This window comes from Emys orbicularis, chromosome 19, assembly GCF_028017835.1.
Source record: "Emys orbicularis isolate rEmyOrb1 chromosome 19, rEmyOrb1.hap1, whole genome shotgun sequence".
NCBI classification, from domain to species: domain Eukaryota; kingdom Metazoa; phylum Chordata; order Testudines; family Emydidae; genus Emys; species Emys orbicularis.
The window spans coordinates 8897225-8968863 of NC_088701.1; the positions used below are offsets into that span (position 1 = coordinate 8897225).

Sequence of the window (71639 nt, forward strand, 5' to 3'; positions counted from 1 at the left end):
TCTTAGGTGAAAGAGATCATTTGGGGCTCTTTGTCCCTCTCTTTTATAGTCCAGGGAACCTTTGCAATGGATCCTTCTGAAGGTTACACCTCAACATTTAGTCAAGCTGTGAGGAAGGTGACACTGAGCCTGGTGGCGAAGGAAGGGCCACGGATCATTGGTGTGCGGCTGCTTCTGCTTCCACAGCCCATCAGTGTGCTTCTTCTTGCTGCTGCTTTTCTGCCTCCCTCTCCTGGGCTCCTGCTTCCCAATTTTGGTGTTCACACTCTTTGGCTTCCTGCTCAGCCAAACAGTTCTGGCGTTCATGCTTCTGTCTTAATTTGTCACTCTCCAATTTGGTGCTCCTGTTTTTGCTTTACTTTTGTTCTGTTTCCTTTACCCAAAATAAACAAACAGAAAATAATAAAATTGTAACCTTTCCTTTGGCTGTTCTCAGTCCCTACACTTGAGAATCACGTAAGTGGTTCTCAACCAGGGGTACGTGTACACTGGAGGTACGCCGTGGTCTTCCACGTTTTACATCAGGCTACATAAAAAGCACTAGTGAAGTCAGTACAAACTAAAATTTCATACAATGACTTGTTTATACAGCTCTATATATCGTACACTGACATGTAAGTACAGTATTTCTATTCCAATTGATTTATTTTATAATTATACGGCAAAAATTAGACAGTCAGCAATTTTTCAGTAATAGTGTGGCTGTGACACTTTTGTATTTTTATGTCTGATTTTGTAAGCAAGTAGTTTTTAAGTGAGGTGAAACTTGGGGTACACAAGACAAATCAGACTCCTGAAAGGGGTCCAGTAGTCTGGAAAGGTTGAGAGCCACTGACTTAAACTGTTACCCCAGTGCTCGAGCTGTAAATCTCAGTTAAAATAGCAAGCAGTATGTAAATCCTGCATGACTACACCACTGTCCCACAAAAATTCTTCGTCTGCCCTCTCTGTAGCACTTTTCCATGTAACTTGAATGTAGCATTCATATTTAAAATAATGTTTCAACTATTGATTAGTTCAATAGAAATCATCAAAATTATTTGCATAAACAGTAGCATGTATTAAAGCAAAGGTGTCATTATAGCTTCAAAGCTGTCGGGATAACATACGAGAGTGAGAACCATTTGGTATATTTCCACAAACATGGTCAAACTGAGCGCTGGCATTTCTATGATGGAGTTTGGGGAATGTAAAAGGAAAGGAGGTGTAGGTATTCTAGCCATATGATAGAGTTTTCCAAACTCTATTAACGCATACCAAGCCACATTGCTGCTGTACGAGTCTCCCTAAACCACTCAGGATGCTAGCTGGTTTAACTTGGTGTAGTATATAGGACTAGGATAGTATTTCTTTAAGTAGTTTGTGAGCACTCTACTGCTTCGAGACAGACTCGAATTTGAAGAAGGACTCAGAGATCTGGCCCCATAGTGATAGGATTAGGGCTAGAAGACAAAGAGTTTGTCAGCACTGTAGCGCTATTCACTGTTGTCTATATTTTAGAAGCCATCAGAAATCACTGAGAACCGCAGGATAGGTTAAGCTAGACCTTGGATGTTGGCACATAGTTAATAAACATGGTTATTTGGGAGCCAGCTATGCCCGAGCAGTGTCTTCATATGAATTTTGCTGCATAACACGCAAAACACACAACTTTAATAATGTGTTTTATTATTTTTATTAACACAATGAAACAAATTTAGGTAAATGTTGACATTTTCCTGTTCTTAATTCACCAAACAACAAACTCCTTCATTTGTAACTAGTGTATAATGTCCCCAGACGGGGTGTACCAGACCTGCTGAGGCCCTGTGCTGGAGGCCTTGTGGCCTTGCCACTCCCTGCCCCAGAAAAGGGCAGCAGAGAGGGTCCTTCAAGCTGCCTAGAATGGCAGTGTGGAACACAGCCAATCAGAAAGGGGATGAAAGGAGCAGCCAATCAGGGCCCAGCAGCATAGTATAAGCATAGGCGTGCGCAGCACATTTCGTCAGGGTGTGCACCCAGGGAGTCCCGCGCCCGTTCTGCCCCCATCCACTCCCTCCTACTTCCCGCCCCCTGACTGCCCCCCCCAGAACCTCCAACCCCCCCTGCTCCTTGTCCCCTGACTACCTCCTCCTGCCAGCCCTGGGCCTGCAGGCTCCATCTGTCCCAGTCCGGAAGCAGGCGGCTGGGCTCGCTCCGGGGGCGGGGAGTTGCGGTGCCGCAGACTCTTCTCCTCATCCTGGAAGAAGACACCGTGTGATGGCACAGACCCAGCCCTCGGGGAGAATGGGGCCCGGCCAGCCACCAAGCGGCAGGAGGGGGCAGCAGTGCTACTGTCATGATGGGCCCTTGCCCCCAGGCCAGAGAGCTCAGGGCCAGGAAGGACCAGCAGGATGAGTGTGAACTCAGACTAGAGTCCAGTCAGTGGCTGAGTGGAGAACACACACCCCGTCCCTCCATCCAGTCCAGAGTGAGACCCCCGCGCCCCAGGAGAGCTGCCCCCTGGGCAATCGCCCTGCCTCTTCCCAGGCCGAGGCAGGGACGATTCAGGCCTGTTTAGTGAGAGCTGGGTAAGGATGAGCCACGTGGCCAGGAGCCCCCCTCCTCCCGAGCACACCAGGGTCATCTAGGGCATTGGTTCTCAAACTGGTGGTTGCAACCCCTCAGGGGGTCACAACCCGGTTATGTGGGGGGTTGCAAGCTCCAACCCCGACCCCTGCGCCGGGCTGCCAGCCCAAACTCCTCCAGCCCAGCTCCACCCCCAACTCCACTCCACTCCACCTACAGCGCTGCTCCACCTCCAAAGAAAGGGTGCCAAATAGAAGTTTGCCCAGGGCGCCATTTTTCCTATGGCTGGCCCTGGTACTGAGACAACATTAGAGGGCTTGATTCGCAGCTGAACAAGTACTTTATTCATTAACAGTCAGAGACATAAGTGCAAACTTTTTCCTGAAAATAATGGCCACTTGTACTGCTAAAACCGCTAAAAAACGAAAGGATCTCGAGTCTTACATTAAACTTGGCTTTACCTGTATCATCACCTCTGGTACTGAAAAACCGCAATGTGTCATTTGCTGTGAAGCTGTGTCTGGTGAATCAATGCAACCATGCAAACTGCAGTGACATCTTGAAACTAAACATCCTGAGCATAAAAATTGAAACATGGATTTTTTCAAACACAGAGAAGAAGCAACAAAGGTCAATTCATTTTAAGCAATAGGGTTTAAAATTTAGTATTTAACATAGTGTTAAATATCAAAAATGTGCTTTTAATTTCTAAGGGGGGTCGCACTCAGAGGCTTGGTGTTCGAAAGGGGTCACCAATACAAAAAGTTTGAGAACCACTGATCTAGGGCAACATCTGGGTCCAGACAAGCCCCATGTTGTGGTGGGTGGTGCTGGTCCCCATACTCAAGAGGGGAAGGTCCATTTCCCACCCTCTCCCACACGACTCTTAGCCCCACCCCCAGGATCTGGCCTCTCTGGGCTCCGGAGTTGGGCAATGCCAGCCTGTGACGAACTGGGACTGTTCTTAATGTGGTCTTTGAATGCTGAGTGGGGAGTGTTGGCTGGGAAGGCAGGGGAGTGTGGCTAGGATGGTCTGCATGGGGGGATGAGAGACTGGCCGAGGGAAGATACCTGAGCATGTAACATGAGAACCTAGGAAGGGGTTAGAGGCCAGGTGACACCTTTGCCCGGGAAACTGAACAAAGGGTGGGGGGAGAGTTTCAGAGCTAGCTGGTGGAATGGCTGGGAGGCAGACGGGGCTCTGACCTCCTAAGGGGGCTGGGGTGCCCTGGGACCCCAAGATGGACCTAACTGAGGGGGTCCTGTTGTCTGTGCCTGCAAGACCTGTCTTGGACTGTGTCCCTGTTGTCTAAATAAACCTTCTGCTTTACTGGCTGGCTGAGAGTCATGGTGAATCGCAGGAAGTCGGGGGTGCCGGGCCTTGTGTCCCCCCACACTCCGTGACAGCCTGAGAGCAAGGAGCCCAGGAGCTGGCATGGAGAGTGTGAACGGGAACCCCCCCCCCCCGAGGAGTGCGGGAGTGTGGAGAGCACCTCGTGGGGAGCCTGCAGTGTTTGTGCAGGGAAGGGGGGCATGGTCCCAGGGGCTGGGGAATCCAGGCCCACCCTTGCTCCCTGGAGCATGGGCAGCAGCATCGGGGACCAGCGCTCCCTACAGCTGCCAGAACAGTGACACAGACGGAGCCCCACCTCGGCCAGCTCCCCCATCTGGAGAGGGCCCCAGGAGAAGCAGCTGGGCCCAGCACACCCCCTCCCCACGGAGCAGAGACCAGAGCTTACAGTCTCAAATACCTCAGTGTGGGTCCACTCAGCCGGAGCTAACAGCTCCTCCTCTCCCCGCGCAGGGTCCAGCCCTTCCTCCTCGTACTCCGTCAGGTAGTCAGATTCCTCACCTGGGATGGGAGCACACATGGGGCTGGCAGTTGCTCCTGGCCTGGCCCTGGTGCTCCTCAATCCCGACCCGCAGTCCCCCCTTCTATCCCAGCCCTAGCCCCCCTCCCCCAGCCTTGCTGGGGCCCCAGAATCCTACTGGAGTGACATGGGCAGAGAGCCCTGCATCGCGCCCCCTGCCCCCACTCACCATCAGCGTAGCCATCGGACAGGTAGCTCTTGGCTGGCTCGATGCGAGACACAATCTCGGCCAGATCAGTGAACCCCGCGCTGGGGCAAGTCAGCACCTGGGGGGTGAGAGCCAGGCTAGAGATGCCCCTGCCAGGTAGCCCTGGGGGGCTGGGATACAGGGAGGAAGTGCTATGTGGGCTGAGCTAGAGAGCGGGTGGTTCAGGAGGGCTCCAGTGGGTGAGGACAAGGAGTGGGGGGCATTGTGGCAAAGGGTGTGGGTCAGGCTCTCACCCCATGGCTCTGCGTCCAGCCCCGAGGGGATCCCCCACTTCGCCAAGGGGCTCGGCCTAAGGACAAAGGGACCAGAGCCACACGGCGGCCCCTGCTGAAACTGGGGTCTGCACTGATGAGGGAGGGCACTTCCTTGCCAAGCCCCCCCACTCCCCTTGGAGCCCCCAGCCCTACTACTTGGGGCGCCAGGGCTGAGCTGGTTGTTCCCCTGCCCCAGGCACTGGTCCTGTGTCATGGGGCTGCTACAGCCAGAACCCTGTAGGAACGTCAGTTTGGCACAAAAGGGAGCTAAGTGGCTGGAGTCTGACGAGGCACACACTGTAGCTACCCATCCCCTGCTGGCCCATGCCCCACTACTGCCCCCTCACTCACATCCATGCGCTTGCTCTCGTAGAAGTCGGCCGAGCGCCGGTCCTTCACCATCTTCTCAATGATGTCGCCGCAGCTCCAGCCGCTGAACACCACCTTGCCGTGCTGGTAGCCCACGTCCTGCATGAGATGGATGGGCAGGATGAGGGGCCCACTCCTACCAGCCAGCTGCGGGGGGACTGGCCAGGCCAGGCAGCTCCCGCTGCAGAGCAAGACATGGATTTGCCCTGGGTGCTCCAACGCAGCTGGGGGGCTGCTCCCCACAAGGGTGGCCATCAGATTTCCAACCCATCCCCCCCGAGCAGGGCCTCTCCCTCCCCAACCTGGGCACAGCCAGTGGCCCAGATCGGGGCCTCCCACCCTCCCCACCCCCGGCCAAGCGCAGCCCCCAGTCTCCCACACCCTGCTGAGCACTGACCCCCCCCCCTCCCAAGATCAGGGCCTCCCACCCACCCCACCCCCGTCTGAGCACAGACTCCTCTCCCCCTCCAGATCACGGCCTCTCATCCCCAGCCCAGTGCAGCCCAGGGCCCAGATCAGGGCCTCCCACCTCCCCGTCCCCAGCCGAGCACAGACACTCCCCCAACCCCCTAATCAGGGCCTCCCACATTCCCCACCCCCATGGCCCAGGGGCTAGAGATGCCCCTGCCAGGTAGCCCTGGGGGGCTGGGATACAGAGAGGAAGTGCTATGTGGGCTGAGCTAGAGAGCGGGTGGTTCAGGAGGGCTCCAGTGGGTGAGGACAAGGAGTGGGGGGCATTGTGGCAAAGGGTGTAGGTCATGTTCTCACCCCATGCAGGTGGCTCTGAGTCCAGCCCTGAGGGGATCCCTCACTTTGCCAAGGGGCTGAGGGTTCCTGCTCGGCCTAAGGACAAAGGGACCAGAGCCACACGGCGGCCCCTGCTGGAACTGGGGTCTGCACTGATGAGGGAGGGCACTTCCTTGCCAAGCCACCCCACTCCCCTTGGAGCCCCCAGCCCTACCACTTGGAGCGCCAGGGCTGAGGTGGTTGTTCCCCCTGCCTCAGGCACTGGCGCTGCGCCATGGGGCTGCCACAGCCAGAACCCTGTAGGAACGTCAGGGAGGGAGGGCCTCTCCCTCCCCAACCTGGGCACAGCCAGTGGCCCAGATCAGGGCCTCCCACCCTCCTCACCCCTGGCCAAGCACAGACCCCCCCGCCACCCAGATCGGGGCCTCTCGCCCTCCCCACCCCCGGCCGAGCACAGACACTCCCCCCACTCCCTGATCAGAGCCTCCCACACTCCCCACCCCCGCGGCCCAGACCATCTGGACTCACGTAGATCTCATCAAACTTGCCAAAGTCCATGGTTTTGAAGCGGTCGATGGGCGGGCAAATGTATTCGCAGTAGGAGCTCGACTTTACTACCTCCAGCTGGCGCACACACGACACATAGGCCAGGCGCGACTGGATCTCCGCCACGTCGGGCACCTGTATGTGTGTGGGGAAAAACAGGAGTGTCCTGCAAGGGGGTGGATCAGCCCCATCTGGGACAGCATCCCGGGTAAGGGGGCTGCAAGGAACAGTCCCTCCTACTTTCTGCAGGTCTGACCCCCTCCCCCCCCAGCTGGCTTAGTCCAGCTGAGTGGCTGGAGCTGGATCCCAGCAACTGCCACTGGGGCATCAGGAGTGACTGTGCCCAGCCAGCCTGAGGGAAGCCACTGGCTGCCAAGGCAGGCCCGCATGCTCAGGCAGGAGCAGCCCTGGGAGGCAGGGGCTGTGGCGGAAGGGACCCTGCCAGCACCTAGGGCTGTCGCTGCCCTTGGGGTAGGGGGCAGAGGAAGGGCAGGGGAGAGGGATGGTGAAGAGCCCCAGCCCTGGGTGGGTGGGGCCCGCCTGCCTCCCCTCACATGGCCCCCTGGCCTGCAGCATGGGACGGGTGTGGCCCAGGTGGCCGGGGTGACGTGCCCGGAGGCAGCAGGAGAGATGGGGCAGGTTCCCCTTGGAGGGGGCTCTCGGGCACGGAAGCCCCCAGGGCAGGACTCACCTTAACCTTCTGGGCCCAGGGATTGAGGCGTTTCCACAGCAGCCACCAGCCTGAGAGGCTGTCCCCATAGTCGCAGAGGTCAGTCTCGTCCTGGCTGCCCACGTCGATGGCGACCACTGTCTTGGCGCCCATGTTCCGGGCAATGTCCGCTAGTGTCAGAGAGAGCGCGTTGGGGCGGCAGCCCGGCAGACAGTCGCACTGCCAGCTCCCCATGCTCCTGCCTGCTGCCATTAGGGCAGCTCCCCGCCCCAGGCCCCAACCCTCAAACACAGCTGGGGAGCAGGGCAGACCCCCAGCCACAAGCAGGAGGTGGGGAGCAAAGCCAGGTTTGCAGCAACCACTTTTCTCCCCTCCTCCCCATTTGCGTGGGAGGCATGAGCAGCATGAGAGCGGGCGGGGTAGGTGGGGGTGGCTCCGCTGCACCAGGGAGTCCAGGGACCCCTTCCCACTAGCACTGCCCAGCTGGCCAGGCGGGGAGCTTCCCCGTGCAGGGTCCAGCATGGCCAGATCTTCCCCATCCCCCCTCTGACTTTCTCTGTGTGAAGTGCAGGTCCAGCTCACCCAGCCTGCCCCTGCTGGCTCTGTTCTGCCTGGGAGCTCCCCCTCCATGGCACATTCAGAGGGCAGTAGGATCCAGCAAGTCGTCCCATGCAAGGACCCCTGGCCAGACAGGCTGCAGCAGGACTATCCCATGCTGAACTCTGGACTCGGAGCTTCGACAGGGACAGCCCGTCGCAGTGCTGGGGAGGGCCCAGTGCAGCTCCAGGGGCAGAGCACAGCTGCTGAGGCAGTGTGTAAATGGCTGTCTGTCAAAGACCTGCTGAAGGCTTTAACCAAGTCTGTGACTGCCAATGGGTGCAGTCTCTTCTGTTAGACTGCATGGAAGGAGCAATGAAGCCCCTTTATGTAGTGTGGTAACTAAACAGAAGCCATTGCCCAAGGCCCTGGGTGGGCCACATGGCAAGGCCAACCATACGCTGAACTGCGTGGGCTGAAGGCTTCCCTGTAAGTTTTTATAATATTTTTTGGAAAGTGTGTGACTCAGTTTCCCTGTTGTGTAATGCCACCCCCTGGGTATGAAGGGGTTAATCACTCCTCAGGGACGGGGAGATGAGAGATGGGGTGTGGGTGTTACGCAGGCAGGTCTGGGGTGGTTTGAATGAATTATCAAGAACTGTCCCCACATGGACAAAGTTGCCTCGGAGACACAATGACCGGACAGTGACTGTTACAGACTGGGAGCTGAGGGGAGCACAGCAGGACAGCAGCTGAGACAAAGAGAGCAGGTGTATGTGAGTGGAGGGTGTTAAGATGGCTGCTGCCAGGGCCGGCTCTAGGCACCAGCCCTCCAAGCATGTGCTTGGGGCGGCACTTTCTAAGAGGCGGCACTCCAGCCCCCCTTTTTTTATTTTTATTTTTTTGCTTGGGGCGGCATTGCCGGAAGCCGGCCTTGGCCCAGCCACTCGCCGTGTCAGCGCGAGCCGGGATCCGCGCCCCCTGCCCAGCACGGCGGCGCCCTGCACAGCCCACTCGGGAAACGCCGCGCCGCCCTGGGGAGACTCGGAGCGGCAGCGGCAGCAGGACCCCATCTCCCACCCTGCATCCCGCCCCCCCAGCTCCTCACACACTCCGGGAGCCTCTCTCGCCGCCGCTGCAGCCCGGGCTCGGGGCTGCAGCGGCGGCAAGAAGGGCTCCCAGAGTGTGTGAGGAGCGGGAAGGGAGGGAAGCGGAGTCCCCTGGAGCCGAGCCCGGGCTGCGGCGGCGGCGAGAGGGGCACCCAGAGTCAGGGCTGCCTGGAGTGGGGGGAAGTGGGGCAATTTGCCCTGGACCCCGCAGGGGCCCCACGAGTATGTCCGAGGCTCCCCCCGCCTCCGTCTTCCCCCATCCCTCGGCATCTGAGCCGGTAAGGGGGCAGGGCTGCGAGCTGCGGCCAAGCGGCGGGAACTCAGGCCTCGCTGGAGACACCATGCGGCTGCTGCACTGTCTGGGAGAGGGGGTAAGCGGCATGGTAAGGGGACGGGGATGGGCACCCCCCCGACCCCATCGCCCACAGCCCTGACCCCCAGCTCCGAGCCCAGCCCCTCTGAGCCAGGTACCCCCCCAACCCCATCCCCCACAGCCCTGACCCCCAGCTCCGAGCCCAGCCCCTCTGCGCTGGGCACCCCCCCGACCCCATCCCTCTCACAGCCCTGAGTCCCAGCTCCGAGCCCAGCCCCTCTGAGCTGGGCACCCCCCCCGACACCATCCCCCTCACAGCCCTGACCCCCAGCTCCGAGCCCAGCCCCTCTGAGCCAGGTACCCCCCCAACCCCATCCCCCACAGCCCTGACCCCCAGCTCCGAGCCCAGCCCCTCTGAGCCAGGTACCCCCCCGACCCCATCTCCCCACAGCCCTGAGCCCAGCCCCTGTGAGCCGGGCACCCCCCAACCCAGAGCCCAGCTCCCCACCCAGCCCCGGGCAACAGCAGCACCACCCCCAGGCAGCGACAGCCCATTGGCACCAACCATCACCCAGCAACAGCCCATTATGTAATTGCAAATGTAGACATACCATTAAAGCATTTAATGTTTTTAAATAATGTATTTAGTGTATTTTCAAATTATTACAAATTAATTTTTGAATGTATTTCACTAGTTATTTTTTACATTTCCAAATACATGTTACTATAGTATTGCAACTTTTTTTTATGGAAGGGGCCCCCAAAATTGCTTTGCCCCAGGCCCCCTGAATCTTCTGGGCAGCCCTGCCCAGAGTGTGTGAGGAGCCGGGGAGGGAGGGAAGCGGGGTCCCCTGGAGCCGAGCCCGGGCTGCGGCAGCGGCGAGAGGGGCTTCCGGAGTGTGTGAAGAGGTGAGCGGCCGGCTGGGTTCGTCGGTGCTGAGCAGGTAGCCCCGCAGCCGGAGATCCTCGCCTTCCCGCCCGCCGGGGCTGGGCCAGGGTGCGGTGAGGCTGAAGAGCAGCAGGTCCGGGAGGCTCTCCAGGTCCTCAGCTGCCAGCATGTTGGGGGTGAGGGCTGTGAGCACGAACTGATCCACCTTGGCCACCAGCAGCGCCGCGAAGCCCAGGGAGGGGGCCGTGTTCTCTGCGCCGCCCCGCAGCCGCACCGCCACCTGGAAGTACTCCCGCTCCGCGCCGCCCAGCAGCTCCACCCGCATGGGGACAGAGTCACGGCTGGGCCAGGGCTCAGCCGCCGTGTGCTGGTAGCGGATCCCACGTTTGGGGGGGAGCCCAGTGCTGAGGCGGCAGGGGGTGTGTGTGGGGGGGGAAGAGAGAGCCCAGTGCTGGGGCGGCAGGGGGTTTGTGTGTGGGGGGAGAGAGAGCCCAGTGCTGGGGTGGCAGGGGGTGTGGGTGGGTGGGGCACTGGTGGGCGGGGCAGGGAGCTCAGGGCTGGGTGGGGGGGCAGCCAAAAATGTTTTTGCTCGGGGCGGCAAAAAACCTAGAGCCGGCCCTGGCTGCTGCCCAGCCGGAAGATTGAGAATGCCGGCGATTTGGAGCAGAGGCTCTGAGTTCAGACAAACTTGACCTCCTCGGTCCTGGAGTCCAGGTGACTAATGAGGGCGTGGTCTGAACAGGCTGTGTGCTGTCACTGCCAATCCCTGCTGGCTGCATCGCTGCCAAAGGGGTCGAGTCTCTCACAGGGGTCTACACTCAGCTGGACTCACTGGGGAGCCCCGGCGAGAAGCGGGGGGGCTAGAGCCTGAAGTCTCAGAGTCGTGGGGCGATAACCTGCTCCCGTCCTTAGAGACATCAGCTCAGCGCCTGAGGGGCAGCACTGCTCAGCTAGGGTTCCCAACCCTCCAGGTTTGGCCTGGAGTCTCCTGGAACCGGCATCGATCTCCCGGTGACTATTGAAACAATCCAGGAGATTTTGATAGGCTATTTTAAGGAAATGACATTACGTCATGTTGGGAAAAAAATCTCCCGAAATAGCTTCAGTCAGAGTAGGCATCCCTATGCTGAGCCCAGGCCTGGCATGGCCACGTGGCCCCATCCAGCACACACACAGCAGGGCTCTTTGGAGAGAGCCAGCAGGGGCTGAGACAGGCCAGTGGGGCCCGTTACTCTCAGCAACCAAGCAGGCTCCACCCCACATGCTGCGCTACTGGCTCAGGGTGGGGGGCAGGGAGAGGCCTCTGGCCCTGGGCCCTCACAGGAGCAGGATGCTGAGGATTTGGGCCCCAACAGCCAGGGCGCCATGCACCTGGTGCAGCCTGGGACACGCCACGGGTGTGGGGTGCAGGCGCTTACCGTCCTTGTGGACCCGCATGGCCGAGGCTGTGATGTCCGTCGTCACGTTGAAGTAGGGGAGCCACAGATCCTGCAGGGGCACAAAAGGGTAATCAGAGACATGTTACAGCCCAGGATGCTGCTGTGGGGGCTGTGCAAGGCATCACGCTCCTTGGACAAGGCTGGACTCAAGGAACACAGCTGCCAGCAGGGGGCGTTGCTCAGGGCTGCCCAGCAAGAGGCTACTTTGAGTGTTCTGCACTAGGACCCCCGCCCAGCTTCCTGGACCCACCTACCTCAATCTGCTTGTCCTGGAAGACCTTGTTGATGCTGGTGTTGAAGGCCGAGCCGGAGAACATGGAGGTGATGGGGTAGATGAGGTCCAGGACCGTCTCAAACACGGAGTTCATGCTCTGCAGGAGGAGGGCGAGGGGTCACTACGCGGGTGGCACGGCCCAGCACAGGCAGCGTTCTGAGTCCAGGCTCATGGGGACAAGCGGGGAGGAATGTCGGGGAGACGGCAGCGAGCCTGAAGCTCACAGGACACTCACCCACTGCACGTGGCTCCGAAGCGGGATGGTGCCCTGGCGCAGCCCCTCCACTTGGCATGCCAGCCCCGGAATCGCTGGTGGGGGTGTGGCATGTCCTCCAGCCAAAGCACCGTATGCCAATTAGCATGACGGGTCGTTGCTGGGGATGTTGCGATTCCCACCGGAACCCCCCTGCTGCATGCGGAACAGAGGCTGCCGTGCCTAGCAGCACAATGCTGAGGCACACCATGGGGCTCTCTGCTCCAAGCCAAGCAGCCGTCCCAGGGCCAAAGGGAGGACAAACCCCCACAGCCTGCAGGGGATTTGCCTCTGAACCCACAGGGCAGAGCTGCATAGCATGGGCAGGGGGCAGAGATGCCTGCAGCAGAGAGAGCCTGGAGGTTCTACGGGCCCCCTCAGGCAGACTGCTCAGGCCCCAGTGCATGCTGGGACCTCTGTATTGCACTTGCTGGCCGTGAGGGCCAGCTCCCAGTGCAGCCCTGGGCCTGGCTGCCAGCGGCTGTGGGGAAGGCTGGGTCACGGGGTGGCAGCTCTGGGAGGGGCTGGTTCGGGGAGTTCTCCTGCTCCCACCCTCCCAAGTCTGGCCCTGCCTAGGGTTACCATATTTCAACAATCAAAAAAGAGGACACGGGGTGCCGCCCTAGCCCCGCTCCAGTCCCGCCCCCTCCCACTTCCCACCCCCCTCAGAATCCCCCTACCCCCTACCTGTCCCCCCCACCCTAACTGCCCCCAGAACCCCACCCCCTATCTAAGTCTCCCTGCTCCCTGTCCCTTGCCTGCCCCAACCACTCTCTACACCCCCTTCTCCTGACAGCCCCCCCAGAACCCCCGACCAATCTAACCCCCCCGTTCCCTGTCCCTTACCTGCCCCAACCGCTCTCTACACCCCCTTCTCCTGACAGCCCCCCAAGAACCCCCGACCAATCTAACCCCCCCGTTCCCTGTCCCTTGCCTGCCCCAACCGCTCTCTACACCCCCTTCTCCTGACAGCCCCCCCAGAACCCCCGACCAATCTAACCCCCCCGTTCCCTGTCCCTTGCCTGCCCCAACCGCTCTCTACACCCCCTTCTCCTGACAGCCCCCCCAGAACCCCCGACCAATCTAACCCCCCCGTTCCCTGTCCCTTGCCTGCCCCAACCGCTCTCTACACCCCCTTCTCCTGACAGCCCCCCCCAGAACCCCCGACCAATTTAACCCCCCTCGTTCCCTGTCCCCTGCCTGCCCCAACTGCTCTCTACACCCCCTTCTCCTGACAGCCCCCCCAGAACCCCCAATCAATTTAACCCCCCTCGTTCCCTGTCCCCTGCCTGCCCCAACTGCTCTCTACACCCCCTTCTCCTGACAGCCCCCCCAGAACCCCCGACCAATCTAACCCCCCCGTTCCCTGTCCCTTGCCTGCCCCAACCGCTCTCTACACCCCCTTCTCCTGACAGCCCCCCCAGAACCCCCGATCAATTTAACCCCCCTCGTTCCCTGTCCCCTGCCTGCCCCAACTGCTCTCTACACCCCCTTCTCCTGACAGCCCCCCCAGAACTCCCGACCAATCTAACCCCCCCGTTCCCTGTCCCTTGCCTGCCCCAACCGCTCTCTACACCCCCTTCTCCTGACAGCCCCCCCAGAACCCCCGACCAATCTAACCCCCCGTTCCCAGTCCCTTGCCTGCCCCCCCCACCAGGCCGAGGGAGAGCTGCGGGCTCCACGTGCAGCCAAACAAATAAGGCGCTGCTCTGCGGGGGAGGGGGAGGGACTCTGGCTCTAGAGGCCCCAGTGGCTGCGAGCGGCTTTCAATCAGGCCCAGCCGTCCAATCAGCCGCGCCGCACTCTGCATGAGGGGAAGGGGGAAATCCCGGACATTTCTACCTTATTAGAAATCCCCCCCGGACGGCCATTTAAAGCTAAAAAAGCCGGACATATCCGGGGAAACCCGGATGGATGGTAACCCTACGCCAATGGGAGCGGAAGGTGGTGGTCAATGGGGAGACGTTCCTGGGGTGGCGAGACCCTGGGACAGAGAGAACTGTTGTCAGGCCCCGGGTGGTGCAGCCGCAGATGCTGAGGGCCCGTGTGACCTGGGTGAAGGTCCCCGGGATGAAGGCCCTCGCCCTGCCTATGGCCCGGATCCCTGTGCAGACAGAAGAGGGGTCGGGCTGGCTGGTAGTTGGGGGTTCTCCAGGATATCGGCTGTGAGGTCCTGTTGGGGGATGACTGTGTCTTTGTGGGACAGGATCCAGGCCCTGCTCCTGTAACAGCCGAGGATTTGAACTGGAATCCAGGGAACCAATTGGCTAAGATGGAAATGGTCAGTGAAAATGCAAATGACCTGGCTGGCAGGGGGAAGGAGCTCCTAGGATCAGGATACCTGCCTACCTGTAACCAGATCCCTGGAGCTGAGTGAGACAGAGAGATGCTAACCCCAACCCAACCCTAACCTAACCTGAGCCCCCTGCACACCAGAGAGGAGGCTCAGGCTGGCTCTGATGCTGTGACCAAAACAGCGAGCTCGCTGCCTACCCCCACTGGGACAACAAGGGCAGCGCTGAGCATGGTGGGAGCTGAGACCCCAGCTGAGTGGGGGGACACCCAGGCAGAGCAGGTCGGCTGCCAACCAGGTTTGCCTGCTCCAGACGTGCTGCTGGGAAGTAATCTCCATGGCAGGGAGGGGGCTACCAGGGACAGGGCTCAGCGGGGCTGTGACCCCAGGCCCAGCCAGCGAGAGGCAGGGGCGGCTCTATGTTTTTTGCCGTCCCAAGCACGGCAGGCAGGTGGCTTTCGGCCTGCGGGAGGTCTGCTGGTAACACGGATTCGGCAGCATGCCTGCGGAAGGTTCACCGGTCCCGCGGCTAGCCGCCACCGAATTGCCGCCGAAGCCGTGGGACTGGCAGACCTCCCGCAGGCATTCCGCCGAACTGCTGCCCTCACGGCGACTGGCAGGCCGCCCCCCGTGGCTTGCTGCCCCAGGCACGTGCTTGGTGCGCTGGTGCCTGGAGCCGCCCCTGGCGAGAGGGAACAGGTCCCACTCCCTCCCCCAGCAGCTGAATTCCAGACCGAGCTGCGGAAGGATCCCTTCTTGGAGAAACTAAGGGAACTTGCTGGCCACAGCGCTGCAAAACCCCTTGGGGAAGGCTGCAGGGACAGATTCCTGTGGGAGAAGGGATTCCTGTACTGGGAATGGGCTCCCCAAGGGGAAGTAGAACTGTGGGGAATCAACTGGTGGTGCTCCAGAAGTATCGCCGCAGGCTATTGTACCTGGCCCACGATGCCCCTCTCTCAGGACACCAGGGGATCCAGTGCCCCAGACAGCAGCTGCTGCAGAACTTTTACTGGCCCAGACTGTGACGCAGTCCAGCAGTACTGCAAGCCCTGCAACCCCTGCCAGAGGGTGGGGAGGGCCCGGGATAAGAGTGAAACTCCCCTGAGACCCCTGCCCTTCATAGAGGAACCTTTCCAGAAGGTGGCTATTGACATAGTGGAGCCCCTCAGCAAGGCGACCGGGTCAGGGAAGGAATACATCCTGGTGGTAATGGATTTCGCCACCCGCTGCCCAGAGGCGGTGGCTCTGTCCTCCACTGAGGTAGACACCATGCCAGATGTGCTGCTGACCATCTTCAGCAGGGGGCGGGTCCCCAGCGAGGTCCTTACAGATTTCATGTCAGCCCTGCTCAGGGGCTTTTGGGAGAAATGTGGGGTCTGGCCCACCTGGGCCTCTGCATATCACCCTCAGTCCAACAGGCTGGTGGAGAGATTCTATGGGACCCCAGGAAAGTGGAAGCCGTGTGAGCTTCTTGCCCTGAAGACAGTCTGCTCACATGCGTCTGACGAAGTGGGTATTCACCCACAAAAGCTTATGCTCCAATACGTCTGTTAGTCTATAAGGTGCCACAGGACTCTTTGTTGCTTTTTACAGATCCAGACTAACACGGCTACCCCTCTGATACTGCTCACAGAGAGGAGACTTCACCAGAGTCCTGACTGGCTTTGTAGGGAGCAGTTCCAGAGCATCGCCGGGGGACTCCGCGACACATAGGCCATTCTGGTGAGCTAAGCATCCAGCCAAGCTTGACTGAACCCCATTTTCAGGCTGTGTCTGTCTGTCTCTTAGTCTGACCCCAAGTAACTACTTAGTCAGTTCCCAACTAAGAGAGCCCCAGCGCTTCTTCTAGAGCTCACACTTACCCCCCACCTCATGCCTTCCAGTCTTTTGCTCTCAGCTTCCCTGATGAGAGGAAAGGAAATTCCTGAGTCATTGGAGTTGGTATTGTCTCTCTGGCCCCCTTGTTGATGTGAGTCAGTTTCAACCAGTTCCTTAGTGATTCTTCATTCCATCCACTGAGGAAGGCGACACACACACCTATAGCTCTTTGTCGATCCTGGGGGCAAATGTAGCCCTTCCCCACCCCACCAGGTATCCATGAAAAATATAAGGGAAACTGAGGTACTGTCACGGAGTTACCAGGCAATGCTTTGGAACTACTCCCTACCAAGCCAGTCAGGACTCTGGGGGAGCCTCCTCTCTCTGTGAGCAGACTGTCTCCAGGGCAAAAAGCTTACACAGCTTCGACCTTCCTGGGTCTGACCTTGGAGCATTCAGCATCCCCTTCCACACCGTACGCTTTCCACAGCGAGTCCGCACAGGTGGGGCTCCTGGGGAAGCCAGAGGGCCCTGCACCCCAACTCCGCAGTCAGATGTGACTCTCAGCCAGCCACTAAAACAGAAGGTTTATTAGACAACAGGAACACAGTCCAAAACAGAGCTTGTAGGTACAGGAAACAGGACCCCTAAGTCAGGTCCATCTTGGGGCAGGGAGGCCAGAGGCCCGTCTGGGCCCCCCTCCATTTCCCCAGTCAGCTCCGAACTGAAACTCTCCAGCCTCTCCTCTGGCCTTTGTCTCTTTCCTGGGCCAGGAGGTCACCTGATCTCTTTGTTCTCCAACACCTTCAGTTGGCACCTTTGCAGATGAGGGGCCCAGGCCATCAGTTGCCAGGAGACAGACTGTCGGCCATTCTCTGTGCAGATGGCATCACACTGGCCCTCTAAGGCTCTGCAACAATCAGACACCCTTATCCCACCACCTAGATACTTAAGAAAGGCATAGGGGAAACTGAGGCACCCACACAGTATTCAGAGAAAACATTAAGAACATTCCCACTTCGTCACAGGTACCAATAGGAGTCATAAAAATATTACAGAAAATTCCCAGTTTGTTACCAACCAGAGCCCTTGCTGGAGATGGGGGAAAGGGATCTCTGGTAAGCTTATTAGCATGTATGTAAGTGTTTTCTCCGTAATGCTTTCACCTTAAGAATCAATGTCCTTGCTTAGAAAGAGCTGTGTGGTACCTGGGGAACTCACAGTGTAGGCAGGGAGCTGTGCAGCCTAGAAAACCCCAGTCAGGAGACAGAGAGACTGTGACTGGGAGTATGTGTTTGTGTGTGTGCACTGTGGGGGGATGTGATGAAGTGGGGAATTTTCTTAATGGTTTGCATGAATACTGTGTGTGTCTGTTTTCCCTGAGTGCTGCGTGTTTAAGCAGGTGGTGGAAGAGGGGGGGTTGTTGTTTCAGAGGACCAGGTGTGAATGCCTGGAGACTGAGTAACCTAGCAACTGGTGACTGGGAGGCCCACCCCATCTTGCCACTGGTTCTGGCCAGTGGGAAGATAAAGGGCTAAGGAGAGAGGACCCTGGCAACCTGACCAACCAGTTTCAGTCAGTGGGGGAACAAAGATCTGGATTTCTTGGGACCCAAGACAAAGGATGGAGGAGGGGCTATTGGGGAAGGTGCTATAGGGTGGTCGGCTGGAAGGAGGGGGCTTCTGGACTGGGGACAAAGAGCAGCCTGAGCCACCTGGATGCAGCATAGACCCAGATGGATGGTGCTGAGAGTTTCTAGGCCTGAGGGCCCCGAGAGCTTCCTGTGCTGTGTTCAGACGTTCAATAAACCTTCTGTTTTACACTGGCTGAGAGTGACTGCAGTCTAGAGATCGGGTGCTAGTTCCCTCTGGGCGTGGAGGCCCTGGGGGTCCAGAGTGAGTGGACTCCCTGAGAGGGCCCACGGCGAGAGACAGGCGTGCAGAAAGCTCAGAGATGAGGTCCCAGGAGGCGGCAGGGCCAAAGGGCCTAACCCCAAAGAGAGAGTGAAACCTTCATGAAGGGCTTTCATGCTGAAGGGAGTTACTCCCAGGGACCATACAGAGCCGAGAGGGCATGGGCCTGTGAGTCTGTGACAGGGGGTAAGTCTGTCCACATGTGTGGGCACTGTGAGTGTGTGGGGTACATGTGTGTACACTGTGCATGTGCACTGTGGGGGGGATGTGTATGTGCACTGTGTGTGCACATGTGGGGTGTGTGTGTGTGTGCATTGTGTATGTATGGGTACATGTGTGTACACTGTGTGTGTGCACATGTGGGGGGAAGTGTGTATGCACTGTGGTGGGGGTATGTGTGTGTGCACTGCACGGGGATACATATGTGTGTGCACTGAGAGTAGAATTTACTGAGGGGAAGCTGTCTCTCTTTGAGAAAGGAACCTTCGTGGGTGCGGAGAAAAGCTGGACAAGCCTCCGAGACCCCCACGGGAAGAACCAGCTCCTCAAGAGCCGTTCATTTTAAAATCATCTGGTGATCTTGGGGGTCTGGCTCCTGAGGGAGGAGGCTGGTGCTGCGGCGGGGACAGGTGGCAGTGAGCTCCGAGTGCTGAGCGCCCCAGGGCCTCATCTCTCTTGCGGCGCCGGATTCCCTAGTCCAGCCTCTGGCACTGCCCCCACTCCCCACGCCGTGGTCGGCAGCAAGGCCACCCCACACAGAGCAGAGCTCTGAATATCAACTCAGAGGCTTTGAACTGGGCCCTCTGTCCCCTGGGGCTTGAGGAAGGGATGGTGCCTGGCACCTGCTGCTGCTCAGATGGGCTGCTGCATGCCAGAGTGCTTGGCTGTGACTGATACCATGCTGGGGCAGATGCCCTCAGCAGCAGGATGGTCCAGTGGGGGGCGTTCTCCCAGTGCTTCCCTCTTCCCACCAGCAGTGCCCTGGGCTAGCCGAGCTTCCCCTTAGCCAGCATCTCTGCAGGTACTGATGTCATAAGAACATAAGAAAGGCCGTACCGGGTCAGACCAAAGGTCCATCAAGCCCAGTATCCTGTCTACCGACAGTGGCCAATGCCAGGTGCCCCAGAGGTAGTGAACCTAACAGGCAATGATCAAGTGATCTCTCTCCTGCCATCCATCTCCACCCTCTGACAGACAGAGGCTAGGGACACCATTCCTTACCCGTCCTGGCTAATAGCCATTAATGGACTTAACCACCATGAATTTATCCAGTTCTCTTTTAAACTCTGTTATAGTCCTAGCCTTCACAACCTCCTCAGGTAAGGAGTTCCACAAGTTGACTGCGCTGCGTGAAGAAGAACTTCCTTTTATTTGTTTTAAACCTGCTGCCTATTAATTTCATTTGATGACCCCTAGTTCTTGTATTATGGGAATAAGTAAATAACTTTTCCTTATCCACTTTCTCCACATCACTCATGACTTTATATACCTCTATCATATCCCCCCTTAGTGTCCTCTTTTCCAAGCTGAAGAGTCCTAGCCTCTTTAATCTCTCCTCATATGGGACCCGTTCCAAACCCTTAATCATTTTAGTTGCCCTTTTCTGAACCTTTTCTAGTGCCAGTATATCTTTTTTGAGATGAGGAGACCACATCTGTAGGCAGTATTCGAGATGAGGGCATACCATCGATTTAAATAAGGGCAATAATATATTCTCAGTCTTATTCTCTATCCCCTTTTTAATGTTTCCTAACATCCTGTTTGCTTTTTTGACACTGAATGGACATTTTCAGAGAACTATCCACGATGACTCCAAGATCTTTTTCCTGACTTGTTGTAGCTAAATTAGCCCCCATCATATTGTATGTATAGTTGGGGTTATTTTTTCCAATGTGCATTACTTTACATTTATCCACATTAAATTTCATTTGCCATTTTGTTGCCCAGGCACTGGGAGAAAGATGGGTGAGTGATGTCTCCCCATGGCTCAGATACAGGACTGAGTGATGTCTTCCTATGGCTCTGTGCAGGGGCTCAATGCTGTTGGGAGGGGGTGACCCCTTGGGGGCACCCTGCATGAGGGCTGGGGCAAGGCTTCTGAGCCATTTCGGGGGGGCTTCATTGCTCCAGCAGCGGCTGGGGCTTGCTAACACCACATGACCCCTTGTCTACAGGGAGGAGGGCCCTGCCAGGGCTGGCTCCAGCCAGGCTCAGCCCAGCTGAGCGGATCCAGGGTAAACCCAGATGGCAAGGGGAGGAGAAGGCTGCCCTTTGCCAGCTGACTTAGAATCCCTCGGCCTTGGAGCATGTGACCTCCTGGCGAGGGGAGGCCAGGGCACATGGGGTCACACAGCCACTTGCTTGTGAGCTCACATTCTGAACCACTCACACCCGCATGCACTGCCACACCTGTGAAGGGCCCTGTTCGTTGGCCTGGGTACAGTGGTGGCATTTTCTGTATCAATCCTTTGGTTGAAGAGTTTCTCTCTCGGGGTCTGCCTGGTCCACACAGCTCTGCTTGGGTTCAGACAGCAATGCTGGGCTGTCCTGGGGCCGGGCACCCAGGAGGGCAGACTAGATGGCCTTGGAGTCTATGTAACACAGGCAGGAAAGAGGAGGTGACTCAACAGAGGCACCTGGCAGCTGACGCTGAAGCAGTTAGAGGACAAGGCCCGCACTAGCTGTGCAGCTGTTGTTGGCTCAGGCTCCTGGCAGTTTATCAAACTGGTTTGACAAGGAAGGGCCCAATCCTGCCAGGGAAGGACACTGTGTGATTAAGACGGGCTTGGGGGCACCTGATGCAGATTCGGAGCCTGCTGGGGGCCTGGAGAAGAGAGGCCCAGCTAGACGGCCAATGGGGGGGTGCATCTGCATTAGGAAAGAGGTGTGGCCTTCACTTGCCTTAGCCAACCCCCAGTGACACACTCCAGGTCGCATCCTAGAGCAGCCCAGGCAGCTGCAGCTTCCACAGCGCCTCAGGGTGAGGTGACGACTCTGGGGGGGCCTGGGCTCAGCTCAGCTTGCGACCTGGTGTGGAAACTGCAGCTGGCTGCGCCGCAGTAGGATTTACCCCTCAGGATCTGAACACCCCTATTCCCCAAGGGACGACGGACATCAGTACAGGCCCTGGGTGGGTTAAAACCCTCTATTCTCTGATACTCGGCCGCAGAAGCGGGTGCTGGCTGAAGGGGCTCTTGGTCATGGGGGAGATACCAGCATGCAGCGGGACCTGTATAGTAATAAGGGGTGCTGTGGCAGCGGCTCTGCTTGCTCAGAGAGCGGCAGAATGGCAGGATTCCACCTGAGACAGGTGAAGACAAAATGTCTGAGATGGGGCAGTGCTGCAGCTCGCCCTTTGAACCAGCAACCCCCCAGTACACTGACACGTACACACACCTGCAAGTGTGTGCACGCCTATACATGCCTGCATGTGTGCACACACCTACACACTCCTTCATGTGTGCACACACCTGCATGTGAGCACACACCTACACACCCCTGCATGTGACCATACACCTTCACACTCCTTCATGTGAGCACACACCTGCATGTGAGCACACACCTACACACACCTGCATGTGCATGCATGCCTATACACACCTGCATGTGGGCACACACCTACACACTCCTGCTTGGGAGCACACAACTGCATGTGGGCACACACTCATACACGCCTGCATGTGCGTGCATGCCTACACACACCTGAATGTGTGCACATGTAAGGCCAATGGACCCCGGTTGTTGGCGGGCGGGATCGAACCTGGGACCACTGGAGCTTAAATCATGAGCCTCTACTGCATGAGCTAAAAGCCACCTGGCTGTTAGTTAAAGCTGTAGAGCAGACTCATTAAGCTCTCTTTAAGTGGTCTCGGTGCCACTCGATGGGACAGACCACCACACCCAGGAGGTGTGTGGGTTACACACACACCTACACACCCCTGCATGTGAACACACACCCGCATACATTCATGCTTATACACACATGCTCGTACACACAGATGCCTGTGGTTGCCCACATATGGACACACACACAGGTGCATGCACTGCTTTCACTTTAACTTGCTCTGCTGGAACAAACCAGCCAAGCAAAGCCGACTCTCTCCAGAGCCCCGTGTGTGTCTGACGCTCCCTGCCTGGCCCTGGGCCTTTCACAGCCACAGGGAGAAGTGCCAGCCCCACGCCCAGGGCTGAGGTGATCGTCATTCCATAGGAGCAGGGCCAAGAGGTTCCTACTACAGAGAGCAGCTTGAGTGCCCAGGGGAATTCCTGGGGCAGAGAGTGGGGCTAGTGGGTGCAGGGGAGCTCCCTGGACAGGTCAGGGAAGGCAGCAGTTCAGGAATCCCTGGGGAAGTCCCGACTGGGGCAGGGAGCTGGATGAGATGATATTAGCTGTGCAGTGAACGGGAGACGTGCCGCTGCAGTGAAGTCATCGCAGATTTCTCATGCAGTCCCGGCTAATCACAGGATATATAAGAGCCACCGGAGCCTCCTACTGCCTGGGGCCTCCAGAGCAATCAGATTAACGGAGCGTGTCCGGCTGCGGGGAAAAGGGACCCTCTCCCCCATGTCTACCTCAGCTCCCCCATCTGGGCAATGCAGACCAACAAGGAGGATCCTCTCCCTGGGCCATGCAGATTCCTTGGCTAATCCTCATGCGGTGCCGTGACCATGCCAGGAGCTCTGTGTATGCTAAGAATCGTCACTGCCCAGGAGACCTGAGCTCCATTCCTGGCTCTGCCACCAACTCCTTGGGTAGCCTGGACTGAGTCATTTCCCCTCTCTGGGCTCAGCTGCCCCCCGCCCCGACCTGTTACTGGTAGGTGCCGGTACTGACCCAGGCCGCCGAGCACCATGGAGCAAAGAGACCAATTTTATCAGTAAATCAGAACCCCTGGCCGCCCGCTGCCTGGGTCACCTCTTCCCTCAGGTGACACAAGTCATTGCTGAGCCCGGGGGGCAGCCACACAAGCCATGTGGATGGGCAGCTCCCAGGAATCTTGCCTGGTTTTTTTTCCCCTAGTGCCTGCTTTACCCTCAGGGTCCATCCGCGCAGAAGTTTCCGCCCAAGCTAGTGCACTAACAGCAGCAGTGTGGCTGTGGCAACACACACACACACACACCTACCTACCTACCTGTTTGGCAAGTCATTGGTTTCTCTTCCCCAGGCAGGGAGGACGAACCCGTCTGACCAGGCTGGGTTGATCCGGGGCTAAGGGTGCTGGGTGACAGAGGTGGGCGGTGGCTGTGGGGTGGGACTGTCACTTCCCCCTCTGCCCATCCAACAGGATCACAGCAAACAAAACCAGCTCAGCCCGCAGGGGAAGAGTTCAGTCCAGGGCCTGGTGCATTCTGGGAGCAGGGACAGTAGAGAGAAAGGGCAGATACAGAGCAGCTCTGAACACTCTGCACACAACTGCCTGCCCTGACCTGAAACCCCTGCTATCCCAGCCCTGAGCAGTCTGCCGGTGCCCCTCAATCCCACCCACAGCCCCTGCTATCCCAGCCTGGCCCCCAGCTCTTCTAGTGCCCCTCACACCCAACCTGCAGCCCCTGCTATCCCAGCCCTGAGCATCCCAGTCACCCCTCTGCCGGTGCCCCTCAATCCCACCCACTGCCCCTGCTATCCCAGCCTGACCCCCAGCTCTTCTAGTGCCCCTCACACCCGACCTGCAGCCCCTGCTATCCCAGCCCTGAGCATCCCAGTCACCCCTCTGCCGGTGCCCCTCAATCCCACCCACTGCCCCTGCTATCCCAGCCTGGCCCCCAGCTCTTCTAGTGCCCCTCACACCCGACTTGCAGCCCCTGCTATCCCAGCCCTGAGCACCCCAGTCAAATCTCTGCTGGTGCCCCTCACTCCCGACCCGCAGCCCCCAGCTCTCTCATCCCTGTCCTGTTTTCCTCCCTCCCACCTCTGCCCCTGCTGGGCTAAGGCTCCAGCGGCACAGTCTGGCCCTGCTCATTTCCCTTCAGGAGCACACAGATCCTGGCGCATGGTGAATGGGAAAGCGCCCACCTAGCCCACAGAAAACTCAGCATGTCCTTCCAGCACAGCAAAGAGTCGCCGGGGCAAAGGTGGAGGGGAACAGACCAGGGCAGGGTTCCTCCTGGGTGGGGTCTGCTGCCCCCGCCCGCCGAGGCCCCCATGGCAAATGTTGCCCCTTGCCCATCCCCTCACACCACTGGGGGCCAAGTGCTCAGAGCAGGAAATCAGGGTGAGCCCAGGACAAGGACGATGTGATCGTCCCAGGCCAGGAGGCTCAGCTGGAGTTCAAGGTACAAGCTGGACAGGCTGACAATGTTCAGTCAGGGCCCCAAAGACCCTCAGCTCTGCCCCACCCCCACCCTCCGCATGCTGCCATGAGCTGGGAATGTGAGAGAACTGCAGGTGTCCTTAGAAGCCAGTCCAGTCTGGGGGCCCCTGGAAAGCCCAGTCCTAGCGGCGTGGCAGGGGCAGACCAGTGCACCATGGCAGGGAGCAGAGCCCTGCTGAATGGCCACTAATTCAGCAGCACTGTTCAGGGGAGCCTGGCAGGGGTAGCTCCGCAGGCAGCCTGAGGGCTGGGCCAGGGCAGGGCTGTTTGCGGGCCCGACTGCAGTTCTACACCGGAGGGTGTGGGTGCGGGGTGTCTTGATCAGTCTGTACGCACCGACCTGGGGAGCCGTGATTTATCCCTGGTAGGGTTACCATATTTTGAGTGTCCAAAAAGAGGACACTCCACGGGGCCCCGGCCCCGCCCCTCACCTTGGCCCATTCACGGGCACGCTGCTCGGTGCACACAGCACTGCGCTCTTCAGCATAGAGAGCCCCGATGAAGGAGCCAATGGATGTGCCCCCGATCAGGTCAATGGGGATCCCGGCTTCCTCCATGGCGTTGATCACCCCAATATGGGAGCAGACCCTGGGGGGGAGGGTGGGTCAGAGGTCAATGGGAGGGAGGGAGCCTGCCCCAGGGGCCATCACATGGCCCCGAACTCTGCAACCTGCCACGCAGCTGCCATGCCTCCAACGGGGCAGGCGGCCAGGATGTCTGCGATGGTGCTCCCAGCATGCACTGCTCCGGGCAGGGTGGTGGGCGGCAGGGTCACTGTCCCAGCCCCACTCCCATGGCTCTTAATGGGAGGCAGTGTTCGTGTACCAGTAGGGACATGGGGCTGGGAGCCAGGACTCCTGGGTTCTATCCCTGGGTTTGTCCCCCCTGCCCACTGTAAAGCTGGGGTTGTGGATGCCTATGGCCCCCCATTGGGGCTGGTTTGTGCCTGGGTGCAAAGGAGTGCCATGGGAATTCAGTGCCCCAGCCAGGCCCTGTCTGAGCCCCTACCTGGCCCCTCCTCCTCCCAGCACCAGGGCAATGCTGTTACCAGTCAGGACCCGTGCCAGTCACTGTGCCAGTCGGCGTCCTTCTCAAAGACCTTTGCGTACATCTCCCTCTGCAGGGCCAGGAGCGAGAGTCAGACAGGCTGCCACCCCCCCAAAGCACCCCCCATACAGCACGCATGCACCCCCAGAGCCCACTCCCCGCCCCACAGCAACTCCTTCCCACACACACAGCACCCTCCCACCCCCTTATAACAGGGAACCCCCTGGCTCTGCACCCCGCACTCCAGAGAGGTCTGATGCCATCACAGACCTAGGCCAGGCTGGCATCAGGCTCTGCCCAGGTTAATGCCATGGAAGGCAGCAGAGGCACCACAGGGACCAGACTGGCCTGGGGGTCTTTTCTGAGACAACAGCTCTGTGCCCACCCCCATGGGGTCTTGTCTTCCTTAGCACAGACAGCTTCACCGTGTGGCACCATGCTGCACCAGCCCAGAGGGTCCTGGGGACGAGAGGGACAGTACCAGCTTGTTGGGGCTCCGGCGGGAGAAGACACGGCGTGGGCACTTGATGTGAAGGTGTCCTGAGCACCAGCTGCGCATGTTGAGCCACTCAACGGTGCGGGAGGGGCTGGGGCCGTCCTCCCGGTGCAGCAGAATCAGCTGCTTCAGGGCACGCACGGCTGTGTTCTCCAGCATCTGCTCCAGCTGCAAGGGCAGAACAGGGGCCCCTAGAATGAGCCAACTCCCCGGTGGAATGATCCCTGTCCCAGCACAGCACAGCACACACAGCCCCATCCCAATGCACAGATGCCCTCCCCGCCACCCACGAGCCTCCATCCCTGCACGACATACACAGCCCCCTGCCTCTGCACAGCCCCCTCAGCGGGCAATTCCCCCCCACCCCTCCCAGCATGAGCCGCTGCAGCCCAGCCCAGCCCAGCACCCCCCTCAGGATGAGCTCCTACCCCTGCATGGCACGCACAGCCCTCCCCAGCAGGAGTCTGGAGGGAAGTTGCAGAAGGGACTTGGAAGCTGGTCACAGATTCCCACACCAGAAAGGCCCTGTGGGATGTGTGTGCTAAGCCCACCTGACCCATCATCCCATGATGGGTTTGCAGCCTGGGTCCCAGGTGGTGACATGCCACCATCACCCTGCCCCGTGCTTGCCACCTTGCCCCACACGAAGTCTAGAGGAAATGAACCTTTCCTCCACAGGGCCTGGATATCGGCCTTGGCTGGCTGCTGGGCTCGGGTGAACGTGGCTGTAGGCTGCTCTCTGGACCTTTTGGCCTGAAGCCGTGGGGTACCCCCCGGATCCCTGGCTGTCCTTGGCAGTGCCCGCCACTGGTAGGCAGCTCTACCCGAAGGAGGAGGCGGGGGCACCCCAGCCTTGGTGCAGGGACCCATGGGCACTCGGGTTCTCACACAGGGGCACCAGCGGCCGTACCGGACAGTGTCTGCGCGGGTGGGCGAGGACTCCACAATGCTGCGGCTGCCGGTCGAGGCCTTCTCTGTCATCTTCGAGAAGTACCCTGAGAGCCTGGTGCGGGTGGTGCAGGTGAGTGCGGCCTCGGCCCCCGTCCCATGTGCTGACGCCCTCCCCTCCCCCGCATTGTGCCGCACGCTCAGACTCTCCCCTTCCCTTCCAGATCATCGTGGTGCGTCTGCAGCGGGTCACCTTCCTGGCCCTCCGCAACTACCTGGGGCTGACTAATGAACTCTTCAGCCACGGGAGTGATGGGCCCAGCCCTGGAGCTCCTCCCACGGGAGTGGTGGGTCCTGCTCCCTGCACCAGAACCTTCGTCCTTCCCATCCCCGGTCCCTCCTGCCCATGGCAGTTTGGACCAGACTTGGGCCAGTGTCCAAACCCTGGTCCCACTAGGGGGGCTGGAGGCCGGCACGTGGCTGGGGAGGGGACAGAAAGAGCTAGAACCCCCCGAGCACAGCCCCTGTGTCTGCAAGGGGGGGATCCCTGTGCAGCAGGGATGGAGCAGGGCCTGGCAGGGTGCCCCCTGCTGGCAGCAAGTCACAGTGAGAGGCCTTAACACCCGGCCTGGCGGCTCTGGTGAGGTGGAGAATCCTGCACCCAAGCAGCCCCTCCCGCGGCACAGCCCTGCTCTGCCCTCAGACTTGGCTGCTGGAGCAGCGTTCCCTGCCTTGCTGGGTGGAGCACCTGGCTCAGGGTGGAGCCAAGGCCTGTGGGAACAGCCGGGTCCATCCTCTGATGCCAGAGGAACCAGCCCAGCGTTCAGATGGGTCACTGGGCCAGCGCTGTGACCCCCTCGCCCCAGCTGCCAGGGAGCCAGCAGCCGAGAGCAAGCTTTGCGGGGCCATCGTGTGGCGGCAGCACCTGGCGCTCTGGGCTCAGCTGGGCTCTGCGCTCTCCTTGTCTACAGTGGCACATCTGGCCCCTCCCACGTTACGCAGCTCCGTGGACACGGGTCTCCCTCACATAAGCCATGCGGCTGCTGGCGTGGAGCATGTTCCCTCCTGGGCCATCAGCCAAGTGAGGGGAGCCAAGCCGTGCCTGTGCCCATCCCCGTCCCTGTGCCCGTCCCCGTCCCTCTGCCTCAGCTCTGCTCTGGGGTGGGGGCAGGACTCGCTGGGGGAGGAGTTGCCCCCTGCGTGATGGGGGAGGTCAGACGAGATGCTCTGAATGGCCCCTATTGGCCTTGAGTGGTGGGTGTGGCTGGTCCCCAGGCTGGCACTGCCCAGCCTGGCCTGGTGCTGATGCCAGCTGTGTCATGGAGGAGATGCAGCCACTGCGGCTCTTCCCCCAGCCCAGCCATGCCTCGCGCACCAGCCCTGTCAGACACAGCAAGCGCGTCATCAGCGTCTCCTCCATCGACCACCACAAGGAGAGCTCTGGAGGCAGCCAGATGCCAGCGCCAAGGACCTGGGTAAGGGTTGCCCTGGCTCAGGGAGGGGAACGCAGCAGCTGTGCTCCCCCTCAGAGCAACTGAGCTGGGCATGGACCGGTCAGGGTGAAAGAAGTCAAGGGTGCAGAAGGGCTCAGTACGGGGTGCTGTGCTGCAGGGAGCGGGGTGGAGGCTTGGTAGGGGGCACGCTATGCTGCCTGTCCCTGGCACTCCCCTTGCATGGAACTGGTCCACACCTTCCATATGCCACGACAGCTGTGGAGTGGCTCTCGTCACCAATCCTGCCCCTGGAGGTGGCCTGGCTACAGGGTCCGACCCAGGGCAGGGGAGGCTCTGGACTCCGTGTGCTCGCTGTGCCAGTGTAACGGGATGTGTGTGTCACCCTCACAGCTGGGGTCCCTGGAGCCCTCTGCAGTGCCACTGCTGAGCCGCTGCATCTCCATGCCAGTTGATATCTCAGGTAAGTGGAACTCTCCCAGGATGGGACCAGGTTAATTTATAAGGGGGGATTGCACTGATAGGCTTGCTGTGTGAAAGGGGTCACCAATACGACCTTCAGCGCTAACCCAAGCTAAGCAGGAAGCAGGTGCTCTGAGCTGGTGCTGCTGTTGTCTCTTGGCAGCTGGGGCCTGATCCCCACCGCCCTGCAGCAGCCCCAGTGTGGAGTGGGGAGGACATGCTGCCTGCCCGGGTGGGGGCACCTCACCCACTCTGCACCGGTGCTGATGGCTGCATGAGGAGCAGGGTCATGGGGCTGCCAAGCTGCCTGGAGTGGCTCACGAACGTGTGTGCCAACGTCAGGGCAGACTGTACAAACCAGGGCACGAACCCCAAACAGGCTCTGTGCTCTGTAAAGATTTCACCAAGTAACAAGCATGAACTCCTAAAGCACTATAACAGCCTTACCATGGAGTCACAGACAGTCCTTGGCTGCACCTGGGTCTAGCTTGCCACCCAGGCAAGCCGGCCTTTGTGATAGATGGGCCCTTACACCAAGAATCACAGCAGTATTCAGGTTACTCCCTCACCCAACGGACTAGTCACTTACCCCCGGTCAATTGTACCTCAGATCTCAAACCACAGACAATGCTTGTAGCCAATCCTGTGATACTAACTAAAGATTTATTAAGTAGGGAAAAGAACTGAGAGTTATTCACTAGGTGAAAGCAGGTAACAGACACACACAAGTGAGGTATAGTCAGGTTCCAAAAGGCAGTAGAAGCTGCTGTAATGTGCAAGTTCTATACCAGGGTTCTCAAACTGGGGGCCGTGAACCCTCAAGGGGTTGCAAGCTTATTACCTGGGGGGTTGTAAGCTGTCAGCCTCCACCACAAACCCCGCTTCGCCTCCAGCATTTATAATAGTTTTAAATATAAGAAATGTTTTTAATTTATAAGGGGGGTGCACTGATAGGCTTGCTGTGTGAAAGGGGTCACCAATACAAACGTTTGAGAACTGCTGCTCTATGCGACCTTTAGGGCTAACCCAAGCTAAGCTGCTTGTGGATCCCTTGCTTCTGCTTAGAAATCTTGCCTTCCCTGAATGCCAATCCCCGGCAGTGATACAGATCTTTCTGGTCAGGCCTTATTTCCTTCCCCCAGAGCTCACACAGATGGAACGAGTGTCGGTCGGTGCTTGGCTCCCCTTCATGGGTGTGTCTGGGGGCGGGGTGTGTGTGGGATCAAGGAAGTTGAGTTACACAATAAGAGGTTTACAATGCAAACGCTTGATGTAACTACACCATAGGCTCCAGTGATGTGATAAGTGAGATCAGCATCCTACAAGCATTTCAGCATTTCTGAACACCAAACACATTCACATCAACTTCACATCTATTCTAACAGTGAGAACACACTGGTGAGCCAGCCTGGTTCCCGGCTCTGCGTTTGTCACTGTTCAGTGAGGCCTGGGGGCCTTGGCATGAGCTGGCACCTGGTCTGCCAGCGTCACAGGGCCTTGCTGCTTCCTCAGCCTCTCACGCTGAGTCCCTCCTCGTGGAGGTCAATGGCACTGTGGCCATAAGTGCTGACTTCTGCTGGCGCCGGTGGGTGCTGCCATCCTCTGTGCCCGGCCCCGCCCTGACTCCACCATTGCCCTGCTCCCTCCCGCCCATGCCCTGCCCCCATTCAAACCCCTTCCCCAAAGTCCCCGCCCTAACTCTGCCCCCTCCCTGCCCCTATTCCAACCCCTTCGCCAAATCCCCTGCCAACCCCCGCCTCCTCCCCTGAGCGCACCGCATTCCCGCTCCTTCCCCTCCCTCCTGGAGCTTGTTACGCTGCGAAACAGCTATTTTGTGGCGGCAAGTGCTGGGAGGTAGGTGGAGGAGCAGGGACGCGGCGCACTTAGGGGAGGAGGCAGAGGTGGAGGTGAGGTGGGGCGGGGGGCAGGGAGGGAAGCTTGGCAGCGCCCTCACCAGAGGTTCCCTGTGCGCTCCCCCCCCCTGGGCTACATGCCTATTGGGCAGGTGGAATGGCAGCCCCTCCCCCGTTCGTTCCCCCCCCCGGGTGCTGGGCCTCAGGCCTAGGAAACATTAAACCCCCGCACAGCTGGAATTGGGAGGGGTTGGTTTCCATGGAACTGGGGGAATTTATGCTGGGCTGTGGCTCTGCCAAGGTTAGTGGGGTGCTCCAGAGAGTTCAGGCTCAGCCGGAGCTGTAGGCTGTCCCCCAGGTCTCCTGGCCGCCTATCTGTGGGTGCGCACCTTGGGGGCAGGCCTGCCCCTCACCCTGGTGCTGGGGCTGACGTTCCTCTCTATCCTCCGCCCCCCTTTCCCTCCAACAGGACGTCAGCCTTCACTTCGTGCTGTGGGGCTGCCTACACGTCTACCAGCGCATGATTGACAAGGCGGAGGATGTGTGCCTCTTTCTGCCGCAGCCTGGAGAGATGGTGGGCCAGCTGGCTGTGCTGACCGGGGAGCCCCTCATCTTCACCATCAAGGCCAAGCGTGACTGCACCGTCCTCAAGATCTCCACGTCAAACTTCTACGAGTTGGTGTCCCCCTTCCCCTCCACATCCTGCGGGCATGGTCTCCCCACCTCCCACCCCACTTCCATCTAGGCTGGTGGCCTGGGTCAGATTGGGGCCAGTGCCCCCTAGGGGGAAAAGGCACCGTGTCCCATTCCCCACTCCCATAAACCAGCCAGTCCCCTGCCCTGGGCTGGATTGGAGCTGCCTCCCCCTAGAGGGGAAAGGCCCCATGTCCCAGTCCTCCAATCGTGCACCTGTTGCATGGGCCTGGATTCTCCTGCCCTGGGCTGGGATCTGTCCTGGTGCCATGTTTTCTTGGCTGGCTCTGTTCCAGAAGAGGTGGGTGACTCAGGGAGGGGGCGGCTGCAGTCAGCAGCGCACTGGCAGCAACGGGGCCACCTGTGCACTGACGAGCTGCCCGCTCTCTCCCCAGGATCATGTGGGAACAGCCCAGTGTGGTGCTGAGTGTCGCCCATACTGTGGCCGCCCGCATGTCCCCATTCGTGCGCCAGATGGACTGTGCCATCGACTGGATGGCAGTGGAGGCTGGATGGGCCTTGTACAGGAGAGTGAGGCCTGTGCTGGGGGGGTGGTTGGAGACCCTGGCTGGGGAACCCCAGCTTCTCCGCCTAGCCCAGGGCACAGCTGGGACCAACTCTCCCTGCTGTGTTTAACCCCTTCCACGCCAGGGTAATGGGCACCCCTGTTACTCTCAGCCTCGTCCATGCCCTTCCTGCAGCAAAAATGACTCCGGCATCCCAGCGCTCTGGGCGGGCGCTGTCCAGGCCAGCAGCCGTGCTGTTTCCAGAGGGGCCAGGCAAGACCTGACCAGCTGCCTCTGACCCCTCCATGGGACTCAGGTTTTCACCTGGGCTGACCTGACTTCAACCCCTTCCTGGCTGCAGGTGTTGGATTGAGAGCAGCCCGGGTGCTCTGGGGATGGGGGCGTCCCAGCCCAGGGTGGGTGCCAGCTGGGGCTGTCAGACTCGCCGCTCATTGCATGTGCTCTCCCAGCCTAGGTGGTAGGGGGCGCTCTCCCTGGGGGAGACACTGGCTCAGCTGGCGGGCTCATTGCATGCACTCGCCCAGCCAATGTGGTAGGGGGCGCTCTAGTTCTAGGGCTGGCGGAACCCAGCCCTGGGGAACCTAGGTCCTGCAGGGTAGCTCCATTGGGAGGGGACTTGCAGAAGGACGTAGAGCTCCATATGAACACACAAGTGACACAAGCAGCACCTTGATAGAATTACAGACCCCCCTCCCCCAGAAGAGTAACCCTAATCAATGAGCCTACCCCAAAGTGACGGGCACATCTGGTAACAGCATGCAAAAAGCCTGTCTCCTTCCTCAGGAAAGTTGGATCCCAGGCATGTTGGTTAATGCTGCTGGGAGATTGCTTTAGGTGAAAAACGCTGTAATAATTGATTTTAGCCTGTTAATGTTAAATTTAGATTTTCATTTTATATGTAACCAGTTCTGTTTCCATTATCCTGACTCAGTACCTCTTAAATCTTAATCTTTGATATAATAAATTTAGGATTGTTCCACTATACATATATCTCATTGCTGCGATGCTATAAAAGGTCTGATCCTGAGCTGTACCAATAAGCTGTTTGGATTCTGTTCCCTGGTAATTTCTGTGAGTGTCCTGTGACAGTAACCCGATGCTACTGGGGGACACTTTCAGAGGGGCTTGGGGGCTGCGGTGCAACTACTGTTACCGTGCAAGGCAGAGCAAGGGCTGGCAGAGCCCTGTGGAGATTGGTAGGATGGCTAACAGACCGGTGATGTTATGCTTGACTAGCTATCAGCTCCCTGAGAAAATCTTCCTCTACCCAGATGGGTAACAAGGTGACTCAGAGCCTGGGCACCCCAAGAAAGCTGCACACATACCCCTGTAACCTGCTTTCCCTCCTCCAGGGGCCTCTTTATCTTAGCCAACCCTCAAATATGTTCAAACCGTCTTCAAATATGTTAAGGACTGTTACAAAGAGGACCCTGATCAACTGTTCTCCATGTGCACTAGAAGTAGGAATCAGCTTAATCTGCAGCAAGGCAGATTTAGGTTAGCTATTAGGAAAAACTCTCTCACTATAAAGATAGATAAGCTCTGGAATAGGCCTCAAAGGGAGGTTGTGGAATCCCCATCATTGAGGTTTTTAAGAACCCATTAGACAAAGAGCTGTCAGGGACGGTCTAAGTATAGTGCCGGACGGGATGATCTTTCTAGGACCCTTCCAGCCCTACATTTCTAGGATTCTCTGAACTGTGGAGTTTAACTGGTGAGCCCCACAGCGAACTGACCCTGCAGCCTTCACCCAGCTCTAGTCCAATGTGAATTATTAACAAAATGAGCTGGTCCCTGATACGGAGACATCACAAGACCAGTGAGCACAGCAGGACATACCCTATCAGAGATACCCAATGACAGTCGTTCCCTTGTAGTGCAGTGGGGGAAGCTAGGGAATCCAATGGTTCCTCTCGGATAAAGTCTTGCAGTACACAAACAGGGACTTGGCTTAGAAAAGCAGAGATCCCTTCCCTCGCCCACTATTGCAGGCACCTATCCTAAGCCTGTAAGTAAACAGACGCGGTTCACAGATAGCCTTCTGACCCAGAAATAGACTAGACAGGAGGGAGGATAACTCACCAGAACACAGTCCATTCCACTTACAACCCAGAATTCATCAGCAACACTGAATTCCCAGAAAAACAAAGATGAGAATATGATTAAGAACCAGACCCCAGATCACTAACTACAGGGATTAGATCTAGCTTTGTGGGTGTCACGGACTCACAGATCGTGCCCACTCGTGGCCCTGTGCGGTCCGTGGGGGGGGCACCCCTTTCAGTGAGACAGCCCTTCTCGGGGGTCCACTCTCTCTCGGGGTTAGGCCCCTCCACCTCCTGGAGCCACACCTCTGAGCCTTAGCACGTCTGTCTCTCGCCGTGGGCCCCCTCAGGGAGTCCACTCACTCTGGACCCCCCGGGGCCTCCCTCCCCCTGAAGGGGACAATGCAACCCTGTTCTCTAGACCGGAGTGATTCTCAGACAGCGTAAAACAGGAGGGTTTATTGAGCATTGAACACAACACAGGAAACACTCAGGGCCTCAGGCCTGGCCTCCCTCAGCACGGCACATCCCAGTCTCCTTGCATCCAGGTGGGCTCTGCCTGCTCCTCCTCTCCAGCCCAGAGCCCCCCTGCTTCCCAGCTGCATCTGAGATCACCGGCCCCAAGCCCCCCTCTGTCCATTGTCTTCTCTCCAGGTAAACAGGGTCGTCTGGGCCTCCTTTCTCTCTGCCCTCCTCTGGCTGGAACCGGCTGGTTGGGTCATGGGGTCCTCTCTTCACAGCCCATTGTCCTCCCACTGGCTAGAACCGGCTGCGTCTCCTCAGCTGGGTCTCTGGGTCATCAGGTCAGCGGTCGCTGGGGTGTCCATCCTCCAGGCCATCGGCTGGGGTCCCAAGTTCCCTCTCCGGTCCTCTGTAACAACAAACTATCCCCTCACCTCGTTAAACCAGTAACACCCAGGGGCACTGAGTCCCACTCCCTCTGCATGCAAACCATTGGAAAACCATGAAAATATAAGAAAATCCCCCATTTCGTCACAGTGGGGATCCTGGAAGAGTGGTTAGAAACCCCAGAGAGGCACTGAACTGAGGTCTTCTTCCATCTCTGCAGAGAAAGGGTAAGGGAGGAAGCCCCCACATCATGGTTACAGTGGACATGCAGGAAGCCCCAATTTCTCTGAAAGAAGAAATCAGGACTCTGAGCAATTGAAACAGATACTTCAAACAGTTTAGTAGGAAATGTGTGCACAGTAAATCCAAAATCTAGGGCTGGGTTATTTACATATGACCTTCTTTGTGAGATACTTGGCCAGCACCTGAAAAAGAAATGTGAAGAGTCATGAGTATTTGTCCAGTGCCCCTTAATACACATAAACAGAGTGGCGAATACTAGGGAATACCAATCTGATAACATGGGCCGGGAATAAGCTGCTGGATACGGTATAGAAAGCAATCACCAAAACAGGAAACACTACAAGATTAGGGGAACCCATATTACTTAAAATAGTCGCTTTTGAATGAGCGGAATGTGTCAATTCAGCAGGGATCTCTATTGATTTCCTTCCAATATTCAACTGCTACAGGAACATTGTCTCCCCATTGAGAGCTATAAGCAATAACATCCCAGACTCCCTCTGCCTTTCGCCCTCCTCTGCTAACTGCTGCCTGGTGAATCCCCACAGGCCCTGAACCCAGGGGGACAGTAAACTGGAGAATGAGGTGGTGATGGAGACTAGAAGCCTGACCATTCAGTGACCTTTTTCTGTGTGGTGGAGGATCATAGTAGCTAACTTTGGAGGATGAGTTCTATCTGCTGAGCGCCTTCTCTGAAGGGCAGAGCATCCTTATCTCCCAATAACATCAGTGGGAGTTTGAGAACACTCAGCAACTCATAGGATTGGGCAATACAAATACAAAGGCCTTGGGTGGCTAAAGTTAAGCACTAAAATCTGCAGTTAGATGCCTAAATACTCATTATAGCCACCTGCAGCCGTGCTGATTAAATCTCGATCAGCATTGTGGTGTTTAAAATAGATATTTGAAAAACAAGGGGACTATGATGTTTATAGGCATATTTGTCCTTTGGTTGACATCAGACAACTTTATGCCAGGTGAGTGAATTTTCCAAACCTGGATACCTAAACTTTGACTCCTAACAACCACATGTAGGTGCATAAATAGGGGTGGGGTTAGTGGTAAAGTCACCTTTTTGTCCTGCTCCACTGCAACATAGGACAGCAAAGTAGCCATAAAGCTGCCCTAAGAGGCAGCTAGGAATTCCCCAGCATGTGCAAATCCCTAACACAGAGAACTAGCATATATAGTGTACAGCCAGTGTAGCTGGCTGTATGTCACCAACTCCTAGCTTCCCACCCAAGTATATGGGGTGTGAGCTGGAAACAGAAGATGGGACACACAGTGTGCATTGTGCTACAGCAATCTCCAGTGCAGCAATGGCTGTTCTAAATTATGCTGTCTTGTAACAACCCAGAGTCTAGAGCTCAGGTGCATTTGAGGATCTGGGCCAGTACTTGGCTGTTACTATAGTAATGACCCCTGAGCAAGCAGTATAATGTACATGCTTATCACTGAGCTTGTCCAGAGGCTACATGTCCATCAGAATGACTAGATGTCCTGATGTGTAATAAAAACGCTTTGAGTAATAAAAATCAACCCAGGCTACTTTAAAGGGCCTAATCCTTCTCTCACTTACAGCATCTGAGCAGTAGGACAACGGCGAATACTGCCCAGTATTATAGTTGCCTCTCTCTTCTTCCAATTCTGGGTAGCGGGCGTGAGTAGTATAAGGGCCTGTGACGGTCCACGCCCTTAAGGTTGCGAGCGGTGTGGACTATCCGCCACCGTCCGTCAAATAGTCCGTCGGTCCAGGGCAGTATGGCCTAGCGGCCAGAGTCTGTGACGTCCCCTTTTCCTCAAGGGGACGCGGCTTGACGGCAGGAGTCTGTAACCCAGCCCTCGGTTACAGGGCAGTAGGGCCTAGCGGCCAGAGTCCCGGAAGCAACCCTCGGGCGGAGGGCAGCGCGGCCTAGCAGCCAGAGTCCCGGAAGCAACCCTCGGGCGGAGGGCAGCGCGGCCTAGCAGCCAGAGTCCCGGAAGCAACCCTCGGGCGGAGGGCAGCGCGGCCTAGCAGCCAGAGTCCCGGAAGCAACCCTCGGGCGGAGGGCAGCGCGGCCTAGCAGCCAGAGTCCCGGAAGCAACCCTCGGGCGGAGGGCAGCGCGGCCTAGCAGCCAGAGTCCCGGAAGCAACCCTCGGGCGGAGGGCAGCGCGGCCTAGCAGCCAGAGTCCCGGAAGCAACCCTCGGGCGGAGGGCAGCGCGGCCTAGCAGCCAGAGTCCCGGAAGCAACCCTCGGGCGGAGGGCAGCGCGGCCTAGCAGCCAGAGTCCATGTCATTGGGGTGCGACAGCCCCAGTAGGGGGGCCCCAAGCCAGGGCCCTAACCATAGCATAGGGCTTTTTCACCAACTCAGCGGGGGGGGGTTCCGACCGAAACACACTGAGTTTCCCCCGGGGGGGAGGGGGGGGGAATATACCACTCTGTCACCCTCCTGGGGTCCGTTCCTACCAGAGTCTCCGTTGGGGTCTAACAGGAGTCGTCGGGTCCTTGGTACTCGGCGGGTTTGGTCGTCCCCTGGGTCGGCGCCGGCGGGCCGTGGACGGCGTCTCTTCCCAGCGCAGCCAACGGCTGTGGCTAGTCCGAGGCAAGAGCTTCCCCGGCAGGTCCTTCTCCTACGGGATCCAGCCCAGAATGAGCTGGTCTCCCTCCCTTTATACTCCTATAGCACTTGGAGCATGCCCAGTCCGCCCAGGGAGGCGGGACTTCCGCTGTCACTCCCTGGGGCTTAACTCCTTCCGGGTGAAGGCGGGGCAGCCTGGCCCCGCCACAGGGCCCTACTGTCAATCAAACATTAACCCCACACCTTAACCCAATAAGCCCTGCCCACCGGTCATTGGAAGTCCCAACCCATGGGGGTATTACTTCCGGGGTCAAGGCGGACACATGACCGGAAGCAAGGTGTGTCATGTGACCCCTCTAAGAACTCCTCCCACTGTCCTCTACCAATCAGGATGGGTTTTGCCCTTGATAGGCATGCCCCGAGAGAAGATTTGACCAATCAGGGGGAGTTCCGAGGTTCGCGTGACCCCTCTAAGAACTCCTACCACCACCCTCTACCAATCAGGAGGGGTTTCAGCCACTGGGGACCACCCCGAGAGGAGATTTGACCAATTGGGGGGAATTCTGGGGTGGGGTGACCAGTCCGGAAGTGGTTCGTGTGACCCTTCTAAGAACTCCTCCCAACACTCTCTACCAATCGCGATGGGTTTTGGCTGCAGAGGATTGCCCCGAAAGGAGATTTGACCAAAATAGGGCAGGTTCTGGGATGGGGTGAACCACCCAGAAGAGGGTCGTGTGACCCCTCTAAGAACTCCTTCCAATGCCCTCTGCCAATCAGAATGCAGCACCATCACCCCATAAGTCCCAGCGCTGGGCAGAGGAGGCCATCTCTTACCAAGAAGACGTGTTTTAGAAATCGTGGAAAGGCTGAGAGGAAACATGGACTCCTTTACCACCCCCGTGAGAACTTTGGACTTTGTTTTAGCTCTGAGGACCTTTGGACTTGTGTGGAGAAAGTGCTACAGCAGCGACAGTTCTGAAGAGGATGAGGGAGCAGCCGAGGGGATTCCTTTGGCCCAGCCATTGATGGATATGCCAGAAGCCGAACCCGAAGCCCAACCGCTCATGAGACACCCCGATGAGCATGGTGGCCTCTCGTCGTCCATCACCCTGGAGGAGGAAGGGGATCATGGCTTGGGGGAGTCACCTGTGGACAAGGTGAATGGAAAAGATGTCGCTCAGGTAAATGAATGATTAAGAAGTGACGGTCGATGATGGGGTGTAATGGGGTTAGGAACCTGGGGTTGTGTAAATCTAAAAACAAGCAGTGGGAACTTACACTTGTTTCTTGTCCGAAAATCTCTCGACAGCTCGACGATGCCTTTCTAGAGGACCCGGAGGCCCTGGTCAGCATTGCATCAAGCAGCGAAGATGAACTCGGAGGATGATGGCTATGAGTAGTTTAGGAGGAGGCTTGGGATAGAACTCGCTGAGCCAGTGCCACGTCGTGAGCGTAAAAAAGTTATGCGGACTATTGTACCCGTTGCTGTTTATGCCATTCTTAATCACTGTCTTAGGGAAAAGCTTTTTGAAGATTGTGAGGGCTGTGTCATAGATGCGCCAGCCCAACGGCACCATGACCGTGTGACTTGGACTTCAATGAATGTAAACTGCAAACTCCGGGGCCTGTGTGCTGAGCTGTGTTTGGAAAGCTTATTGAACACTATTATTGCCATAGGTTATGCTATGCAATGTCTGTGCCTAACCCAAGAACAGTTAGCGCAAGGGGTGACCTTGATAAATGCTGTGCAATTCAGTGGAGACCCTGGCCACATTTTAAAGAAAACGCCCAAACTGGAAGATGCCTGCTTACAGCGTTATATTGACCGTCTGGTCCGCACAAAAAGTGACAGAGCCCTGCTTAAGAAAAAGACTATTTGTAAGAAATCTAAAAGGATTAAGTTAGAGAATGGTGAGGGGACAAACAGGCAATATAAAACTTGGTAGCTGTAAATTTAAAAAAAATCTATTGAAAAGGGCTTTGTGACTATCTGTGTTTCTGTTAGAAGGTCTCTGGCCCTTAAGTGAGCTAAAAGTTTTGATGGAACATCTTGGTTTGTTTTCAAGGAGCTGTATGTCTTTGCAATTTAAAAAAGATGGTTTGTGAGAACCTAGCTCTTGTGTCTTTGTGTAAAAGAGACCCATTTACAGCAAAAAGCTGAAATGTATGTTGTGGGAAGGGAAAAAATCCGAAAAATGTGTTCCTGAAGTTCTTTTCCACAACTCACCACCAGATGTCAGGGCAGAGCTCATCCTGACTCTGCTTACACCAGGAAAACAAACAGAGATGGTTCAGACATGTGTTTGAGTACAATAGTACAAACAGAGATGGTTCAGACATGTGTTTGACTCATCCTGTTGAACTGAATGGTTTTAACCACACCCCCACTGAATAGCAAAGGGAATTATGATTACAGACCCATGTTGCCATAGGGATAAATTTGATTGGCGTGCACCCATAGTAAGGGAGGTGAGTGGGCAAGTTCTGATTAATATGAAATGAAATAAAACCTCAGGAATTCGCAGATGCTATTGGACAGTTTAAATAGAACCCCTGGAGTTGGTAGAGCGCTATTAGACAGTTAAAATGTCCCAGGAGTTGGCAGAACTCTATTGGACAGTTTAAATATGACCCCAGGAGTTGTTTGAATGCTATGGGTCACTCTTTCTAGCAATTCAATGCCATTAAACGTTTAAAATAATATATTTACCAAAAAAACAAAACAAAAAAAGCAAAAAAAACCCCCCACACAAGGGTCTAACCCAAAACGGAAATGTTTCAAGGGTTCACAAACCTTCACCGTGCTTTAGAACAAGCATTTGCTCTAAAGACAAACAAACATTTAAAAGCTCTGGGTGCTTATTATGGTTGTGATACAACCATTTTATTTCAAACCCCCACCCCAAACTTTAAGCATGAAAGAAACATGTTTAAAGAAACAAGCCCCAAAGACATGTATTGATATCTGCAAAGGGTCCCCACTTGGGAATGGGGCAGTTACACTAAGGATTGGGGATTTGCTGTTTAATACTGTAAGAAGGCCCTACAGAAAAATGTATTTGAACTAAAAGGGAAAAAATGTAGCCAGAAGCAGCTCAGGTGTGCAGACAGCTTAATTCCCCCCCCCCTCCCCCCAGATCACAAAAGGGAATGTTAGGGAGGGGCCTAAAGGTCTTAAGTGTCTATTATTTCAGAGTTGTAGCAATCAAATCAACCTGATAGCTACTATTTTGAAGTCTGTTTGAAAGAAAGGGGTAGGATGGCATAAAAACCTCAGGTACTTTGGAGACTGTCTTTTTCAACAGAAGCTCTCTTGAACGGCTGCTGGACTGCAAGAGGAGGGATGCTCCCTGTTTTTAACTCTGAAAATATATATGATATAATATCACTCGTTGGCCATGTTGTCTTAGTAAATAATGATGCCTATGTTTATTGCAGTGTGATCTGTTTAGCATGGAACCAGTAACTTTCAATTGCATTTCATCACCAGGCCAAGGTAAAAACCATTTTAACTGTAGTTTTGCTTAATAACTTCAGGTATTACACAGGTTGTATAGGGTATTGGGGGTAATACTAACATTCATTTTTGCTTGTTCTTTAATCCAAAGGCCCAAACACACATGGGGGAAAACAGAACAAGTATGTGCCTGCAACACTTTATCCTGTAGTAGAAGGTAACTTTCTGCAATTGGCTTTTAAATGCATGTGGATTTATTGAACAGTATTTTGTTGCAAACTGTGTTTTAAACTGTGTGTGTGTGTAAAACATAGGTGGGTTTTTTTAAGTATATGGCTGCAAACTGATGGTAATGGTGTGTTTCAAACTAAGAGGGTGGTTTTTTTTTCTGTGCAAAATGGTTTTAAACTGGATTTTAAAAGTTGATTTTAAAAGCAGTTTGGTTTTTATTTTGCAAAATGAGGTGTATTTAAAAAAAAATGTGGGTTTGTTGTTTTTTGTTTTAAAGTGGTAGAAATAAACTCAAAACTCCTGTTTGTTGTACAGCCTGAAATGGATTTTGTTTTAAAGCTATGACTTTTTAAATAGAAAAACACCCAAATAAATATTTTATTCTTAAGTTTACAAGACAGCTTCATGTGATTTATAATAATAATATTGTCTGCTCCACAGTACAGTCAAAACATGAGAGACCCTTAGACCAGAGGGTAAACAAGCTTAAAAGAAAAAGAAAAGAGACAGCTGAAAAGAAAATGTCACCAGTATCAGTGACCGATGGATGGATGAAGCCCAGTAAATATATTGTGTTTATTAGTTTGGTTAATGTATGAGGTTTTGTATTTTAAGTAAATGCAAAGGTGTGGGTGAGAAAGATGGTAAAGTTAAGTTTTGTAATATGTTCCTTCCCCCCTAATCAGGCACGTGCAGCTCTCCTGACAATGTTATAGTCAGAGCTACAGGGACACCTCCACCAGAACTGCCAAAGAACCAGAAATCTGCTTTGAGACCTTTAACAAGGCAAAACAACACAAGAGTGCAGATGAAGCATCAGGGCAGTCCAAACCTCATATGCGTCAAACCCAAGGACAAAAGAAAAGACTCCGGTAAAAACCAACCATGCAAACACAACTCCAGTTCCTCAGTGATCACCACTACACCAAGCCCTGAGAAAACTGAGCGAAAACGCCCACATTCACAAACCTGCAGCACGCGCTCTAGGGGTTGTGAACGTGCACAAAAACACACACATTCACAAACCCGGAGCATGCGCTCTAGGGGTTGTGAATAAAAAACCAAGGACTGACAAACTATTCCCCCAACACCATAAGCTCCTCACAGCTCCCCCATAGTCTAGTATGTGGGAAAAGTATGACGGTTCCATCAGAAAACTGATGGACGCAGTATCCTCGGGGGTTCTATAAGAACGGTATTCTAAAAACATTTGGGAAAAATATGATGCTTCGTTCAGAATACTGGTGACCGCTGTATCTTCAGGGGGCCTAAAAGGAAGGAGGGCTGGAAACCACATCAAAAATGCAAAAGCTTTGGCAGGTGACTTTTTGAAAAATACTTCAATTTTTCCAAAAGGGTGGCTCTGAGCAGGCGTGACTAGTCATGGAAAGGGGCCTGGGTAAAAGGGGCACCCTCAAGGCTACACATCAGCTCGGGTGTAAACAAAAGGGGGGACAGCGCTGGGTGGACAAACACATGGGTGCCAAAAAGTTCCAGGCCAGGATCGCTGTAAAAATTTTTAAAAGGGCTAAAGAGGTAATGAGAGGGAAAAAACAAAAAGAGATGCCCCCTACTGGAGGCTCTCAAACTGGCTTGTCAGAAAATGGGGAGGTGGAATCAGACTCTCACGCAGAGTCTGGTTTAGAAAATTCCCCAGAAGGCTCTCTAGATGGGTCCCCATCTACGCCCGATGACCCTCACGGAGGCACCTCGGAGTCTGACTCTCAAATAGCATCTGATGTAGAAAGATGCCACTGATGGTCCCGTAGAAGAACCCCCAAGTAACCCTGAAAATGCAGAGGTGTATATGGAGAGAGAGAGATGTTGGCAACATGAATTACCTAGATTTGGGAGGGGGGAGGGTTGGTGTATTGTGCAGAATTTCGTTTTGTCAATCTTGAGCGAATAAATTCAGCTCAGCAGGTTGTTGAAGCCATACACAGGGGAATACAGTTAGTGCTCGATGACGTTAATGGTAGGGTAGGCCCTGATGATTATGTTCAGCTACGTTTAGAGAGCCGTAATTTAACTAACCCTTTGTTTTTGGTCTGAAGAACTAGAGATGAGCTTTCTGCTGAGGATTTCTTAAATCAGACCTCAAAGCTGCTACAGAGCAATAGAGAGTTGCATGTTGATTGGACATTGCGCCTCGTTGTGACCATTGTAAAAACCAGGGGTGGGGGCATTCGTAGAGAATCCTCAGTAGTCAAATCATCCATAAAAAGAGACAATGTTCAGTAGACCTGACTTACACGGGTACCAATCTGTGTTTTGCAGGTGGGCTCTTGGCCGTCATGTCCGACCGTAAACCTAGGGATGTGGAATTGTTAGTGGGGGGCAAAAAAGTTGCATGAGAAACTGGGGTGGTCAGATCAAAAAAAGATTATGCTCAGTGACGTAGCAATGTTTGAGCAGCATTTAGGAGTCAAAATACAGGTGGTGCAGTATGCGGCGAAAGGTGGATGGATCTTTTTTAAAATGGGGGCCCAGTGTACCCCAAGACTTATTTCATCCTGTTGCATAAAGAGAATTACTATGGGGTTCTGGATGTGAAAAAGTTGTTCGGCGCGAAAAATTATTGTGAGTTTTGCCACACGGTGTACAGTCACGACCACTCTTGCAGGTATCGTTGCCGCCTCTGCCTGAGCGTAACATGCTCAGACAGCGTGGGCATGCAGCTGAGGTGTCCTAGCTGTAGACTATATTGTCAGTCCAAAGAGTGTTTAGACAGACACATCGACTGTGCATCAAAAAAACTAGTCAAATGCCTGTCTAACACTTTGTGTGATAAGTGTCAGTCTTATGTGGACAAACGGCACAGGTGTAAAGAGAGGCGCTGTAAGCAGTGTCAGGCTTTGATCGCTGGTGATGTAGAAGTCACCTCTGTTTTATGGACCGCCTAAGAAAGCCTGAATCCTTAGAAAAGTATATTTTTTATGATTTTGAATAGACGGAGGAGACTGGGTTGCACACTCCCAATTACATTTTCACTATGTCCCTAAAGCCGGAAAAGTCCTGGGAATTTAAGGACAATGAGTGTCTTTCTATGGCTGTTAAGACCTTTATTGGCAAAGAGTTCCAGGACTACACATTCCTAGCGCACAATTCCAAAGGTTACGATGCGTACTTCATCGTTAGACAGTTACTGAAGGAAAACATGTGCCTAGAACTGATCACTCAGGGTAGTAAACTAATGTGTGTGGAAATTAAGGCCCTGGGCATTCGTTTTATAGACTCTCTTTAAACTTCTTCCCCATGAAGCTTAGCAAGCTCCCGCAGGCGATGGGGTTAGAAGGGTGCAAAGGGTATTTTCCACATTTTTTTAAACACTTGAGAAAATCAAAATTAAGTGGGGCCTATGCCCGGTGTGGAGCACTATGGTGTAGAAAGCATGATGCCCAGGGAAAAAGCAGAGTTTCTCAACTGATATTGGGACCACAGGTATGAGACGTTTGACTTGCAGCAAGAGCTCGCGTACAACTGTCAGCAGGATGTCAAAATTTTGAGACAGGCTTGTATCCTATACAGAAAAGAGATTATGAAAATGACGGAGAAGGGAGATATAGTAGAGACAGAACCTGGTACATTCACGGAGATAAAACTGTGTATAGATCCATTCCGGTACATAACACTGGCATGTGTCTGCATGGCTATGTACAGGTTTATGTTTTTGAAGCCTAACATGGTAGGTCTTCTCCCTCCAGATAACTATCACAGGCAGAAAAAGATATTCGACCCCAGCTATTCAGTGGCTGTTGTATACCTCTCACAAAGAAAATATACAAATACGGCATGCTTTACAGGGTGGGGAACTACAGGTAGGCCCCTACTGTTTAGACGGTTATGCCAATGTTGACGGGGTACACACAGCCTTTGAGTTTAACAGTTGTTTTTTTCCATGGTTGTGTCACTGTCATTGTGAAAAAGCACAAAACCCTATGACGGGGACAACTTTTGAGTTTCTTTATTACAAGACGCAGCTCAAGATCGACTGTCTGAAACAACTTGGTTTTGTAGTGAGGACTCTTTAGGAGCACGAGTGGCAGATGATGAAAGAAACAGACAGGAAGCTTGCAGGTTTCTTAAACCGAGCCCAGCTGCCCCAGCCTCTCGTGCCTAGGGATGCGCTTTTTGGGGGGAGGACAAACGCTATCTGCCTATATTACAAACCTAACCCCAGGGAAGAAATCCACTATTGTGATTTTACCAGCCTGTACCCTTTCGTAAGCAAAACCAAAGAATACCCTATCGGACACCCCAATATAGTTTATGACGAATTGGGACCCCTTGCAAATTATTTTGGAATTGCAAAAGTTAAAGTGTACCCCCCACGAGGCTTCTTTTTCCCATTGTTACCTGTCAGAGTAGGTGGCAAGCTTACGTTCCCGCTATGCCGAACCTGTGTGGAAACCAAGCAGCGGGAGATGTGCACCCATACTGACAAGGAGAGAGCCATCCTGGGGACTTGGTGCACGGTGGAATTGAACGCGGCCATAGCGAAGGGGTACGGCGGTGGCTAAAATATATGAAAACTGGCATTTTAATGAAAAATCTGATGAACTCTTTTCAGAGTACATAAAATTACACCTCCACCAGAAACAAGAGGCTTCAGGGTATCCCAGCTGGTGCACAGACAAAGAAAAACTAAATAAGTACATTAACGATTTCTACCAGAAAGAAGGCGTGCATTTATGCCAACATGAGATCAGGTTTAACACCGCTAAACGCCAAATCGCTAAACTGTTTTAAAATTCTCTGTGGGGTAAATTCGACCAAAGAACAAACCTACCCAACATCAGCATCGTGAGAGACCCTGACCAACTCTTTCAGTACCTGTTTCCCCCCAACTACGAGGTTTCATCCTGCGAGTTTATCGACAATGAAACAGCGTGCCTGTCTTGGAAACACACAAAAGACCGGTACTCTGTCTCTGGAAATACCAATGTTTTCATAGCCTGTTTCACCACTGGTTACGCCCGCTTAGAACTATGCAGCCTGCTAGACGGTTTGCAGGAGCGGTGCCTGTACCACGACACTGACTCGGTGAGATCTGTGAAAAGGGAGGGTGACTGGAATCCCCCTCTGCGGGATTATTTAGGGGACCTCACAAGCAAGGTCCTGCCAGATCAACACCCAGTTTGTGTTGGCAGGCCCGAAAACATACGGGTATAAGCTGTCGGGAAGAAAGGCCTGCATGAAAGTCAAAGGTATTACCCTGAACGTAGCAAACTGTGAAAAGACCAACTTTGACAGTCTGAAAGATCTAGTCCTGGACTATTGCACGAGCCTGCAAGAAAACACCTCAAAAAAGATAGAGGTGCAGCAGCCCTCTATCGTAAAGAACAAAAAATCAGTGGCAAATAGAGACAAAAACCCTTAAGAAAACACAGAAAGTCGTTTACAACAAGAGGGTCCTAGGAGAAGGGTTTAAAACCTTGCCCTACAGCTTTTAAAATAGATATGAGGTGGAAACACCTCTTTTCTGCAATTCTCGTGGGGCCTAGCAACTGTGGGAAAAGTTACTTTATAAAAAATGTGTTGGATAATGCCAAACAAACATTGTTATGCCTGAGAATATTGGATAACATGGCTATTAAAATCATTGCAAGATATGCATGTCTGGGCTTGTTGAAACATGTTTTGAGCAAGGCTAGGCATGCCCAAGAATTTAAATTTAGTTTTTACAAAATTCATCACCATCCGGTCGTTTTGCACTAAAGTCATTAGAATACAATTTTAAAATCTGGTCAAAAGATAAACCCTTGCTACGATGATGTAAGAAAAACACGCAGTGATAGCCGCAGGTGACAGAGCAGGGGTCTTGTAATTGTCTATTGTGAAACACGTCTGTGGCATTTTTGTTTAAAAATTTCATAATGCTTTTAGGAAACACCACACTGTTTGGGGGGTGCCCGTATGAGTCAAAAAACTCTCCACGGTTCCGCTCCGCCAGATATAAGGTGAGCCAGTGTTCACCAGGTTGGTTGTGTGGATGCGTGTTGACCACCAAACCGAAGGGTCTCTGAGACAGCTTGCCGCCAGGGAGCCAATCGCAAAGGAACACATCTAAGAAATTCTTTTTCGTGTAAGGGGCCGTTGATAAGACACATGAGAGCTGCACGGTGTCCATGTTCACATATAGTCAAACAGAACGTTTCTCCTCTGATTTATCTCTATGACATTGTCAAAAACCCCATACACGATCATATTGACGGCGACGGTTAAAGCCTTCCCAAAACGTATTTCTGCTCTCAGGTTCCCGGTTTTAATCAGGGAATCCTGATCGGCGCATTCCTGGTCGGGAGACGGGTCAAAGGCAAATAAGGTGTAACCCTGTGCAAACTCCTCACGGTCGATTAACAGTGAACGACCTTTCATGTGTTTACCAGCTGTCTGTACCAGATTCATGTATTCTCTCATGCAGCGCCCTGCCTCGAAGTCTGGTTGCAGAGGCTTGGTTGGTATCTGTTCACCATCTACATACAAGGCCACAAAATTAATATCATAATGTTTAAAATGAAAGGGATTTGTATTGTAACTTCCGCTAAAGGCATCATTATCCACAAACCCTAGGACAAGCATTTTGGGTTACTGTCCCCAAAACAGGTTCTCCTGGTTACTGACCCTGCTGCTCGCAGGGTTGCTAAACACTTTCATTCCCACACGGTCCACGGGATATTTAGCATTAGGGGTAAGCAGGGCCTCTGCATGCCCCAGACGAACGCTTGGGGCCACCCGTACTTTTTTCACAAAAAGGGATGCCGATACAATACGCAATTTAAAGCCTTCGCCTGCACTGCCCATTAAACAGAAGGCGTCTTTATTGTACGTCAGTTTAATTTTCACATCCACTCCGTTCAAGAAGAGTTTTTCTTGAAAAAACAGGTCACTGCGTAGATGACCCAGCAGCTCTACCGTCCTGCTCTGGGCTCTCAGCTTTGCAAGCCTCACAATCCCTAGATTCCCGCCATCCAACTCTGTTTCTTCGTTTTGTCCGGTAGCGTCTTTGTAAAACAGGCCAGCGGAAAATTGCGTGTCAAGGGTGTCGTCGCTGTAATTGAGCACCGATTCTATAAAGGCCCTGTAAGGGTAACAGTTGTTGCTTTGGCTTACAAGGCGGTCTCCCAGCATGACATCCAACTGACTGAAAACAGAGGCCACGGGGTAATTCACCAGGCCCACTTTGGCGTCCATGGCGAGTTCAGTTCCGTCTCCTTTTACAATCTTGCAACATAGATACAGCAGCGTGTTGTTTAAATCCATATAATCGATGCCATTCCGTGCTATAAAAACATCAATGGGGGCAGACTCCGTAACAACCGATAGAGGCGGCACCTCGATGTAGATGCTTTTCTCAATGCTGGTCTGGGTAGGGGCTATTTGAAACAAGTCTAGTTCGGATTTGGTGCACTCTTCAGACCCGCAGTGAACAAAAGCCATGTTGATTAAAATATCGCTCTTTTACCAGGCGGAGAGCGTCTTCTCTTTCGCCCAGGCTTCCTCTTGGACTTTCGCTTATGGCTGGCCCTGCGCATCAAAGCCCTTCTTTTAAAGGGTATTGGGGGACCTGTGCATTGCAGGTATGATACATTTCTCTTTCTCTTCCTCCTTTTAATGTACATCAGCCCCGATCCTTCCTGTGAAGCTGTATTCGAGCCAGTTTGTGTAAAGTGTAAGCATCCTGGTCTGAAAGCCAAGCTGTTACCTGTCTTCTAGTTAAAGTTTTACTATGCTTTTTGGCCACTTGAAAAAGAGGATTCACCACGCCAAGCTCCCAACTTCCCTGGGGGTGTAATATATTTTCTTTAACAGAGCCATAGGTGAAGACATGACTGTTCCCGGTACCATCTTTTACTAACACAAGTATGGAGGGGGACACATTCATATGGACACATTTAAATAAGTTTTATTCATTGCCTGGTTTAACACAACCTTTTACAGCCGCCTGTAAAAATGGATGCTATGACCCCTACAATGAGGGAGTCTGATCTGGTTCATTCTTCTATTTTGTCCTTTTCTGGATTTTCCTCTTGAGATCTGTGTCTCAGACAGGAGCAAAAACAGCTGATGCATGATATATTTACTCCCACAGGGCTACCGATGTGTAAGTTCTCAAAGGCCTCTAGAAAGGCATCGTCGAGCTGTTGAGAGATTTTCAGACAAAAAACAGTGTAAGCACCCCACTGCTTGTTTTTAGATTTATGCAATGTTAGGTCGATTCCTAACCCCATTACACCCCCATGATCAACCGTCGCTTCTTAATCATTCATTTACCTGAGCGACGTCTTTCCCGTTCACCTTGTCCGCTGGTGACTCCCCCAAACCATGATCCTCTTCCAACTTTAGGGGGGTGGACAATGAGAGGCCGTCACACTCATTGGTTTGGGTTTCGGGGTTGGGTTCCAAGGTATCTATCAACGGTGGAGTCAAAGGGCCCTCCTTGGAACTGTCACTGCTGTAGCACTTTCTCCATACAAGTCCAAAGGTCCTCGGGGCTAAAACAAAGTCTGAAGTTCTCACGGGGGTGGTAGAGGAGTTCATGTTTCCTCTCAGCCTTTCCACAATTTCTAAAACATGTCTTCTTGATAAGAGATGGCTTCCTCTGCCCGGTACTGGGACTTATGGGGTGATGGTTCTGCACTCTGATTGGCAGAGGGCATTGGGAGGAGTCCTTAGAGGGGTCGCATGACCCTCTTCTGGGCGGTTCACCCCATCCAAGAACCTGCCCTATTTTGGCCAAATCTCCTCTTGGGGTGGTTCTCTGCAGCCAAAACCCATCGCAATTGGTAAAGGGTGGTGGGAGGAGTTCTTAGAGGGGTCACACGAACCACTTCCGGATGGGTCACCCCACCCCAGAATTCCCCCCCAATTGGTCAGATCTCTCGGGGTGGTCCCCAGTGGCTGAAACCCCTCCTGATTGGTAGAGGGCGGTGGCAAGAGTTCTTAGAGGGGTCACAGAAACCACTTCCAGACAGGTCACCCCGCCCCAGAACTCCCCTTGATTGGTCAAATCTTCTCTCGGGGCTTTCCTATCAGGGTGAAACCAATCCTGATTGGTAGAGGACGGTGGGAGGAGTTCTTAGAGGGGTCACATGAACCATTTCCAGACAGGTCACCCCGCCCTGGAACTCCCCCCAATTGGTCAAATCTCCTCTCGGGGTGGTCCCCAGTGGCTGAAACCCCTCCTGATTGGTAGAGGGCAATGGGAGGAGTTCTTAGAGGGGCCACATGACACACCTTGCTTCTGGTTATGTGTCCGCCTTGACCCCGGGAGTAATACCCCATGGGTGTGGGACTTCTGGTGACCGGTGGGCAAGGGGTGGGTTTAACGTTTGATTGATGGTAGGGCCCTTATACTACTGGAGCGCCTTCTTCTGTTGTCTCCGTTCCGCTTCATTCCCCAATCACTCGGCCAGAACAGATGTCACTTATGATCTCAGTTGCCACCAGCTGGACAGTGGGACTTGGGTCTTTCTGTAGGACCTGGAGAGCTGAAATTACAGAGGACAACACGTTAGTGAACAGACTGTCAAATCATAGCTAAGTGTGATCACAGAACCTTGAGCTACCTAAGCAGAATGATCACATGGAAAAATGTGAAACTGGGCTCAGTCCTTCTATTGGGATGGAAAATACATGAGAGATCAATATGCCTCACTTTTCATATGGTCACCTGTGCCTGAAATAGCTGGAGACTTATTACCTCTGAATACCACGCTACAGCAGCTCTCCAATACAAACAAAGTTTTAGGTTCCTCCACTGGGTCCCTTCCATGCTCCCAACTGGGGGGAGACCCTGACTCTACCAGAAAGTCATCCACTCTGCTGTAAATGGAAGAAGGTCCATTGTTTCAATAGCTTCCACTTTTAAGTTTATTTTCCATCTCTATTCAGGAGACACTGCCTGAGCTCAAATAAACCTGGAATTTAACAGAGGCCAGGTCCAAGCAGGTTTATGCATGATACAGGGCACCTACTGGAAGAAAAATTGCTGGTGGGAAATTTGAGGTAGCAGAAAGTGGCTACAACTTCTTCTCACCTGGGGAGTCCACAGAGAGCCAATAAAGCCCAAAGAGTGGATAGCACTGGCTGTGGAGGGGGCATTGCCAGGACAACCAGGAGATGTACTGACTCATATCACACCTTCTGCAGCTTCCTCCTTCAGGGAAAATTAAAGCGGACTTTCTACTGGGCAAGAGTGAATTTGTCCTTTGCTGTGTGGCTGATGCACTTTGCACCAGTGGTATCGGTTACTGCTGCTTGCCAGCTAAATTCCTTTAGAACTCACTAATGAGCAGGACTTCAGCTGTATTTATTACTTACACATCAGCAGATGTTCCAGGTCCAGCCATTTCATACGCTGCCTGTCTGTGTGTTCCAGGATGATGCCTAAATACACAATGTAAAATAAATAACAATAATAATAAAACCTTCCCTTGTTGAGTGCAAAGTGATATTAGCAGCCCCTAGACACGTCTTTGGTGTCTCCTACTGTGGGCCTAAGGGTGAGCTGTGGGCAAGAGGATGCTAGAGCAGTTTAGAGTCCACACTGAAGAGAATGAGAGAGACATTTTTTAAAAAGAATGTTTCCATAAAACCCATTTGCTTGAAACAGTCTGTGTTCCTCTTGCCACTGCTGTCAGTTATTGGAGACATACTAAGATAGTGTCTTGGTCTAGTGGTCTGAGCAAAGGACTTGGGCCAGGAATAAGTGAGTTCTAAGCAGGGATCTCACAAGGTGACTGATAGGTGAGACGTAGGCCACAATGCCTGCCTGTCTCACATGGGTGTGCTAGGGTGAAGAGGGCACAGGGCCAAAGAGGAGGAACCTAATGCTTCCTTGTCAAGATGGTGTGGCCAGGAACCTGAAACAGCAGGCGCTATGGGGAGGTGGGCTGCATGCCTCCCAATGATGAAGTAGCAGTGAGGAGCACTGAACAACACTGTGGGTAGGTCTGCACTTTGATCTAGGGGTATCACTCCCAGTTCAATGGGACATGCCCACACTGGCTCTGACAGCGATAGCATGCTAACATTAGAATGTAGCTAAGGCAGCACGAGCAGTGGGAGGAGCTAGCCACCTTGAGAATAGACATTGGGGTTTGGATGGGATCATACTTGGGGTGGTTAAACCTCCTGCTGCTCCTGCCATCGCAACTACTCTATTTTTAGCACGCAGGACTAGTGCGGGTACGTCTCATCAAGCTGGGAATTATACACCCAGCTCAAAGTGTAACCATGCCCTACGTGACAATGTCCCAGCCTCTACTACTAAATGACTGCACCGTGCTTTCCCTGCAACGATCCCGAAGCACTTGATAGCAACTAATCCACCACACTGGAGAGGTAGGGATATTAACATCTCCATCTATGGATGGGAAGCTGAGGCACAGAGAGATTAATGGCAGCTCAGCGCTGCACAGTGGGATTGTTTCTGTCTCTCTCAATGGAAATACCAAAAGGGACACTGGGCATCATCTCTCACCAGCTAAGTTGGCTGCAACTGCCCGGATCTCTTCCCAGCTGCTGTGGAAGTACATGGTGGTGTTTTTGTATAAGTTCTCCAGCAGCTCTGCATTCTCTTTGGCCTAGAGGAAATCAAGGACACATGAGCTCTCTCTGGCTAGAAGTGCCCCTTGACTGCCAGCACATGCTTTTACGAACCACAGGTAAATAAGATAGAGAACAGGTGGCTGGGTAGAAGTGGGAACAATGGGAATCTGTGGCAGATTTACATTTCCCATCACCCTCACTCAGATATCCCACTCTTACAGTTATTTACATTATCCATCACACATCCCGCCCCCCCCCCCCCCCACACACACACACCTCTACACCACCACTCCAGTCAATAATCTCAGACAGTTCAACAGCTCACTCACAAGGTGTCTGCAAATGTCCACCTGGAGCTCTTCAGGCTTCAGCTCGGCTGTGCCACCAAGGTGCTCATTAATTGCACTTTGGAGTCTCTTCAGTCCCAAAAATGGGAAACAAAGGTGAAACGTAGCTCTGCATTCCTGAAAAAGAGTGTCACACCATTGGATTGTTCCCTACCGAGTGCTATGTTCATTCAAAGGGAACTCATCTGCGTGACTGCTCATCTATTCCAGGATCAAAAAAAGGGATTCATCTGGATATAATTGGCAGAAAACATGCAGGAATGACTAATAGATGGGAGAGCTTCAACTGAAACCTGGAGGTAGCATCAATATCTTTTGGGAACAGATATACCAATGAAAGCTGCTGCACCAGGCATAGCTGTGGTCTCTCTGTTCTGGGGAGGCAGGGGCCTGGGGTGCAGAGACAGACAGGAACAGAGACCTGTCGGGGTCAGACCCATGACCTCTCCTGGATTCTGGTGAGGCAGCCATGGACCAACCTGGCTGGAACTGACTCAGCAGGAGGGCAATGAACTGAGGGGAGAATTTGGGCCTCCACAGCAGGCAGGAATAGCAGAGCTCCCCTGGCATTGGGAGGAAGATTCCTTTTGCTTAGTAAATAAGTCACTGTCGGTCTTACCATTGAAATCTCAGGGTTTGGGTCTTGCAGGTGCAGCAGAAGTGTGACCCAGCTCTTTTTAACCTGGTCGGCGAAATAGGTTTTCCATTTTTTCTTTGTCAGCCGGGCCAGGATGCCAAATAGGACAAAGGCCATTGAGCGAAGAGCATCATCCTCCTACAGCCAAGAAAGCGCCGCAAGTTAGTAACTAAGAGACAATCACATCATGCACTTTGCACAGCCATCTCTTCTACGCTAAAGTAGAGTGATTCCAACTACAGCTAGTCAGAAAAACGGTAATTAACCAATTTTTTGTTCGAATTTGCTGACTCGTCAAAATATTTTAGAGACAGTTCAGTTTTGATGAAATTCCTCCGGAAGCCAGGTAGGGGTCCTTAAAAACTTGCCTGGTGTCTTTCCAGTGCACCCATCCAGCTCTGTAGCAGCCAATCTAGCAGGCTGATTGGGATCGTGGGCTTCCAGGCCCCCAGTTTCTGGGACCCTGGGAGTCCTGGCTCTCAAATTTGCAACTCCCTGGCACCTCTAGCTCCCAGAGTTTCCTGGGTTCCCAGCACCGGGATAGTCTGAGAGCAGACTGCCCTGGGCCAACGCTTCCAATAGAGCTAGGTTGAGAATAGTAATTCTGTTTCACAAAGAGTTTTGAACTTTGGGGAGAGGGGTTCCCACAAATAGGAACAAAACCCAAATTTGAAATCTCTAAATTCTGTGCAAAACAGAATGATCATTCCAACCCTCTCACATAAAAATGGTATAGAACAGGCCCAACACTCTCTATTGTACTCTGTAACCCCCATTTCATGGTTATCTAACTACCTAATCTAGTATTCAGACTTTCTTTGAGGTTCTCAGTGGCAATAAAGAAGAATAGAAGGGTGAGACTGTGGGAGCAGGGATGTCATCCCCATCCTCCTAATGTTCTCCTCCTCCGTAAAACACCTCTCTTCCCTGGGGCCTAAAATCTCTTCACTCCGACATGAGCAATGCCCAGGGAGTCCACATCACGCATTGTAAATGGAGTCTAATCAAGATCGGTTGAACGGGGGTTGGAGAGATCTGTTCACATACATCGTCAAAGTAAGTCCGGATCTGTTGGGTGAGGTCTTTGAAGGAAGAACCTATGTCCTTCTCTTTCAGCTCCTTCAGGACTTTGGCCAGTGCTTTCATGCTCTCGCCAATGACTTCCGAACTGAAAATGTCACGTAAGGCCCCGATCAGTATGTCCAGAAGAAACTTCTTGTACTTTTTCACCTGTACAAACATATGACATTAAAAAACACTTATCACTGATCACACTTCTAATAAGTTTTCTTTAGCAGTTATGAAGCTGTGGGAATTTCATCAACCCCGTCTCCCCCCCAGAGACCTATAGCTATATTTCAGACCAGGTGCTAGCTACAATGAGCCCAACTTGGTGCCATAATACACCTGTGTAATCCTATTATTAGATTCCTAGTTACTTAGATTCCAAGGCCAAAAGGGACCATTGTGATTATCCGGTCTGACCTCCTGCATAACATAGAACTTCCCCGAAATAGTCTCTGTTTGAACTAGAGTGTATCTTTTAGAAAAACATCCAATCTTGATTTTAAAATTGCTAGTGACAGAGGATCCACCACCACCTTTGGTAAATTGTTCCAATGGTTAATTAAAATTACCATTAAAAAATGTATGCCTTATTTCCAGTCTGAATTAGCCTAGCTTCATTTTCCCCCCATCGAATCTTGTTATACCTTTGTTTGCTAATGTGAAGAACCCATTATCAAAATTTATTCCCCATGTGAGTAGTTATAGACTGTCCTCAAGTCACTCCTCTTTGTAAAGCTAAATAGATTGAGCTCCTTGAGTCTATCACTAAAGGTATATTTTCCAATCCTTTGATAATTCTTGAGACTCTTCTCTGAATCCTCTCTAATTTATCAGCATCCTTCTTGGATTGTGGATACCTGATCTGGACACAGTATTCCAGCAGTGCTCACGAGTGCCATATTCAGAGGGAAAATAACTTCTTTACTCTTCTTCAAGATTCCTCTGTTTATACCTCCAAGGATCATTTCAGCCCTTTTGGCCACAACTTTGTATTGGGAGCTTATGTTCAACTGATTATCTGCCATGACTCAAGTTTTTTTCAGCATCATTGCTTCCTGGGATAGAGTCTCTCATCCTGTAAGTATGGCCTGCATTTTTTGTTCCCAGATGTATACATTTACATATGGTCATATTAAAGTGCCCATGGTTGACTTATGCCCAGCTTACCAAAGGATCCAGCTTGCTCTAGATTTACTGCAAAGAGGTTACTAGGGTATATGAGAGAGCAGAATTTGGCCTAGTGCATTTTGTGCAGCCTCTGTAAACTCTGAACAACTCTCTCTCTTGGTTTCTCTAGTTATGCTGCATTCTATTCAGTAATCTCTCTTACCTTCTCAGGTGCCCCATAGACTAAATTTCCCAGGCCTCTCACAGCCATCTGGCGGACAATGCTGTTCCTATCGTGTGACCTTTCTTCCAAGATCCTCAAGACAGACTTAAGGAACTTCTTCTCCCTGAGCATGGGATCACTCATTAGCTGAAATAAAATCAACATGTCCATTAGCCCCAATATGATCAGTAAGGTTGGGAATATAATTTGAGCAGACATGGAATACACTAAAAACAACAAGGAGTCCTCCTACAGCCACAGTCTTGTGGCTACAGACTAATATGGCTACCCCTCTGATACTTGGCACATAAGACACTGTAACTTTATTATTCCACACAAATGAGAAATGTCTTAAAACATGGAGCTTTCCTTTTGGGCACTATAATAGGGATCCACTCACCTCTTGAGAGCCTCTTAGTGGTTGGGTCTGGTACCACAGTCCTTTTCTCACCCCTGGCGCACCCTGCCAGCCAACCTCAGTGAGTCTTCTGTGTCTCAGGCCTCTGGCTGCATCCCAAAGTCCAAATGAACCCCTTCTGGGGTAGTCAAGAACAATCCCATTGCCCTCACTAGGGTCTCCAGCCCCAACTCTGGGTTCTTGAAATTCTGCCCTTTGTTCAAGCTCTCCATAAGCATTGTCCCCTCCGTGGGGCTTATGCCACTGTAGATGGTAGGGGAACCAGGGCCTGCCCATAACTCTGGGTTCCAAACCATGGACCCTGGAAACAGTAGCTAGGCACTGCTTGATTTCAGTTCATTTTTGCTTCTTCCTACCGGCCACTTTTAGCTTCACCCTCACCTCCGGGTTAAAGTTCTTAGGGACCCTCTTCCTGCAAATCCAGCTTAAGCAAATGCTGCCAGAATCAAACTCTGGCTATCCCCTGAATTTCTGTGGCCAGAGAGCAGCACCCTTTCTTGCCCCTCCAGGTCCTGCCAGGAACTGACCTGCTAAGGCCCTGCAGCTCCTTTTAGCTGAGCCTGATGGGCTCTGATTGGCTGCTTTCATGAGTCCTCTCTAGTCAGACCCAGATTTGTGGCTGTTTTCCTGGGGCAGGGTGTAGTAGGACCACGGGGCCTCTTGTAAGGAGCCTCAAAGCCCAGGTACAGCCCACCACAGGCACAGATCGATTGTTTTTCTTAGAACCAGATGAGCCCCTAAGATAGTTGCTTAGCATAAGTGGGAAATATGATGCCGATGTTAGAGGAAGGCTGTGGAAAGGGTGGATGGTCCAGCTGTTATCACACTAGCCCAGGACTTAGGAGACCCAGGTTCAATTTCCTGCTCCCTCAAAGACCCTGGGCAAGTCACTTAGCCCTTCTGTGCATCAGCTCCCTGCCTGTAAAATAGGAATCATTGTGCTTCCCTACCTCGCAGGAGTGTCGTGGGGATACATACATTAAAGAGTTTTGAGGTACTCAGATACTACAGTAATGAGAACCTAAGATAGATGTGAATGTATTTGTATGTTGCTTGTTTTATAGTATTAGGACACTAGGTTCATTCAGAAGATCTGCTGAGCTAAACCAAAATCAGGAGCTGTTGGTTAGTATCAGCACTAGGACTTGGCAGAAGAGGTCCAGGAATTCAAACTCTGTCTGTATCTTTCTCAGCCAGCACCAGTGGTTGTGTAGCTAGCATAGGCAATGACAGCAATAAAAATATCAGAGAGAGAATGACTCAGAAAGGTGTAATGAAATTCCTTGTGAGGTTTCCATATAAAGGAGGACCCATTCTACTATCTAAAATGACAATTACTCCTATGAACTGAACTGTACAACTCCCGAAAGAAAGGCAAACATGAGACAACAGTCTAATGGTGAAACTGCTCTTCAGAGCCCTGTGTCTTACCTGGGCAAGGAAAGCTGTGCTGGTGACTCGGAGGTTTTCTGTTGGGGAATTCACCCAGGGGAGGAGGCTCTGTAAGATCTCAGGTGTTATTAGTTCAGCTCTTAGCAGAACACTGGAAGACAAAATAAACCGCTTAAGGGGTAGATTGCACACTTCAAAAACTCAGCTGCTCTGAGCATACAGCACTGATATCTATGAATGGGAGCTGTGTGTTTCCACCCAGGGCACCCCCCACAAAGCTATAAACTGGAGGTTCCCTCTCAGCCACTCTATTTGCTACTGATTCCCAAGGATAAAATGATGCCTCCTAGATCTCTTACCTCACTAGCAGACACACTCCCTCATGGTGAGTCTTGGGGTTTTCAAGCAGACTCCATGTTCTCTGCTTCCTGAGCGCTCTCACCAGTCTCTCATTCCCAGCTTTGAAAAGCACAGTCTCCAATGCTTGGATAGAAAGCCTGGGGAAAGAGAGGCACAGAACTGCAGCAATCAGTAGGAAGGTGCAGCCTGAACAGAGCGAGGAAGCCCCGGTTACTTGTCAGGTCTGCTGTTCATCGACAGTTCATCCATTGGCAATATCCTGGACACCAGTGTCCCTGGAAGGACTTGATGCCGGGAGGTAAGTTTCAGTCTCATACATCTCATATGACTAGTTTTGCTAGGGACAAAATTTTGCAGTCATTTTTCCCTTTCTGCAAGGAGTATGGGCACTAGCAGAGTACAATGATATGGAAAAGATACATGATCAGGACCCAAACACTGGGGGCATAGAGTGTGGTGATCACTAATGGACATTTTGGGGTCATATCTCCAGATATGATGTGACAGAGAGCTGAGGGTTTGCACTTGAATCAGCACTCTGGTCACTATTAGTACTAATTTGGTTCCTCACAGAAGGCCTAATTGGACAGAGGTGTACCTGATTACGAGGTCAGATTGGGGCTAGTGAGTCAAGGAACCAATCATTCCATTAACAGGGAAACTGTATAAAGGACATGGGCAGGAGCTCTTTGAGGGGAACAGACAGAGAAAGAAACTTGGGTGACCAGATGTCCCGATATTTGGGGCTTTATCTTATACAGGTGCCTATTTCCCCCCACCCCCTGTCCTGATTTTTCACACTTGCTGTCTGGTCACGCTAGGAGAAACAGAAAGACAAAAAGCTAGGACAGCCTGACAAAGTGAGGTCTCTGAGTGGAAACACCTTACCCCCCACTTTTGGAGAAGAGTTTAGAAAGTTGAGATACAATATAAAGGTGGCAAGGAGTCCTGTGGCACCTTATAGACTAACAGATGTATAGGATGCGTCCGAAGAAGTGGGTATTCACCCATGAAAGCTCATGCTCCTATACGTCTGTTAGTCTATAAGGTGCCACAGGACTCCTTGCTGCTTTTACAGATCCAGACTAACACAGCTACCCCTTTGATACTTGAATAGAAAGGTGCTATGTATTGGTAGGGGGATTAAATAGACTATATGTTGGTGTTTACAAGCAAGAAAGTCTCAACGCGGTCTGTGTTTGTGGAAGATGTGGGGGTGCAACACCCCTCTCTGTCACAGCTGGGGCCTCATCAGGGATTTCCCTGTTATCTATGCAAATGGAGAGCCTGCTGGAGAAGCCGGTGTAGAGGTTTGGCAGTCTGGGTGATGGAGGGAACACTGAAATGGGTGGTGAAGCAGCAAAGAGAAGTGTAGAACAGGGGTTCTCAGCCTTTCTGTTTCTGAGCCTCCACCCACCCTCAACATGCTACAAATACTCCATGGCCCAGTTCCAGGCCTCTGCCCTGCCAGGCATCAGAGTTTGGGGCTCCTGGCTCCGGATTTTAACTCCACAGGGTGCAGGGGCTCAGGGCTTTAGTGCAGGTGCTGGGCCTCAGGGCTCCAGCGTGGCTGGGCTCAGAGCTTCAGCTTTCTTCCCTGAGCCCCAGCTAGTCTAATGCCAGCCCTGCTTGGCGAACCCCCTAAAACCGGCCCGGTTGAGGACTGCTGGTGTAGAATACCCTACAGACCTTCCAACAATCCCACCATGCAGAAAAACAGCCTTTGCTTGCCTGGTAGGTTTAACAGCAAAAGAGCCTTCAGGAATTTATATGGGAGCAAGCCCAGGTCTGGCAACAACTCCTCCAAAGTTTGGCCAGTCCTGTGACAGGAAATGGAAACCAGGCATAGGAGATCAGACTCTGTAAAATGGGACCTGCGAACAACCCTGATGTGTTTTTGGTTACTCTTAAAGGAGCAGCAGTGAGACCTCATAGGGATAGAACAATGTGGGGCCTTCGACTGACACCCTATTTAACTGGGGAAGCACATATATGGCTCTTAGTGATTAGCGGGCAAGAGATTATGACATGATTAAGGCAGCCATGCTGGATTAGGTGGGGCCTGTCCACAGAAAAGTACTGCCAGAAATGGAGAGTTGAAAGATGGATTGAGGGATTATGCCTCTGTGCATTTGGACAGAAATTAAAAGATTGGGCCACTCACTGGTAAGGCCAGATACTCAAACTGTGTGGGAGATCATGGACTGCATGATTCTGGAAGTTTCTTCAGAGTCTCCCTGAGCATACCCGAGCATGGGTTAGGTGGCGCCAGCCAGTTAATCTGGACCCCACAGTTAAAGTGACAGAGGAATGTGCAAAGGCGGACATTCCCAGAGTGAGTCAGTGGTTTAAGGGACTAGATTTGAGAAGGACCAGAGTGCCTCCAGCTGGGAAGGGCAGCAAGAAGAAGAGGGAGGCACCTCAAGGATCTGTAGTGGGAGCTTGGCCTACAGTGTGCTACCGACATGGACGTGAAGGACATCTAAAAAGAGACTGTCCTAAAATGGACTGTGGGTTTGCACAGTTTTATGGCTGGGACAAGACTCCCAGGCAGGGAAGAAAAAAGAAAGTACCTACCATATCGGTATGGGTAGGGAGGAGCCACCAAAGGGACTAATGGACACAGCTTCATCCTGTTTGTTAATTGGGCAGGAGTTAGTGAAACCCCACTGGATACTTCCCAGAGGTAGGATCAAAACTGACTATGTACATGGGGACACTAAATACTGTCCAATAGCAGAGGTGACTCTGGAAATCAAGGGGAAGTTTATGCAGAAACATGTAGGGGTAGTGGATGGATTGCCCCACTGCCTTCTACTGGGCATGGACTGGGATCCCTTTCTAACAGGGACACCAAGGCATCTATGGAGGCCCAGGAGGGTGGAAATAAAACGTTCAGGGCCAGGTAAAGAGGACATGTATGTAAAGGGGGTGGAGGAACCTAGACACGAAAGTACAAGCCACAGAGAAGGTGAGGATGGAGAAGTCCCCTGAGAGACAAGAGGGAGGAGAAAGAAAACAAAGGTCAAGAGTAAAGGTGACTTAAGATCATCCATTGGGGTCAAACAGTCATCAGAGCCCTTATCACCAGGATCTCAGGAGCAGGCATCCCTAGAACACTTTGGAGGTACTAAGTGCAGTCTGTGTTCATGGAAGAGGCTGGGGCACAGCATACCACCCCTCACATATAGGTACCTAAAATGGGCCTGCACATGGGCCAACAGCATGAGCAGAATATACACTTGTATCTGCAGCGCCAGCAATCACATAGCTAGGTACCCATCCATGTGAACAAATTCAAGTTTTGTGGACAAAACTTAGGCACCCATGCTTGAAAACCTGACTGACTGTGGCCACTACATAAGATCAGCCTTACTGGGTCAGTCCAATGGTCCATCTAGTCCAGTATACTGTCTTCCAACCATGGTCAATCCCAGCTTCTTCAGAAGGAATGAACAGAACAGGGCAATCATGAAGTGATCCAATCCCTGTTGTCCAGTCTCAGCTTCTGGCGGACAGAGGCCTAGGGACACCCAGAGCATGGGGTTGCATCCCTGATCATCTTGCCTAATAGCCATTGATGGACCTGTCCTCCATGAACTTATCTAATTCTTTTTTTAACCCAGTTATACTTTTGGCTTTCACGACATCCCTCGGCAATGAGTTCCACAGGTTGACCGTGTGTTGTGTGAAGTAGTACTTCACTATGTTTATTTTATACCCGCTGCCCATCCGTGAATAGAGTTTAGAGCCTGGTTTCCTAGGAAAAGTCAGAGACATGATAAAATCATGAAGTCTGTAATTTGAGCACCTTGTTGGCACGGAATAAAGAAACACAACAATAATAGAAACTAATAATGTTGTGAGATTGGTGGGAAATGTACATTAATGGGCTACCAGAGCTGAAGTCAACTGATGACTCAGGAATCGCTTAGTGTTAACTGGCGAGGGGCACAGAGTGGGTGCCGAGGGGTCTGGTATGTTAATTCTAGTTCACTAAAAGATTGCCATATGAGTCTCAAATAAAAGCCCATGTCACCAATATCATTGTGAAACACATGTACAGATGCGGTGTAAAGAGTCATGTATATGCATTGAAAATTACATTCTTATGATCTGTGTCTAGGGACTCGTCACCAGGAAAAGTGAAAAAATGGTTTTCTTTCAGGCAAGAAATGTTTATCCATCTGTTTGTTTACCTGTAAATTAAGCATGTAGGGTTCACATTCCGTTCAGAAGGACTGTGAGAACTTCAAAGAAAGAAAAGTAACAGGAAGTAGACGGGGGTGGGGACCCAATTTTGGGGTACACATCAAAGGTTTGCTCTAGTATATTTGGGGAACAAAGAAGACACCCTGGCATCTTTCACTTAGGAAGTCGATGGACAGCGAGATGGACAGTGGGGTCGCTATCAGGCTTGGTTGAGAACTTTGGGTGAGAAACATCTTTAGACAGGAGGTTAACCTGTTGGTTAAGTTTAGTCTCTAGGAGCATGTTATGATTTCATTTTACATGTAACCATTTTTTGCTCGCATTCTTACTCACTATCACTGGAATCTCTGTTCTTTGATCATCTCTGTTCTTGTTTTCACTATAAATATACCTAAGTGCTGTGTGTTTTGCAGTATAGAGTATAAGTAATAAAGTATAAAGTCTAAAGTATAAGTAATAAACTGGTGTGTACTGTTCCATTGGGAACAGCAGGCCTGGTAATTCTGTGGGTGTTCAGTGGATAAAGGTCTGGACACTATACGGAACGGTCAGAAGACTCGGGGGTTGGTGTGTGCCTATCACTAACCTGTACAAAGAGTCTGAGGTCTGAGGAGGCCTGGATGGCACTGTTTGTTTTGCCAGAGCCTGGTCGTTTCAGGGAACTGACCCACAGCAGACACAGACAAGATTTCCTCACTCTAAGGGCAGGCGATGGTAAGGTGCCTCGTAACCCTGGGAACTCTTAAGGAGTGTCACACAACTCTATTGGAATTCTCTTTGTTTCTCTCCCTTCCTTCTAATTACCGGCAAGGGTCGCCCTTAGTATGTTGTAGGTCTTTTCGGAATTGCCTCCGGCTGCTTATCCTGGGCAAAGGCATCTCTTGTCCTAGGGTTCGGCTGATCTGCTGCAGGAGAACAGGAAACAACTCTGGGAGCAGCTCCTGCACAGCTTTGCTCGACTGCAGTGCTGACACCACCTCAAAGATGGCACATGTTGCCTGAAAGGAGAGAATGGTAAAAAATGAGCTCTTCCCAACACCATCACACCCTCTCTCCCCTTCTGAGATCTGCTGTATGAAATTCTCACTTCTGCCAGTAACTTGAATGACTGCGAGCAACTCGCTTAACTCGTGGCTCAGTTTCCCACATCTGTACAGATGTGTATGACCTACCAAGGCATGTTGTGAGTCCTAAGGAATATTTGCAAAGCACTGTGAGAAACCTGGTTCAAAGACTTTCTAATTGCCAGATGTTATTAAGTAAATCAGCCACATACTCTAAAACTGCCGTATTTGTTCCACAGACAGCAGAACTGGACTGAGGGAAATAGTACATCAGAGGAGAAGTGCCCACACAGCAATATTATACCACACTTCTAGCTTTCCATCAGCAGGATTGTCACAGGGCAGAGGAAAGCCTGAAAGACGTGTCTGTCATCTAACTTACTGAGAGAGGTTCAGCAGCTGCAAAATGCCTGTCGATTTCAGTCTCTGAGGTGAGGCTGTCTTCTTGGCTTGTTGGAGTCTTTATCTTGTCTTTCAGGACCTGTAGGACTTGAGTGGCAAGCAAGGGGTCTCCCCCCAGAAATCTCCACAGCTCAGTGGTGTAACTGCAATTTAACAGAAGTTACATGTGACCCCTGGACACTTTTGTGGCTCAGACTGAATGCGTCATATTTAAGTAAAGACCAAATTTTTTCCTTGCCAATGATGAGAAAGTTAGGAGTACTGTCCTCCTTTAACGCTCCTCGTGTTTAAATATTGAGTTTCCAGTTACAGAACTAGGTTAAGTGACCTAGTCGTACTGCAGCCTCACCATTAATACTAGACTGCAGAAGGACAGGACACAGAGCGCCAACCTCAGTTCCTGCTTTCCCTCTTCCCAGTAAATATGGAATCATGAACATGTGGCTCCAAAGATCTGGGGTTTGGAAGGCAAGTTGATGAAAGAAAAGCCATATTCCTACTAACTGGATATACAACTATGAGAACGAATATTCATGGCCATCCTATGTCCCCTTCACAAAGGGTGTCCCTACCCTCTGTTTGCCAGAAGCTGGGACTGGGCAACAGGGGATGGATCACTTGACATTTACCTGTTCTGTTCATTCCCTCTGGGGCATGTGGCACTGGCCACTGTCAGAAGACAGGATACTGGGCTAGATGGACCTTTGGTCTGATCCAGTATGGCCATTCTTATGGTCTTAGATTCCAGCACTGATAACTGATAACTCAGTTAGGGATCTTTAAATGAAATGATGGATCTGCTTCCAGTCCAGTTTTAAGTACCCAGGACAGCAACTCTATTCTAGCAGCCACACCCTCACTGATACCAAGCGGAGGTCTGATGACAATATTGGCCCTATTCTTTGTAATTAGCCAGGGATTTGGACTTGAAGCTATCATGCTATCAGGAAACCAACAGCCACTGCTAATTTCCAGAGTCAGGTCAATTCAGGTGTCTAGAGAGGTAGATGTTTCCAACAATATACTCCAGTTATACCAGTAAAGATAGGTCTTTAGGATGTCAAAGCAGCTATTAATTAATGGAAACAGAATGACACTTAATTTCTCTCCGCACCCCACCTTAACATGTTCTTGGACCTTCCTGCAGAAAGACCCAGGCTATTAAACTTTAGGAATTATCCCAAACTCTCTGCTGCTTAAAGAAAGCCCTACATCTCCCAGTAAAGCTGTGGGATCCATGTTTTACCAAGAGGAATGCAATAGGTAGCGGTATATACCTGTCCATCGGCAGACGTTTTGTGAGGAGGCTGGAGATCACTGCCTCTACGTGATGGTGAGCGAGACTGCACACTGCCTCCACCAGGAACTGCCTCAAGCTGCCCTCCTGGATATTAGGCATGCAGCTATATATTTTATTCACGATATCTGGCACCTGGAAGGAACAAAACCAGAAAGAAATGTCTCTTTCTTTCTATCCATTCATTCTACAGAATAAAAACCTTTATTTAGCCATTTAGCCATTTGCTGCTTTTTTAGAAATTCCTCACTTCAAGAAACAAATGTTCAAATATGTCTGCGTAACTTTAACCCACAAAAATTGCCCACACTTGGCTGTAAAAATTAACACTGACACACACATATACATACCAGGTAATTTAATGTGGTGGTGCCCAGCTATGCATTAAATAAACCAGTTTGCATGCACAAAAGAAGGCTTTGCTTGCCCACATTTTGCAGGTGTGATTTAAGCAGCCAAATCCGACCATTTGCGTCGAAGAATGCGGAGTTCATAAACAACCACAAGCACAAAATATGCAAGTGCTTTAAACACAGTGTGCAAATGCCTGGGACTATGAACAGATGACGACCTCTCATAGTCATTCCAAGCCCTTCACATCTTCAAAACACTGTGCAAACATGGCAGTTCTGCTGCGAGGGTTCCCTGTCCTGAGGCCTTTCACCAGCCTTGTTAGAAGATTTGTGGAGTGCTCCTTTCATCTAGCCCTAACGCACTGGGCTCCAGAATAAGGCATATAAATAGTGGATCCCAAAGACACTATAGTTTTCTCCCTCCCTCCTATTCTTAAAGGGTGCGTCTACACAGCAAAAAAATCCCACAGCAGTGTAAAAGTGTAGCTGTTCCTGCTTGGGCTGGAGCCCAGGCTCTGAAACCTGGCAAGAGGGTGGGTCTCAGAGCCCAGACTCCAGACTGACTGGGAATGACCACAGTGCTATTTTTATCCAGGTAGCCCTTAGCCATAGGCCTCCTAAGAACTGGATGATTCCAAGTGCCAATCATTCTGTCTTGTTGTATTTTCCCCAGAGTCTGTTTTTTCAAGCCTTTCTTGGCTGAATACTGTGGCAACAAGCTAGACAAATAACCAACCATCTTCCTTTTCCCTTGGATTATCTCTGTCTACTGTGATTGATTCTGCCATTGCCTATCTTAGGGTAGGAACAGAGATGGAATCGACTATGTCCGAGGGGGAGAAACAGCAAGATTTTTGTTCATTACACATGAGGGCAAAGCTCTAAAAGCCTAGGGTTTAGGCAGAAAACCTCTCCAGTTTCCCGTTTTACCTGGTCCAGCATGGCATCTCCACGCTCCTTCAGGATGATCTTCATCCACAGTCCAGCTGCCGTGACACAGGTGGGGCTAGCAGACAGCATACCATCCAATGTGGCGTTAATAAAGTCTGTGGCCTGTTCTGAAGGAAAGTACCCACTAACAACCTGGGAACAAATCAAAAACAGCAGAGACTGCAATGATGTTTGGCTCCAGCACTTTTAAAAATAGAGGCCTAATATCTCTATGGAAAGATATATGCATCAGCAAATTGTTAATTAGCCTCATGTCTAGCGAGCCATTTGGGATGACAATTCTCTCGACAGTCTAGAGACGACATTTTTGTATTCGACACGAATGAGATCAGGTTAGAGCCAAAGCCTCTGTGGCACAGTTAGCACAACATTTTCTTCCCCAGGACAGAAGCGACTTTGTCTGTACCAAGTGCAAGCTGGTCTCCATATTGGAAGAGAAGGTTCGAGGTCTGGAGAAACAAGTATCGACCCTGCGTTGCATAAGAGAAAATGAAGATTTCCTGGACAGACGTCAGGATATGCTTCTACAGGCACAAGGTTCTGAAGAATCGGAGCAAGTTGCGCAGAGGGGACTGAGGGATGGTGAAGAAAATTGGCAGCATGTGACCTCCAGAAGAAGAAAGAGGAACGTCCATGTACCAGCAATGGAGATACAGGTGAGCAACCGTTTCCATGTTCTCTCCAGAGGTACTAATGTGGAGAGTGGAGTAGATGATACAGTTGAGGGAAGGGAGCAGAGGGAGACTCCACCAATTGGAAGGCATGAGATGCACTGTCCTAGGGATGGGGGTTCCACGACCACCGCTCCCAAGAGAAGGAGGAGGGTGTTGGTGGTTGGGGACTCCCTCCTCAGGGCAACTGAGTCATCTATCTGCCGCCCTGACCGAGAAAACTGAGAGGTCTGCTGCTTGCCAGGAGCTAGGATTCATGATGTGACAGAGAGACTGCCGAGACTCATCAAGCCCTCGGATCGCTACCCCTTCCTGCTTCTCCACGTGGGCACCAATGATACTGCCAAGAATGACCTTGAGTGGATCACTGCAGACTACGTGGCTCTGGGAAGAAGGATAAAGGAGTTTGAAGTGCAATTGGTGTTCTCGTCCATCCTCCCTGTGCAGGGAAAAGGCCTGGGTAGAGACCATCGAATTGTGAAAGTCAACGAATGGCTACGCAGGTGGTGTCGGAGAGAAGGCTTTGGATTCTTCGACCACGGGATGGTGTTCCAAGAAGGAGGAGTGCTAGGCAGAGACGGGCTCCACCTAACGAAGAGAGGGAAGAGCATCTTCGCAAGCAGGCTGGCTAACCTAGTGAGGAGGGCTTTAAACTAGGTTCACCGGGAGAAGGAGACCAAAGCCCTGAAGTAAGTGGGGAAATGGGAGGAAACACAAGCAGGAGAGTGCAAGTGGGGAGGACTCCTGTCTCAGACTGAGAAAGCGGGACAATCAGCGAGTTATCTTAAGTGCCTATACACAAATGCAAGAAGCCTGGGAAACAAGCAGGGAGAACTGGAAGTCCTGGCACAGTCAAGGAACTATGATGTCATTGGAATAACAGAGACTTGGTGAGATAACTCACATGACTGGAGTACTGTTATGGATGGATATAAACTGTTCAGGAAGGACAGGCAGGGCAGAAAAGGTGGGGGAGTTGCATTGTATGTAAGAGAGGAGTATGACTGCTCAGAGCTCTGGTATGAAACTGCAGAAAAACTTGCGAGTCTCTGGATTAAGTTTAGAAGTGTGAGCAACAAGGGTGATGTTGTGGTGGGAGTCTGCTATAGACCACCAGACCAGGGGGATGAGGTGGACGAGGCTTTCTTCCGGCAACTAGCAGAAGTTACTAGATCGCAGGCCCTGGTTCTCATGGGAGACTTTAATCACCCTGATATCTGCTGGGAGAGCAATACAGTGATGCACAGACAATCCAGGAAGTTTTTGGAAAGTGTAGGGGACAATTTCCTGGTGCAAGTGCTGGAGGAACCAACTAGGGGCAGAGCTCTTCTAGACTGCTGCTCACAAACCGGGAAGAATTAGTAGGGGAAGCAAAAGTGGATGGGAACCTGGGAGGCAGTGACCATGAGCTGGTTGAGTTCAGGATCCTGACACAAGGAAGAAAGGAGAGCAGCAGAATACGAACCCTGGACTTCAGAAAAGCAGACTTTGACTCCCTCAGGGAACTTATGGGCAGGATCCCTTGGGAGAATAACATGAGGGGGAAAGGAGTCCAGGAGAGCCGGCTGTATTTTAAAGAATCCTTATTGAGGTTGCAGGAAAAAACCATCCCAATGTGTAGAAAGAACAGTAAATATGGCAGGCGACCAGCTTGGCTTAACAGTGAAATCCTTGCTGATCTTAAACACAAAAAAGAAGCTTATAAGAAGTGGAAGATTGGACAAATGACCAGGGAGGAGTATAAAAATATTGCTCAGGCATGAAGGAGTGAAATCAGGAAGGCCAAATCACGCTTGGAGTTGCAGCTAGCAAGAGATGTTAAGAGTAACAAGAAGGGTTTCTTCAGGCATGTTAGCAACAAGAAGAAAGTCAAGGAAAGTGTGGGCCCCTTACTGAATGAGGGAGGCAACCTAGTGACAGAGGATGTGGAAAAAGCTAATGTACTCAATGATTTTTTTGCCTCTGTCTTCACGAACAAGGTCAGCTCCCAGACTGCTGCACAGGGCAGTACAGTATGGGGAGAAGGTGACCAGCCTTCTGTGGAGAAAGTGGTGATTCAGGACTATTTAGAAAAACTGGACGAGCACAAGTCCATGTGGCCGGATGCGCTGCATCCGAGGGTGCTAAAGGAGTTGGCGGATGTGATTGCAGAGCCATTGGCCATTATCTTTGAAAACTCATGGCGATCGGGGGAGGTCCCAAATGACTGGAAAAAGGCTAATGTAATTCCCATCTTTAAAAAAGGGAAGAAGGAGGATCCGGGGAACTACAGGCCAGTCAGCCTCACCTCAGTCCCTGGAAAAATCATGGAGCAGGTCCTCAAGGCATCAATTCTGAAGCACTTAGAGGAGAGGAAAGTGATCAGGAACAGTCAGCATGGATTCACCAAGGGCAAGTCATGCCTGACTAACCTAAGTGCCTTCTATGAGGAGATAACTGACTCTGTGGATGAGGGGAAAGCAGTGGATGTGTTATTCCTTGACTTTAGCAAAGCTTTTGATACGGTCTCCCACAGTATTCTTGCCACCAAGTTAAAGAAGTATGGGCTGGATGAATGGACTGTAAGGTGGATAGAAAGCTGGCTAGATCGTCGGGCTCAACGGGTAGTGATCAATGGCTCCATGTCTAGTTGGCAGCCGGTTTCAAGTGGAGTGCCCCAGGGGTCGGTCCTGGGGCTGGTTTTGTTCAATATCTTCATTAATGATCTGGAGGATGGCGTGGACTGCACTCTCAGCAAGTTTGCAGATGACACTAAACTGGGAGGAGTGGTAGATACGCTGGAGGGTAGGGATAGGATACAGAGGGACCTAGACAAATTAGAGGATTGGGCCAAAAGAAACCTGATGAGGTTCAACAAGGACAAGTGCAGAGTCCTGCACTTAGGACGGAAGAATCCCATGCACTGTTACTGACTAGGGACTGAATGGCTAGGAGGCAGTTCTGCAGAAAAGGACCTAGGGGTTACAGTGGACGAGAAGCTGGATATGAGTCAACAGTGTGCCCTTGTTGCCAAGAAGGCTAACGGCATTTTGGGCTGTATAAGTAGGGGCGTTGCCAGCAGATCGAGGGACGTGATCCTTCCCCTCTATTCAACATTGGTGAGGCCTCATCTGGAGTACTGTGTCCAGTTTTGGGCCCCACACTACAAGAAGGATGTGGAAAAATTGGAAAGAGTCCAGTGGAGGGCAACAAAAATGATTAGGGGGCTGGAGCACATGACTTATGAGGAGAGGCTGAGGGAACTGGGATTGTTTAGTCTGCAGAAGAGAAGAATGAGGGGGGGATCTGATAGCTGCTTTCAACTACCTGAACGGGGGTTCCAAAGAGGATGGATCTAGACTGTTCTAAGTGGTACCTGATGACAGAAGAAGTAGTAATGGTCTCAAGTTGCAGTTGGGGATGTTTAGGTTGGATATTAGGAAAAACTTTTTCACTAGGAGGGTGGTGAAGCACTGGAATGGGTTACCTAGGGAGGTGGTGGAATCTCCTTTCTTAGAGGTTTTTAAGGTCAGGCTTGACAAAGCCCTGGCTGGGATGATTTAGTTGGGAATTGGTCCTGCTTTGAGCAGGGGGTTGGACTAGATGACCTCCTGAGGTCCCTTCCAACCCTGATATTCTATGAACATTGTACTAGATATGCAGGAGGTAAGTTTCCAGTTTGTATTCTCTTATATACACTGCATCTTTTTACAACATATAAAATGAAGTAAAGAGAGGCATGCACACAAATATAGGCTAAGGCAAACCCACAAAGTGACAGAATGAAGACTGGGTGGTTTCTCAGCTTGATGTTCCACTAACACAGTTTTTTCTCGTGGATGGCTGGATAGGTACATGTGTGCACAGCTGCGTGCGTATTTTCATGTGCGTGCAGCATTCTGTGGAATCTGTTTTTTACATGGCATTCATAGCACACATCTATGAAAAGCATCTTGCTGGTTACTAGCAATGAATGCCCCGCTCCCACAGCTCACTCCAAGTACGGAAAGGCATCATGAAAGCGTAAATGTAAAATGAATGGTGCCCAGTCACTAGAACATCCGCACAAGCTTTTTGAGTCAGTTACCCTGGCCATTTTGGAAGATGCCTGAAACAGAGCCTCAGGGTCTGGAGCTGTTAGTGCTTCACGGAGACATCTCAGCTCCTCCGCCACTGACCCCAGGTTCATGGACTGGCCTGGAGTGGAGAAAAGGAGAAAAAGTACTGTAACGATTAATGAAACTGAACCTCTACTGCATGGATATTCATACAGAAGGATCCATGTGCTATGCTGTTATCAGCATAGTGTAAAATCTTGGCTCCATCGAAGTCAATGGCAAAACTCCTGTTGACTGTAATGGAGTCGGGATTACACCCTAAATGTCTGAAAGTTAACAGTAGTGGTATGCTATTGTGAATGATACAGGATTGAACAAGCACT

The 71639-nt window shown here is 52.5% G+C and overlaps 1 pseudogene; it reads right to left on the minus strand.

Moving 5' to 3' along the window:
* Nucleotides 1-2535: 2535 nt before the first annotated feature.
* LOC135891973 (patatin-like phospholipase domain-containing protein 6) lies at nt 2536-26063 on the minus strand (annotated as a pseudogene).
* Nucleotides 26064-71639: the final 45576 nt, after the last annotated feature.